Raw genomic sequence first — 70924 nt, forward strand, 5'->3', positions numbered from 1 at the left:
CCAACGTTCCCTTTTATTTCAAAACTCATTTACTTTAAAAAGAATACTATGTTTTATATTTCATATCATAATCATATTAAATACACATGAATATAGTAATATATTATAATTATATCATTCTATTTCCCATTCAAATCCTTGCGACGTCAAGAAAACCTGCATTCTGAACGAATCCCGCTGCCATAACTCCAAAAGAGCTTCTGAAAATTTATACTGCAAACAAGCTTTGCAGGACGCGAGCCGTAAACACAACAAAAGCACTTCCATTTTCCTCGATCTAATATTAAATTTGAATTGGAAAGTTAGGGAAGGTATCACGTGGGCAGACTGTGATGAACTTCACCGATGTACACGGACCGAAGAGTTAGGGTGAAGTTTCTTTGGAGGGGAAAGCATTCACGACTGCACTTTCTGACGTGAACTTTGTCGTATGTTACGCATGATTCCGCAATGCTTGTACGTCACACGTACAGATCCAACCCAGACAATGAACCGCGAACTCGTTGGTATCAGAACGTGAAAGTCGCTAAGTAACTGTCGTAATTTCGAGAACTTGGGGATACTATCGTGATTAAATTATCAGATCATCCCCTAAGTAACGGTTCTCCTCTTGGCTCCAAGATATGAGATAGCTCGCTGAGTATGTGAGGTAAGGTATGTTGATCCTCCAATTTTATAATTCTTCGTGAAATCTGGTTTGTTATTCGAACTGTATTTTATACTGTACAATTTTTTTTTTTATATATTAAAGTTTGATAAATAATTGTTCGACTGGTTATTTATTAGATAGACTTTTGCCATTGAAAATTGATAGCAATCAACGGAAATGGGCCTTTTATTCGAGTAATAATTGATGACGAATAAAAAGCACCGTATAGCGACCCATTTGCAAAGATTGCTGCATATCCAGATGAGTTATTATTCGTTCAACGTGAAATACAATTTCATTTTGTAATCCACTTCGTGATTTTAAAGAATAGCTTCTGTTTCTCGTTGCGGGTTTTATTTGAGAGAAATTTGTCATACTTTTTCAAGTAAAATTCGAATTTCATTATAGAATTCATTTCGTAATACAATCAAATTGGTTTTTACCTTCTCGTTGTAGTTTCTAGCGGAGACAAAATTATTATGCTACTTCTCATTTCATAATTTATAAACATTTGTTTTAATTTCTATTTCAGGCTCTGTTTGATAAAAATGTATCATTCTGTACACAACGGGAGCATGAAATAATATAATCTCGTTAACTATAACTATCTATAACTTGAAAATATTTTCTTTCGAATTGTATCATGGTTTTTGTCTCTTTCATGTAATAAACTTTGAAAATACATATATAAATGTAACACAAAATTGTTTACAAAAAAGTTTCGTCAATATCTGTCAGGATACAGCATGATCGATGCCAGAATTCTGCGATGACACATCCCCAGAAGTTTTTGCTATTTGGTGGACAGGGGCCACGAACTTTTTGGTATCTCAAAAAGTTTGTTAGGGTCTATATAATACCGTCCAATCTAACTTTGACTGCAAGTCCAAGCGTTCGAATCAAACGTTTCGTTTGATCCAATAACCAAGTCGCGAATTGTGAATGGAACATCTTGATTCCTTGACGCCCTTTGTACGTACATCAAACGGAAATTAGACTGTTCGCTAAACGATGTGTCGTATTTCACATCTCGTTTCTGTGAATTCTGGTCGATCAATGACCCACTGGAAGATAAGACTTAATAGACTGAATAGCGAGATAAATTACTTCGGGAAGCTTCGTTTCATTGGTTGTCGATCGTGTTATAGGCGTTTGTAGGATAGTTTTCTTGTACATCGATACAAATGAACGGGAGGTACAGACGCCTGCGTATAATTTTTAATATGTTGTACATAATTGGAAAGATAATTATTATACGTTTTCAGATACTTATTTGTGTATTCTTGATGTCCACCGTCACTTACATAAACACGTACATAATTATATATTATATATTTAAAAAAAAATTGAAAGTGGATGTCGAAACGTGTATTATTAATATAAAATTCAGATGAAATTTTATTTAGTTGCTGTTTATATTCCAATAGAAAGTTTAGAGTGTGCTATGCAGTAAACTAACGATGGAATTTTGTTGTTTATATTAAGACGTCGACAATGACACATTATTCTAGTTCTTGATGTGCCTGTTAGCAAATCTTAGAGACAAACATATCATTATATGTGAGTTTTTCTCAAGAAACCGGTATTTTTTCAAGGTCAATTCTTCGTTGCCTTGTCCCACTCAAGAAACACAAATGAGATTAAGGACTTCATTACTGAGGTGAGACAACAAACGAATCTTGTAGAAGATATTTGAATTTTTTCTCATATGGTTCACCAGAAAATTCTATACATGATTCAGTTTGGAAGAAAATTATATAAATAGTGAAATTTATGAAACAAGTTCATGAGGAAATTGTATAAATAAAGATTTTAATATAGTATAATATGTAAGTATATTTAATATAATATAAATTCATGATTGAGAGTGTACATTTCAGTTCTAAATTTTGTAAGTAATGTAGTTTATAAGGAAATTCAATAAATAATGAAATTTATGAGAAAAGCTTACGAAGAACTTTCATGAATAAAGATTTTAATATATTATAAATTCATGATCAAGGGGGATGCGTACTAATTCTAAATAATAAAATTCATACTAACCACCTGGGTTTTTAATTTGCTTTCACCAAAACACCTACTGAATCAAAAATTACTCTAATTAAACAAAGAGAATGTCACCATCTCCACGTATAATTTAAACCATAAATAGAAACGAAGCGATTACTTCATATCGCGATTTTGAACAGTGTCGATAACAATAAATTCTATTCTAACGATACATTCTATTATAATATAATACAAAAAAAAAATATTTTCCAATTTGGGGTAACCCGTGAAAAGTCAATTCGCCCAACTCCCAATAACGAAAACACTTTTCGTTTCGCTCTCGCAACTTCACGCGCCGCTTGCACTCGATACGATTATCGCTCCCTTAAAACATGACCAAAAATCGTAGCCTTTTAATTACTCGATTCGGTACTTGGGCCGATAGATAACTATCGATTCCTCGCGGCCTGCGGGCGCGTACGCCGCGACTTCGCGCTACGGTAATTGGATTTGCGGTCGAACGTGAAACTGGCCAAATTTTTGCGCCCCGATTTTCATCCGGCTTTTTCCCATCGACGTCATAATTCAGAGCCCTCGCGGCACCCTCTCCAAGGCAGGCTTTCGAAACAATCGCGATCGAGGAGCCAGCGCGAAAACGCAATACTCCGCGGGTGAATAATGATCGCGACGCGACAGTACGGCTTCCCCGGATATTATTTACGATTCCGCGGTGCTTCGATGTATCGATAGTAATTAATAATCGGACAATAAACGAACCGCAATTGCGACCAGGAGAAAAGTGGCCGATTTCTCTCGCCTCTGTTCCATCTCTTGTTTTCGTTATGCTGTTTCTCTGCTTAACTGCGTCAGCTCTTTTTCCCATAATTCCTCTTCGAGTCAAACAATATTAGGAGGGGGGTTGACGTCAAATGACTGTATAAAGTGTGTGTGTGTTGAGACAGAAATTGTGCAAAGCATTTGATAGTATTTATGAGAATAATTACATGTAATTGTTGCACGAGCTATGAAACCATTCATAGCAAATCATTGCTTTAATATAGTAAAGTTGAGTGGAATATTAGAGAACGTTTTCTTAGAAAAGTGATTCATTCAATTAAAAATGTTCAAGCATATGTCGAACACATTTGATCATTTTCTTCATATTGTTTAACGTACATATATATTATTCCGACATTATTGAACAATTCTGCTCGTGTCTGGTGTTCGAATGCCAACAATGTGCGCGTAGGTACAAACGTGTGCAGCGAAAAAAGGAGAACAAGGCTCGTAGGACGTTTTTACGAGACGGATAACATTTTACGATAGGTGAACGAGGAAAGGTATTTTATCAGAAAGCCTGTTATCGATGAAGTGAAAGCGCCCTCGAAGCTTTGCGACACCCCGTCGTAACGTGCCGCGAAGATTTAGGCGACCGAGCCCCCGCGTTGACAAAAGGACACCTGGATTTGGCTTAGTTTCCATCAGGATGATCCACGCATCCTCGCAAATTCGCGTACCTTCTGCGAGAGGGGCCAAGGATGCGAGTATACGCGACACAGTGTTTTATTGAAGGGGCCTCGGGGATCACGTGACGTATGGTACACTTATTTCGGGGATACTTTGTTGCCAGAGTACACAATGGACACCCAGGAAGAAATATGAGGATGGTTTTAATGCCAGAAATCCATGAATGCTCGCAAATATGTTAATTCTAAACTCATAACGAGTTGTATGTATTTAATTGATTTTAAAGATCGAATATTCAATTGTAATTTGCTCTGTTATACATAAGAATTTCATTTATTATATAAAGACAATTTTTAAATTAATTTTGATCCATGGAAACCAAATTTTTATTGATGTAGAATATATTATGAATTTGTTATTGGTATAATTATTACGTTATATTTTAAGGATGGAGTAGTTAGATGTAATTTATTTTTTTGATATACAAAAGAGCGTTTGTTATATAAAGACAAATTTAAAATGTATTTTTATCCAAGGATACCAGATCATTATTGATGGAAACTGTATTATGAATTTGTTATATTAATGATTAATATGTTATTGATATCAATAAGTATATGAATTGTCAATTATGTAAATACATAACGTAAATTTGTGAAAATTTTTTGCAAAATCGACAATGTAAATTTAGAAAAGCATTTAAGGTAATGCTCAAAAAGTCTAAATTCTAAAGCAAATATCTCTCAAATCTCGCAACCATTGTGATACTGTGATTCTTTCTAAATTAAATCCAAGCAGAGAGGCTCGCGAACGGGAATGGTTTTCGTGAAACGTTTTATTTGTTTCTACATTATTCGAGACAGATTCTCTGTCGAGGTGAGAGTCAGCCACCACCGTTTCGTATATTGTGAGCTCTCCCATACAACACGATGAATAATGGAAGAAACAAAGTTAAGTGATCCATTCAGTTCAATCTTGTTTCGCATCTCCGCGTTCAGCGAGAAAGCTTTGAACAAACGTGGCTGCGAAACACCAGAAATTTGTATTTTATTATCTTCCTACACGTACAAAGGAAAAAGATACAAATACAATAATGATATAGTGTTTATACTAGGACGTCTCTGATTTAAATAAAGCTTCCTCCGAGGAAGGAAAATGGTAACATTGATAGTTACGATTGGTTTCAATATACATCCGTACATAACAAATTCTATTTTTATTTTACTGATCAAGAGATAGCATCTTTAAATCATTATAAAAAATGAATTAATTAAAGTATAATGTCACGAGCATGCAAAATGAGGCCAGTGTTATCACACAAATTTTCTTATCTTGATATGTAATTTCATCACTGTTCAAAATTTATGAGCCACATTCATTGGGAAATAGTATTTTTAAATCACTGTAGAAAGATTGGATTAATTAAAATATAACACAAGCAAGAGGGATGTGGCCAGTGTCATCACAAAATTTTCTCATGGTTTACTGTTATCGCTCTGAAAAATTGGCGAGCCACATAAATTCTTCACCACATGGTTCCTGTGTCCCACGAAAATCACGAGTTTACGAGACAGATCGAAGGTGCGACTCAACTTTTAATTGCCATGTTTTGTTTCGAAACACAACAGATAGTGGACGAAAGTTCGCAGCGGCACACAGAACATGTAAACGTTCCGACGTTTCGAGGTGAAGTTCTCCTGGTCTGCGACTTCCTCCTGGCTTGGACTCTGCTGAAAGCCCTTTCAAACCTCGGGCTATCCTTTGGTAACCTTCGACTGAGATGGATGAAACTTTGGAGCAGTCAGATTCTATGAAGGTGTCGGTTCGCCGATGTTATTACTGAAAGTTTCTACAAATACAACGCTTGGAGTACGAATATATTACGTCGTCTCGCGAGTTTTATTTAACGAAAAAAAATTACAGAAATTTTATAACGACTGTCTGAAAGGGTGGTAAAGAAAGTGATTACATTTTACGGAGAAGCCAAAGTCAACGCGTGACATTAAATATCAGACCTATATTGTCTGTTGAGGTTTATTACACAATTTTTATTTTGATTCTGTAACACTAAATCAACCACGACCAGTCAAACTTTCTATACAGTTTTTATATGCAGTATATGAATTATACACAATCGTTTCATGCATTATTCGATTTAGTTCCACGAAGAAAATTTTTGTACTTAATTGTTAGTAATAGTTATTAATAGTTACGAATGAACGTCGACAGGTTTAGTGTTAAATCGTGTAATGGCTCTAGGCTATTTTATTTAATCAATCTAAATAAAAACTATTTTTTTTTTTCATACAATACATTTATATAATACAATAATAAACTCCAGTAGACAGATATTCTATTAAATCAATAATATTTGAAAAAGAAATAGTTGAGTATAGATGTTTGATTTTTTATTTCACGCCTCCAAGGTGGCTTCCTCCTTTAATTTGAATAAAAGAATAATATCTCGCGGTATGACCCAATAGGAGCAACCCTTATCGTCCCTAAATGCGACCAGGCCAAGACCAAGCAGCCCTTCTTTATCAATTTCAACGAATCGCCACCATCGATCGAATATCCTGGCAGCATCGGCCCGATACACCGCAGGAATCGCAATTTCATCTCCGCGCAGCTTCCTTTCCTTTCGCGGCCGAATAATCCCTGACGGGGAGAAAAATTAGATCGCCGTGAACGAGAATCGCCACTGGTTGGACGACGTGGACAATGTGGGGGTCCGAAACGGTGTTCCATGGCGTGTGAAGGAATGACGGGGATTCTCAACTCGACGTTGAGAAATGAGAAAAGTGGTCAGACCACGAGACAGAATCCCAGACGCGGCGGTGTACCGGCGGTGGCCCGATGGACCGTCGAATGACGTGGAAATCAGCTGGCAGGGTCTCATGGTTTAAACATCGAGCGGAGCTTGATATGAACGAGAGCATAAAAGGCTGTTGCCTGGGAAACCAGGGGGTGAGAAAGGAACTCTTTCGACTGGCCGCCGGAGAAAGAACCGGGGCTGGATTTAAAGAAGACGGGAGAGAAAAAGGGACGAGGAAAAGCTGTTGCTTGATGAGCTCGCTGCCTGATTGGCCCGGATTTCTCGGAGTCGAATCGTGCCACGGGGTATAAGCTGCGGCGGTGAGATTTGTTTGAGGCTGTCGAACTAATACGCGCGGGTTACCACCTTCATTTCGGGATAATTTGAGTACTGGTGATATTAATGTTTTAAGATTGAAAATCTTTTTATTTTCGAACAGCCGAAATTCATGTCCCGTTATATGGTGAAAAATGCTGTGAGGCGATGAAATAGGTGAGTAGTAACAGAATAAATATGTCCCGTTACACAGCTTGTCGTGAGATATTTTTCTATATTTTAATATCTACTGGTTGGAACAATTAAAACTTAATCCGAAATAATTCAACATTTATGAACATACAGTATCATTCAGTGTTCGATTAAACATTAATAACAATTACGGTTCAGAATAAGTATTCATTCGAGATATTGATCGTGAGAAATTTATCAATATTTTAATATCTATTGATTGCAACATAAAAATATTAATTTCTGACAATAGTTAAATTAGTTATTAACAATACTAACAATGTAAAGTGTAAAGTGCCAAGTGTTAAGTGGTGTGGATGGTTTCTGTGCATTTATCGTATAGAAATTTGTGCATTTAAGGAGATTTTAGTGTAGTAACAAAAGAATGTTCCGTTACAATTGGCTCTTAGTACATCACAAACCAATGAAGGGGTTTTTGGAGAAATAAAAATGTCCAGTCGCAGGAAATCATTAAGTATGGTGCAGTAGGTGGTTGTTCGCGATCAGTTAGTCGTGAGATATCCTGTCACTTGATTTTCAATCTCTCCAATTCTTGCGTGTGCGCGAAGTCTGTAAATTTTTATATCTAGTTTGGGCCTATCTATATATGTAGGCTTTAGTTATGTAGGCTTTAGCTTGCACTATCCAAACTGAATCTATTTATGAGCTTAGTCTAAGCTCTATCTTGCAATATCTGGACCGCTAGGAGCTATATAAATATAAATAGAATTTAATTTAAATTTAACATATCTAATAACATTATCTTCAAATATAACGTAATAGTTTTAACGTCCCCATAGAATAACTCAATTTTTTTCGTCATGAATCATCTACTTTCATATTTCATAAGTATATAATTCTTCACGTCATAATTACAACAAAATTAATCATAATTTCGTACTCTATCGACAAAGGCCCACAAGATGTCAACTGTTGTCGAATGTATAATCCATTGCATTCTAATACTAATTACATTATACGCGCCTAACGTATTACAGGCCTCCTCTTATACCTTCATCTTATTCTAAAATATTGTCTAAAATATCGCGCATTCTTCTCACGATCCGGAGATATCAACCTCGCATACATATTCAATTTTTCTATTTAGCACATTAACGACAGCCGTACTTAAATATTCAGATTCCAAGTGAGCCAAACTAAAAGTCAATTACGTAAATGCTTTGCATGCACTTCTGAAAGTGACAATGTAGCTAGACGGTTCAATTGAAGATTGCTTTATAATGTAGATTTTACGGTATTTAGTGCAGTCAAATGCAAACATATGTTAACAGAGCCAACGTTAAGAAAATTGGATAAATTGCTCCCAATTGGACCACGAACCTCCTAAAGCCAGGCCCGTATGCTGGAAGCTTTTACATTTAACTTTGGGATAAGACTTCTTCTGCTTCATTTATTTCAACCTTTCCCTTTAGAAATAGACTCCTTGTACTTTGAACGCGATCATCGGAATTAGAACAGACAAAATTGCAGTAAAATAATGGTACCTTTGTGGATATATTTCTCTGAAATTCTTCCTCATTTATGTCTCTCGAATATTTATATTAATTATACACGCAACAATGAATAAAGCAAAGTAGGTCTGCTGATGTAAATATGTATGTGAATACGTGTAACGTAACTGTCAGATATTAATTACAGTATTGAAGAAATTGTAAAGAATAAAAGGACTATAAAATGCTTGGAAAGATACTTTTTAATTGCATAATATATTATTGTTCTCATTTTATAGAAGTTACAAAATACTTAAAACCTTGGCACCACCTTCAACCAGAAATATGTCTTTATTTTGTAAGTCACAGGCTGTTATGTCACGTTTACAGTCGAAATGCTCTGTCATATACATGTAAACATACGAATCGACGAGACACGAAAACGATGAAAAACTGGCGTAGACTATCGGTGTTGTCTTCCGTTCGACTCATCGTCAGTCGATTTCCGCGTCGCGAGCGAGTTCGCAGCATCGATACAACGCTCGAACGATCGCCGATACTTTCAAACGTTGTAACGTTTATTTTATATCATACTAGCGTGACTTGTCGCGCTCGGAATTTTCCGAAAGGAAGTGAACTCGCGCGTTTCTTTGCTTCGGCTTTAGTGCAAGGTCGCTTCACTCATTGGAGGCCTTTGATATTATAATTTCACGATAATTGACTGAAAGTGAGGACTGGCGTAATAAAATGAGCCACCCGAGGGCAACGGATCTCAAATGAAAGCAATTTCATTTTTAATGCGGCCATTAGTTGTTTCAAACATTTATAGTTTCTTCTTCTGTAGTATGCAGAGTATGGTTACTCAGCGCAATTGAAAATAAAAATGAATATGAAAGTTCGAGAAGAAGTGATATGAAAAAAGGTTTATGAAAGGGTCAGAAATGATTTGAATGTGAACGTTTTAGAGGGAGTAATGTAAAAGAATTTTTGTGTAAACAAGTACTGTGTTAACACGTTGATCGCCACGTCATTCGTGGATGACAGGTGTTTTCACTGAGGAACTGAGTGAATTGTTTCTGAAGATGAGGTGTTAAAAGTAAGTCTGAGTTAATCTTTGAATATGGCAGGGTTACAAAAATAAATACTAACACAAATGCTAGATTATGTTAGGTCTGTGTGGCGGATCTTTTCATTAAGGAACTGAATAAATTAATTCCTTAGCTGCGGTGTTGATGAAAATAAATCTGGATAAGATTTGTGAATATAGCAAGGTTACCTGAAGTATTAAAATAAATACCACCACGAATGTTAGATGATACAACTTTAAATTGTATAGAATTGAAACGAGAATTGACTCGTATTAGTCTGGCAGTGAACGTGTTAAAAAATAAAAATTATGCGGCATTAATCAACAAGACAACTTGTGTTTCACTCCTAATTCCAAGCTTTACGTTGACGTTTTGTTTTCTGTATCTAATATTTTGTTACCGACATGAAAGATATGTGCATTAAAAAATAAATTCAGAACGTGCGATGTGCACTGTAAAAAAAAAACTTGACAAAGATTGCAAAACTATAGGATCGAAAATAGAATTATCATCTAACGCTGACTTAGCATGAAATCCAAGGTTTCGCTAGACATGTACCTTCAAACATTGTAACATACAATTATCGTAAATTATTCATATTTCGCAAGGTGAATGTTGAATTCACTGCTCGAGTGTACTACTTAGAGCCACATTAAAATTTCTGTAACCATTTCTTTTTTTTTTGCTTATTTGCAAATATAGGTTCAATAAATAATTTCGATTTACAGTAGAGTCAAAGAAAAAACAAATGATGTTGCAGCGATCTATTTTCATTTGTCCTTTTAAGGAATATTTCATATTTTGTTTTAGAAGTGCTTTATTTTCAATAAGAATTATTTTTATGATTGTAATGATCCATAGTAATACAAATGCTCTCTTCAGAAACCTAACTTAAAATGTCTAACAATCATTCTACAAAATCAATGATGTAGGTAAGAGAGTGGCACGAATGAGCTTCTATGGTTGACCCTCCCAGGTGCACTTAACCCCTTAAGTGGACTCCGTATGCTTCGACTGACGTAATCGTCTAATATCGAAATACATCAGAATAAAGGTCAATATACACTCGCACTACAATGTCAAGATGCAATTAAACATTGTCATTAATTTGATCTCGCGTTGAGTATGGGCGTGTCCGTTTGTGTCAGGTATACACTTAAACAAATGAGGATACTGGATCTCGAGATGCAAAGAAGGCATCACGGTTGATTGCTTTCTGCGAGAAACTGCAATGGGAACATTCTGCGTCCGTGAGATCGATCGGGTTTTGCGCGAACAACTCTAATCCGAATGGAAAAATGGTGGTACGGGTCGTGCCATATTTATTGAATTGACACCGTTTGCGTGTAATGTGAAAATGCGTTTCTTCATCGGGGATCCGATGCAGGCCATGATTAATTAATATGCCCGATGATTACCGACCGTCTAACAATCTTGTTCGTTGTTAATTGGTGTGTCAGTAACGAGTAATGTTTCTTCTTCTTCGCCAGTCGCTCGTTACGCCGCGAACAAAAAAGACATTAGCCTCGGATATCGATCGAAGGGGATCTTCTGAATCGGTGTTTCGTAAGTCACTTTAAAATAACAATTGAAAATTGGTAGCGAAGATTTGAATTGGAGGTGTAACTAAGAACAGAAATTGATATGCATATGTGTATACAATATGTATTGTGCGATGTAAACAATGTCAAAATTTTAAACGAACTTTGATGATTAACTTCTAATTAATCGATCTATTTAGCTCCATTTAATTTTAAATTTATATGTAAATATTCTATTCAGGTTTATTTTCTCTACTTTTCTTATGTATCTAATATTTATTTTTAATATTTTTTGTTAGTCTTAAAATAGTTGGTTAAAAGTTTTAACTGTTATAAATTGTAAACAGCGATTCAATTCTGTGATGATTAAGTGCCACGACAAAATAAACACGAATAATAATTTTTAATTACCCTAAGAAGACCAATAATCATAATTGTTGCAGACAATGTTACCAACGACGCTTAAAAGAGCAAAGAAAAATGAATTATTTATCGTAAATATGATGATTAGTACACGCCGATGCATTAAGCGGGTCTGTAACGACAGTTTTTTTTTTTTTTTATGACAAATGTTGAAAACAAATTCAAACAGCTGCGAAATACAAAGATTAAGAATTGTAGGCCATGCTCAGTACATTAAACACTCCACACTTGCATCGAAGTTGAAATTTACAAGCGTACTTAAAACAACTTGGGTTACAATTAACTACCTTGGCTACTTAATTGCGTGGATTCGAATAAAAAATGTACGGTTTTCTCGAGAAAAAGCATATTTGAAATGCAAAATCGGATAGATAATTGGAAGCACGTAATTGATCTACGATGGCGTATAAATTTGCCGCGGTTAAAACTTTGTATAAGTGAAAAGTATCTGAACATTAACGTCGAGTCTCTTCTTGTTTTACGAGTTGCACGATGACAGTTATTATGCGCGTGTTATGCTTGTCGGGGAATCGCAAAGGACGAATATTTTCCAAATGAATGGAAAGCTACGCGTAATTGTTTATTCGCATTCTCAAGAGAGGAAGTCGATCGATGCAGGGGTTGACCCAACTTCCGTTTAACGATTCACTCACGCGCCGCGCTAACGAAACTGAATTCGACAACGAAAAAGTGCACGTCGCGTAATAACTGCTCGCGGAGATAATTGCTGCATCGGACATTTGTAGCGCATGTGACTTCTGATTAGCGTGTAACGAACCTGTCATTGAATTACGTGGCAGTACAGTTTTCTTCATACTTGACTTTGGAGTCCACTAATATTACTTCATCGTTAAACTAAATCGAACCACGTTGTATAAAAAAGATTACTATCGATTACGATCCGAATTGTATGATGAATGTATTGAACTGAACAGTAACCAGTCACTCGTCATCTGGCGTACACATTCATCATTGTTAGCAAACAGTTATAAACAAAAACACACGTTTAATTTGTATATTGAAAGTGTTCACTTCCCGATTCTAGCACAACGAAAATGACATACAGTTCGCTCAAAATAAAATATAAATAATATTACAAAATAGAAACGTAAGTGCTCGAAATAGAATTAAAATTCAAATAAAATGAAACTCTCACATTTATGATTCTGCTATAAGAACAATGACATACATATGCATAGTCGTACTAAATAAAAACGTAAATGCTTGAAGTAGGAATAAAATTAAAATAAAATGAAACTGTCTCACGTGTGCATAGTCGTATTAAATAAAAAATTGAAAGATTACAAAATAAAAACCAGAACGACTGAAATAAAATTAAAATAATACAAAACTAATGTTCACGCCCTATGTCTTCTTCAACTTCTCATTACATTCCATCGACTGAATAAATTTGTACGACAGTTCGGCGACACCCTCTGTAAGGAGCCTCGGTGAGGAGACTCGAATTCGGTTTCGAAGACGAAAATAGAGCTGCGATGAAGAAGAAATTGGACGCGGACGTATGCGAGGACGAAGTGCGGCGTTCAGCAAGTGACGTCGAACGTTTATACGAAAGTACGAAACAGAACTGGTCGTTTGGCGAATATGAGAGTCATGTGGCGTGTTCGACAACTGTGAGGAACGAGTCGAGCTGCGGGGTCGACGAGATATTGTGACTTATCGCGGTTTCACGCGAAACCAGTGTCGGCGCGCTATCGCTTGGCGAAACGTGGAAACTTGGGAGGTATCCTTCGTTATCGAGAGAATCGATGGCCAGAGGTAAGTAGACAAGGTTTGTGCACGAATATTTAGCGTAGAATTGAATTCTGGGAAAGTAATTTCTAAGGTACACTTATTTATAAAAAAAAAAAAAATATTACTTTGAATGATCCCTAAATCACATATTCCGAAAAAAAATATATATATAAATATTGAAGCAATTTGTATGTTTTGTTGCTATTTAATTTAAGAAAATAGAGGATAAATGTTTATGTTTAATGTAGAGTTATAAATGATTGAATGTAGAGGCACAGAATTAATTGCTAAAAAGAACCATATGACTTTTAATAACCCTTAAATCACATATTCTGAAAAATATATATATAAGTATATATATAATAAGTATATATATACTTTTTCAGAATATGTGATTTAGGGATCATTAAAAGTCATATGGTTCTTTTTAGAAATTAATTATATAAAATTATATATAATTATATATATATATATATATATATATATATATATATATATATATAAATGTTGACGCAATTTGTGTGTGTTGTTGCTATTTAATTTAAGAAAATGGAGGATAAATGTTTACGTTTAATGTAGCGATATTAATGATTGAATATAAAGACACAGAATTAATTTCTGCACCTAACGTAGCGGGCATGTAACTTTATGCTCTATGCATTGAGCTGTGTCGTAACTTATGAATCATAAATCAGGACAATTTTCTCGAAATGTAAATTTTTCAGATAAAATAAAGCATTGTGATAAAATGTTCTATAGCATCTGAAAGGACACTAAAAAATAAGTACTTTACTAAAAGTAGATGGATAATGCTAAAATGTATCTTACTAGTCTATCTTGTCGAGTGGTAGAGTTTGAACTGAAAAACTGCACTGACAATCCTTTTACACTACTTTTGGGACCATTTATTATAATAGAAAATTAATTTTATTATTAAAACAGTAGTATCAACGTTGAATTCATAGTAGTAACGTAGACTTCTCTCTACCCCAAACATCCACAGCTAACGAACAGAAAAACCCTTGCTATACTCACACCGCATCTCAATTTGAACAAACTGTGATGCATTGTACAGAGACCATAGTGCAAGGAGGACGATGAGCGGGCACCTCGACTCCGAGCAGCAAAATGACAGCGTTCCCTGAATCATCAGGAGACTCCCCTGTATCCGCGTTAGTAGCCTGCGACAACCTGACGGACTTCGTGGGCTACTCCCGCGGCCTTGACCTAGCCTTCGACACGCGAGTGTACCATAACCTCAGCGACCTCGACCAGCTGCTTCGTTATGGCTCCTCGAACAGCGTGCCGTGCCTCGAGCACGCTCCCCAGATGACCAACGGCACCGTCTTCAAAGTCATCATCCTGGGCGTAATGGCGGTCCTCAGCTTGGCAGCGAACGCGGCGACCATCTACTCGATCGCGAGGAACCATCGAAGACGGCACAGCTGGTCCACCGTCTACGCACTAATTCTCCATTTGGCCGTGGCCGATTTGCTCGTCACAGTATTTTGTATAGGCGGCGAGGCTATGTGGAGCTACACCGTCGAGTGGATCTGGGGAAACGTCGGGTGCAAACTGTTCAAGTTCATGCAGATGTTCAGCCTCTACCTGAGCACGTTCGTGCTGGTGCTGATCGGGACGGATCGATTCATCGCCGTGAGGTATCCGATGAAGGGGTTGAACGCTACTCACAGGTGCCTGAGGCTGGTCATCCCGGCGTGGGTGCTGTCCTTTATCCTGTCCATTCCTCAGGTAAGGGTGCTTTTGAAATGTTATTATTGTTTTGTTAGTTGATGTGTTAACCCTTTGCCCTCGAGGCATTTTTCGATAGAATTAAATCCAGTCCATTTTTATAATAATAAATTTCTGTGAAACCAAAAGCTCTACTTCGAAGAAAAACATCTACGAACGTTCATGACTCGATGTATTATTATTTCAATTAATAATTAGTTGTATTCTGATGTAAGTGAATTTGAAATTGTACGTTCACAAAATCGCTTTTAAATTACATATGTCGCCCTAGAGACGCCACCCGAGCGCAAAGGTTTAACGCTACACCTACCCACAGATATAATTATTTTGAAGCTCGATGGGTTTCCTCTTCGCGTAAAAACACTGATATTCCGTAATTGCTTCAGTTACCATTTTTGTTCCCATTTATCCCTTTATTTTACAACCCTGTCTGTTCCCTCTATTCCGTACTTGACCGCGAGGAGTTAAAGTGGAAGTCGTTTCGATGCGAATTCAAAGAATCGTTTAAATCGGATTGTGTCGATGGTAGGCAAAACAAGCGTTTGAACAGCCAACAGACTGCGAGAGAAAATTGAGATCCTAATTGACGTCGTCGAACGGCTCTTCTTTAATCCCCTTATGGATTAATCGGGGCTCCTGAATAACCGTATTAATTGCGGTCGTTAATTTACAGAAAGGAAAAAACTGTCGCGCTGGTAATGAATACGAGCCCTTGATTCTCGTGGAAAAGAGACACATCGAGGATTAAATCCTCTACTTACGGGTAGAGTACCCAATTCACCAAATTGCATCCCTCGGTAATTCACACCGCAACGAATTTAATTAGTTATCCCCTAATTGCTTTCTTAGTTCGGTCTCGATCAACTCTGATCTCATTATTCTGGTTTTTGTATCTCATCTTAGGTAGAAAGACATTGATTACAGTTGTTCAAAGCTTAAAGTATGATTAAAAATCGCTCCTTAAGTAATAAAGAAAAACTCAATACTGATAATAATTGAAAACTCTGGGAGGAAATCTCAACGGTAGACCGTAGATCCAGATTTTGATATTATTTTTTTAAAGGACACAAATTTCTTCAAGAATATTTAAGCCATTATAATTCTTACATCGACTGCTTTTGCTCGTCATTTTTATTTCGATGTACTTTAATTCGCTTTATGTTATTAAAATACCTTCCATGATTTTTGTCTAGGACATATTCACATCGTTCTTAAGAGATCTAATCAATAACATAAGCCATTGATCACGAGCCAGAGCGTTACCGTCGTGGAGTATAACTTCGATTTCGACATGGACTTCGATGGTCCAGCCATTCAGGGGATTGTCGTCCATTACCATACATTACCCATTTCTCGTCACAAGTCACTGTCCGATCCAAGAATGGCTCAATAAAATACCGCTGAAGCAGTAAACTGCACGCTTCGTAGCGTCGATTCTTCTGATTCTCATCGGATCTCACCAGAAATCCACTTTCGACCACTTCTCTCAAGAGTTCCGAGATTGTATTAACCATGTACGAGCTGAATTTCTTTTAATGGTCGCGAGACAAATTTCGCAACGTACTATGTACGAATATCACTAGAGTGAAAGTTTTTATGCAAATTCATATTTTTAAAGATTCAAATGATGAATTGAGATTTAAATGCAAGTATGTCTTATCTTCTGAACAATGTAACAAGTATTTTATTATTTTATGTACATTCCATATTTTCACATTTAATTTCTATTTACCATAAATGCATAAATCCTCAGTCTAATTACCAGTTCGCAGATTTACATTTTTCCAAAGACCAATTAAAATCATATCGTTCAGACATTATTAATGGTCCTTACTGGCAGGAAAGCTTTAAATTATTGCTAAGTAGAGGAAAATGAAAGAAACGCTCAACCTGCCTATAAACGTTAAATAAGCCTTAAATAAGGAAAGAGCAAATAAAGCGGAGAACTGGTTGCCTTGATTCCTTTTTTTGCTACAGGTCTCGATATAATCGAATTAGGTTTCCCGCAGTTGTCGACGCGACTTAATTACTTGCTATTTACGAGACAGTTACACGAAAATTATTTCTAATATTGTACAAATTCGGCTCGCTCGAGGGCACTCCTCGAGGGTACGATTCATCGGTGGTAACCGAATATCGGCCACTTAAAATCGGTTTTTAGTCGCAAAAGTGCCATCGATCGGCTGCGCGGATCCAATGAGTGAACTTTTCATTCAATTGGAGTAGAATTTCGATGAAAAGTTTGACAGATTTCGTTAGCATTGATCACGTTTCGAGAGTAATGGTTATTTAATTGTAGGATTAATAGCTGAAATATATGCTTTCGATATATCGGTGAGGGAGGAAGCTTTATCGACTACCCCAAACAATCACACGAGAATCAAACTAAAATAATTCCTTGCTATCGAGACATTAATAAAGCAGGAAGCTTCTTCGACTACCCCAAACAATCATCAAGAAAGTTCTCCATAATCATTGTTGTATCTGGGCTGATTTGTACCTGAAGTTGTCTTTGGTAGTTAGAAGTGTAGTTAACTTTGAGGAGGATTAGGGCACAACTAGTTGAAATGTGCTTTGGTTCGGAATATTATAGTTAACTATTCGCAGCCTCTATCAGAGTACATCCTACTAACAGAAACGCCAGCGTACTTGAGCTATGAAACGATGAAAACGGAAAAATTAATTAAAAATTAATTGAAAGTCTGTTTTTACTTTCATTACTACTATTACAAAATTGTATTTGTTTAATGTGCTGACACGTACAGAGTATTATAGACGTGATTCGGTCATTGTACAATGAGACTGTGAAGTAAAAACGATACGAAATTCCAATGTAAATAGACTAGCAAAATGAATATTCATAAAAAATGTCCAAGAAATACATTTTCTAAATACTTCGTTCTTCTCGATCCTCTGCGTTGAAACAAGCGACTAGAATTTAACCTGTGCTTCTCGAAATGGTTCTGCAGTGCCTCTTGTACGGCTGAAAATATATTAACCTATTATAAGATACGCTTAATTAATCATCGATGAAAACTTATTTGTACAAGAGAAACCGTCGAGAAGAATAAAATGTAAAAGAAATTAAAGAGTGATTAATATCCACTATTTTTCTGAACCGGACGATATGAATTAATAAAAATCATCTTAATTATTAAATTAAACGATTTAGATGTTAAAGATAAATGGTTGTTGGAGCCTATCTGATCTTTGAGATCATTCAAGTTCGTATAAAACATTTCTGATGTTGTTACAATCAAAGAAGATATTTAGAACGATTAGAAAATATTAGTTTTAATAAAAATAAAATTACGTCGAAATAAGTGTTGAAAAACAGTATATCAGTAACCTTGCAGCCTAACACGAAAGTTCTATAAAAAGAAAGTATAAAGAAATTCTTATCAAAATTCTTACAAAGAACTGCCCCCTCCCCTAATTTCTGTAAATTAATATTCTGTATCGTACAAGTCACCCTCGAAACAACCCCGGACACTCAGCCCTAAACAAATTACCTCTTAACTTCATTGGTGGGTATACCTAATGACTGGTGAGGGGTTTACACGAAAGGGGATTCCTTGAGAACGGTCACGTGTTCTAAATACGTCGATAAGCTTCCTGATATAAGACGAACCGACGAATCGCGCGAACGAAGACGTTTAATCTGTAATCGACGAGACGGTGGACAGGGAGCTGCACTGGCTAGCCCCAGAATCATTAGCGTCGAGCTCCGGCTCGGAAGATTTCTTGTCAATTAGTTGTTCGTACGGTCGATGAGCCTCGACCGTCTTCATTCGATTGCTGTCGCGTCTATTTCCAAGACCACCGCATCGACACTTCCTTTTCCTCGGCCTTCTCTTGCAACCCCTGCTCCTGCGTCTCCTTTTATAGCGCCTGCTACTCCGCCTCCTCTTGCAGCCCCTGCTTCTCCTCCTTCTGGACCTTCTCCTACTGGACCTTCTCCTGCTGGACCTTCTCCTGCTGGACCTTCTTCTGCTGGACTTCCTCCTCGCGCACCTCCTCCTCCTGCTGGATCGTCTCCTGGATCTTCTCCTGGACCTTCTCCTGGACCTTCTCCTGGACCTTCTCCTACTGGATCTCCTCTTACACTTGCAGCTCTTCTTCCGTCGTCTTCGTCTGCGTCGCTTCCTCTTGCACTTGCAACCCATTTTTCTCTGTCTTCGGTTGTTGCGACAGTAATCCAGCAGGCTGAGCTCCTGCGCGGCGATTTCCTGGCACTTGGTCTCGTTGGTCGTCGGCAGAACGTAATTACCGCCGTTCTTCTTCAAAATGCCGTACGACACGCCGCGCTTCAGGGCTGTCAGCATCTGTTCCCCAGAAACGGTACTGTCAGGGCTCGTTGTTGACGTTGACGCGTGGAATTTAGTGAAACATGTTTTCCACGAGTGACGTATGGCAAAATCTTTTTAGTAAAGAGTGAATTAAGTATTAAATTCATTGGTGTTTAATGCTGAAGACTCTGAATACGTTAGAACAAATAAAGGTGGGTCTGAAAAGTTGCCTCGAGGTAAAATTATAGTATAAAAGAGATTTTTTTTTCTTAAGTAGGAATTTTTTGAAAATTATCTATTTATATTTAGAATTTGTCAGACAACCCTCGTGGTTGTTGATGGTTGAAATATAGGGACTTCGAAGAACTGTAGGCTGTCGAAACAGTAACTTCGTCGACTACAGAGTGATGGTAGTTCAAAATTCTATCTATTTAGGCCAAACACTGTCAATTCATCCAGTATTTGGATGTTTTAATATCGAGTCTTGCGGAAAATTCCATCAGTCGTGGAAAACATCGTCCTCGCTTTATGATAATCAGCCATTGTATGCGTGAAGACGAACTTTAGAGTTCTTCCATTCTAATAGAGACTGGGACGCGTGACCCCAGTCTTAGTAGAGTTGTAAACTCTCTCTAAATAGAACGATAGTTAAAGCGTTGTGGTTGGAAGAGGTAAACTAACCTGGCGGCGCGCCACTTGCACTGGAATGTCATAGACGGACGATATGTAGCGCAAAATCTCCCGCGACGAGGAGCCCCTCGCCTCGCGAAGATTTTTGATCGCGGAGACCACCAACGCTAGAGTTTTCGCCGATTCGCTCACCATGGTTGCGGAGTTTTCTGACTATTTTAAAAAACAATAATTAAAGTTAAAGAGAGAGAAAAAAAAAGGAGAAACTTCGTGCGAAATCTAAATTTTATTTTTATGTAATCAGAAACTGTGTAATCTACAATTTGTCACGGTTATCATTTTTTTTAAATGATATTCTTGACGTAAACACATGTCGACCAATCACGAACTGTTTATTAGCCATTTAGCGTAATCGTTAAATAATTAACAGTATTCATACTTACAAAGGTAAAGTGACAAGGAGTGGATTAAAAAGAATAATTTAATTTGACAGTAGAATTTTTTAAACGTATAGAATAACAAGTATAATTTCAAAGTGAATCTATACAGTAACTAGGAACAATCATTATGCAAATAAGTACGTATAGACAATTACTTTTCAAACTGAATGATTTTGAATGCACTTGAAGGAAATTTATTTCAATCGGTGACGCGTAAAACTTACGCTCCAAATGATAATATCAATGAGTTATGTCGTCAGTATACTTGACTTGGAAATGACGTCGATGCGTCCTACTTTTCTGAGCTGACCATAGTTCAATGCAACATTGAAGCGTCGCTCTGATTTTGTACTTTCAAAAAAATATGTACCAAAAAAGAATCAGGTATTGGGTTCAAATAATACTCAAGAAATTAAAAAAAATTCTAACTTATTTAAACAATTGTTCCGATGAATGATGCAATAATTATTTCTAGAATAACTGGTGCTTCCAAAAGGAAATTTAATAGAAAAACGAATTGCAATAAATTTTAGTCAAGGCCACGCAAGGACCATAATTGATTCTCAGAATGAAATAAAAAAGTACTGAAATTCAAGTTTAAAGAGACATTCTCACGCAATTATTCGTGAGAAGTATTATTACAAAACAAGAAAGAGGAGGAAAAAAGAAAATAAGAAAATGCTCGAGGAACCGCTTACCTTAACAACGAATATAATAAACTGGCACGCAGATAATCTGCGAACCTTGTGCTTCCAGGAATCTTATTCATAGAGATACGATGTTCGATTCATAATTCGTTGATCTTGAATTCTTTAATGGGATATACGATAAATTTTTGTTAGAAATGATGAACCGAAAATTCTTTGCGTCACATTGCCGAAGAACAATCGACAAACGAGCATCGATGTTTACAAATGAACGATGATATATCGAACCCTTTCGATATCCGTGCACAGTGCGTTCTTTTAATAACCTGTCTTTGCTAAATTAATAACGTCATGATTTTGAAATAATTGAAGCCTTTGGAAAGGTTTGATGTTGGATATGGTTAAATGACGTGATAACTAATTACTAATTTTTGTTTTTTAAATAATTTTCTATTAAAAATTCCCTGCTGCAATTTATGTAACACGTATAACAATATTCTGTACAAAGTCGAGCATATTACGTTCTGAAGTTCAATGACAGCCAACAAAAATAGATGCTGTTTAAAGGAAAATTTGATTCGACGTCATTTTCCAATGTTTTTCAACGCAAATTTCACTTGGTACACATTAAAATATGTGTATTGTATTCAAGTATTAAAATTTGAACGTCCCATATTGCATACTCTTTTATTAAAAATTGATTTGTTTTACTGGGTGGTAGGAAAAATATAAAAACTTCAAAATCAAATGAAATGCTAGTATTCACTATACTATTGCAATTTTACAATAGGTACCGTTCAAACTGCATATGCAAATAGGTATGAAAAAGAGTTGGCAAGAAAATGTAATACAAATATGTCGGTAAGCCTATGGTTCGTTTGCTATTGGAAATTGTAACTTTGCAGGAACTGTTTATTTTGGAATCAAGTAAAGTGTGATCGATACATTCGTAGATGACACGATTAGAAAATTTTTCCATCCTGCACTGATATCAACAATATCCAGCGATACTAATCGAATATGATCGTACCAATAAAAACTTCCACGACGTGTTACTTATAATTGTAAATAGCTGCAATTAATCATAGCAGCGTTGATTGCTTTTCTCGCGAAACCGTTGTTTTCCACGTGATTTATAAGTCATTGCAAAATTCGATTTCTTAGAATTCTAGAGCACGAAGATTCAGTTTTCAGTCACGTGAAATTACGAAACACTGTGTTCTACAAAAAAAAAAAAAGTAACGATTGGAGTTACTCCGAACAACTAGAACTTCCAGTTCATAAATATTCGATGGTCGACGACGTAAACAAATTAACGAACAAATGCTACGATACCATTAGATTGGAAATAATCATTGAATGATTGTACCGTAACCTAACCCAGACCTAACCCAGACTATTTTTATCGTGCATCCTCATGTTTTAATCATTTGTTTTCTTCTTTCAACGTCATTATATCAGAACGAAAAGAATCATATTAAAATACCAGAATTGTTATCGTGTTCATTATATCTTCGTGACGATACGACCAATCGATTAGTGAGTTTTTTTTCCACTTGTACTCGATTACAGCGCGATCAAAACTTTCTGAAATTTACAGACCAGTTCTATTGTAAAATGTTACATTAAAATTCATTTGTTTCTAATAAATTACAGTCAAATTTCCCATTATTCAAAGTTCAGTGCGCTATGAAATCCTGTATTACAATTCAACGATTTACGTTAATATAGGTCTAAACAAATGTTATTTTATTATATAAATAAAACATTAACGTTCTCCAAATCTCCCTTTTTATAATCAAATTATTTACTCCATACAGTTTCCTCCTATAACTTTAATATAAAAAAAAAACATCTTTTTAATAGCTTCGTACCCTCACGAGACATTTAACAATTCCCATTTTAAACGAAGCGCCATATTGAAACGAAAATTGACTGTTGTATAATATTCAAATAAAAAGAGCTATCTATTTCCGTTTGCAGATGTGTATATTCCACGTGGCCGAGGGTCCATTCATCGAAAAATTCAACCAATGCGTAACCCATGGGTTTTACACGGAACCCTGGCAGGAGCAGCTGTACGTGTCCCTCAGTTTAATTTTCATGTTCCTGTTACCTTTAGTCATCCTTATCGCCACATACGTTTCTACTGTGCTCACAATTTCCCGTAAGTATATTTTCCAACGATATCTACGGACACTGCACGTAGGCTCTTCACCTATGATTTTTTTAGAACGATTGCTCATTCTACGTACTGAATCATTCAGTCTTGTACGTATTTTCTTAACATGCGTGGTGTGTCTGTATTTTTTAACAGCTTCTTTTGTAGCTGCTGGCATAGTAAGTATAAAAGGTTTTCTAGAAGAGAAGAGAATTAAAAATAATATCATACAGCCCTTTATTTCTACTCACTACATGCGGCTTGAATTTTTAACCTAAAGACCGAGTAATAAGATTAGTAGTTTTCTAGAGATACGTACATGTAGTATATAGTCAAATACAATAATTAACCCAGATTATTAAAATACTCGTTTTTTAAGTGAACCAGGAGTTCCGATTTCTATATAATTCCTGCTACTGTGGAAACCAGAAATTATTTCGTGGAACGAGTAATTTTGCATTTTCTCATGTCATTTGAATAACGATAACGTTATCCTTTACGACATTTATTAATGGATATATTTGAAACTTCAAATGAGACTCGTACAAACCCGTTCAGGATTTTGAAAATAAGTCTGGGAAATAGTTAGTGATACATGAAATTTGTAAAAAGTGCAATTCGAGTTATTAACAATTTTATATAATGCCATTCACATATTTGTTACATATTTTATTTTCATTTACTTTCGACAGATTTTCACTCACACGTTCACTAGTCGCTTCGTGTATACATAAAATAATATATATTTACTATTTTAAAAATATATTATCGTTCAAGAAGTGTGAGTCATTCGACCAACATTAAAAATAAAATCATTTTAGGTAGCGAGAGGATGTTCAAACTAGAGTTAAGCAACAATAACGTGCGGAGCATGAATGGAGACCTAAACAGGCGAAAATTGATGCATCGAGCGAAAATGAAATCTTTGAGAATCAGCGTCGTCATCGTGGCCGCCTTCATCGTTTGGTGGACTCCGTATTATGCGATGATGATAATCTTCATGTTCCTTAATCCAGACAAACACGTATGTCCTTTGTGCTCTTAATGGTAACCTTAATTGTAATCAATATTTGCATGCAAACTTCAACGAAACTTTCGTACTTTACTTAAGAAGAGTTTCTTAAGAGAAAACAGACATGCGTTGGCTTTGATCGTTTTAAAGTTTAATGGCTCTCACGACGATTACCGCGCAGCACTGCTCTGAAGTGCGGTAACCGAGCACGAGTGACACGAGACGTATTGTATCCCTAAAGTATTTTGTTCACTCTGTTTTCCGAACATGTGATTAGGTCTAAGCTGAAAATAACAAATAATTAGGGGTGTGCGGGATTCCCGAAAATATTCGGGATTCTCGAGTTTATACGGGATTCCGAGTTGATTCGAGATTCCCGAGAATACACTATATTCCGTAAAAATCCAGGATTCCCGAGAATGTACGGGATATAGAATAATATCTAGGATTTCCGAAAGTGTTGTTATTCTTGAAAATTTCAGCGATCCGAATGTACGGGATTTCGAAATTCCGGAAATTCCGAACATTTATGGGATCTCGAAATTCTCGCGAATCCCGAATGGTTTCGAGATCCCGGAAATTCACGGAAATCCCGGATGTACTCGGGATTCTGAAATTCTCGGGATTCCATCCCGATCCCGGGAGGAATTCCCGTCCCGACCGGGATCCTGCACACCCATACAAATAACACATAAATTGAATTAAAACTCTAACAGTACGTAAATCACTCATCCTGATTTTGTCACAGTCGACAAGTACCGAAACAATATTTGTTCTCAACAAGGTTCCCACATTATCGATTAGGCATTGTACACTGTGTACACATCGGTTTATAATGCCTGATACGCGCAACGGACACGATGATTTAACGACCTCGTGATATTTTCAGCTTAGCGAGGAATTACAAAGCGGAATCTTCTTCTTCGGCATGAGCAACAGTTTAGTAAATCCTTTGATATATGGCGCGTTTCACCTATGGCCGCGCAGGAAGCGTCAGAGATCCTATTACAGGTAAATTGGTAGAATTAATTCCTCCGTTGAAACATGTTCATTGTTCGCGTCACATCTTTATAAAAAGAACGTCGTCGCAGCAGTTTTGAGAGACGGTGGGGATAACCGCGCGTCTCTTAGAGGGGGTATTGTCACGCCACTTAGAGAGGGTTCACTTTGAAAACAATTTGACATTACCTAGGACAACGTAATAATTAAGTGGCAAAGAAAGAAACAAGCAAAAAGAAACTTTTCTTCTAAATGTCATATTGTGTTGTAAAAGTGCACAGACATAATAATCTAGTGGAGGTAGGATTGAGAAAGGTTTCTAATACTGGATAGTTTAAATTAGGTATACATTATAACTCTGTGACTTTATATTCAATCATTTATGATTGCAGTTGAAGTAGTAATATTTATTCTTCATCTTGTTAGGTACTACTTTCTAACTTGATCTCTTACGTGACCCAAGTCTTAACCTGATGGCCATTACAATTTATCTACACACACGCAGTTCGATAAACAACAAATGTTGCGTATCATTGCTCCATTAACCGAGCATAAGTGTACTTGACAATTATTATAAAAAATCCACTATACAATGTTCACCTTAAAATAGTATAAATATCCTCTGGAATATTAATTTCGTGTACGTCGTTTGTTTTACGGTTTTCAGGGAGTTATCTACGGTACAACGACGACTTACGCCATCGATCACCAGCGACAGTAGCTACAAACGCGATCCACGAGTCGCCATCTTATCGAAAAATACTTCGAACACTAGTATTTGAACAAAATCAAACCGCGAAGGAACGAAATTTTCAAAACAAAACATTTTCCCATCGAACATTCATACATAGCATTATTATAAAATAGGCTATATTATTCTTTCGGAGTTTGGTGCGGAACTTCGAATGTTAATTTATATACAGTGTGTTTCATGCCAACGAGTTAAAAGTATTCTTGCGTACGTTGAACATAAGTTAGGATTGTTAAGTTTGTATTATGTTCGTAATCTTTTACGAATTACTTTTCTTGCAGAGGAAGTATCGATCTTATACATAAAATAATTATAAATAATGATGTAAGTAGACGGTTCGAACAAACATAAATTTAGTTGTTGACTCTGTAAATATTAGCAGTTAATGTTGTGTAAATGTAAAGTGACGATAGATGCGGAATAGATAGTCTGAAATAGTTGTTTCATTAAGTGTTAACAATAAGTGGATGAACCCAGGATATAAGGATATTATAAACATTAAAATATATCTATATTAAACATGATTAACTGTGCATTGTAAAATATGTATAACACGTTTTTATACGAAGATTTCAATTAAATGCATTTTTAGTAATATTTTAGAACGAAACGCATAATTTATTTTGTATTGTATTACATTACGTGTATTATACCTGTTTAATTTTGAAATTGTGATTTCTTTCCCTCGTTTCATTTTAAATATTTATTTTTCCATCAGCCAATACATTTAAATAGACTAGTATTGATTTTTCTTAACTCTAACTGTCAACTTTTTAAGTGTTTGACCTTATTCTACTTGGGCATGTGGTTTTTTATCTTGATCAAAAATCGAAGTATCTTTTAACCTCGTTGATCCAAATGCCCTAATTTTACGCCGCCCGCTTAGATATTACTTATTATCATTTCCTGGTTATCAAGACTACATAAGGAAGTGCTCCACTCGATTCAGATGAAAGTAATTGTTGGCTCACAGTGACGGAACAACGTCGTAGGTAGGTAATTTAATTAACTATCATCTTTGTACGGTGGTGACAAAAAGAATACTGTTAACAACGTTATCCTGATTGACAGGTTTTTCGGTAAATAAAATAAAACAGTGTTTGTAAAATTGAATTATTAATCATAAATTTGATTATTCAGTTTATAGCGGGTTGTATTCACTATTCGACATACGAGGTAACAAAAGATATTTTCGGCTGTTTATTGCTTCGACATACGAGGTTAAACTAAACGTGTCTTTTGCTGTTCACACGCCAGTACATATAAATACATGTATCCCTGTAACGCATTCCGGTTTTTGTGTACATTGCTAGGTTGCTACGCTCAACAAGTACAATAGAAATTACGTGAACTAATTAGGAGACAAAGAGGTATAGATAAGAAAAGTTTCGCGGAATAAAGCAACAAGTGATTGGTGCCCAATTTGACTTAATATTAGGTTGTCCGAAAAGTTTCTTTCGTTTTATTAATAAGTAATACATACACAATATTTTATGTCTAATGTTACATTACTGAATTGTGTACGATTCATTTTGCTTCATTACTGTTACAACATTAACATCTGAGAAATTAGATTGTCTATTAATATAAACACTGCCACACAAAATAACCGAGTGCAAGTCACGGACGAAACTTTTGGGGCAACCTAATACTTGAGAGAAAATTAAGTGAAATTAATTCTGAAATTTCCAAATACAAGCTCTGTAAATTGTTCCTGTAATGATTCTGTAGACTTCCTAAAGGAACGTCAAAATTTTTTAATTAAGAATTAGAAGCTTCAATGTATATTTTCCAAAAACAATTGACGAATGACAAGGTATTTACATTTTTAGTATTGCATTCTCGTTCTTTATTTATTTGTTACGTTCGATACATATACAAATAATTATTTTGTATATTTCTTTTGGAATAATCGAGGATATTTGAATAAAATGTTATTTATTTCTTTCATTTACTACAAGTATATTAACATTCAACTATTGTTGAAAGTTTCATCGAATTACCAGTCATTGCAAAAATTGATTTTACACTTCCCACTTAACTTCGTTTTTAACCAAAATGGCACAGTAAAGAAGACACTTACATTCGCGCTTCACCAACTTCCATTTTTCAGATAACTAGAACAATGGAGCTACTGATCACCACCCTGGCAATAGTTTTCTTGGCATCCTCGAATGTTCAGACCTGGCCTATCGACGATAACTACAATAACAACATAACGATACACTCATTTGATATGACGATTGGCAGGAATTACATCGTCTCCGACTCTGTAACTCGGTTAAACCTAGAAAATTACGGTATTGTTTACATCGAAGAAGGAGCTTTCGACAAGGTTCCAAATTTACAACACTTGATCCTCCAAGGAAACAAGATACCTTTGGCGGATTTGTTCTCTTTCGGCCAGCACTCGACGATCAGTTATCTCGTTCTCAGCGATCAAGTTAACGATCACTCGGACAATAGTACGATACTGGTAAACAACGCGTATCCCAGTCTTCAAATATTGGATTTAGGAAACACCAGCTCTACGCGCATACAAAGTGAACTGCGAAATCCGTTTCCAGCATTGAAGTACCTCGATCTTTCGAATAATAGAATCGACGACGTCGACTTCATCGGTGAACACATATCAGAAACATTACTATATCTTTACCTAAATGGGAACGAGCTCGAACGAGTTGCATTGAACAAATTTACCAATTTATCTATGTTAGATTTGGAGGGTAACGAGATCGGGACGATAGGTGATAACGATGGCCTAGACCTGACAGGTTTGAAGGGTTTAGTTTATCTCTCCGTAGCCAATAACAAAATTGTTTCCATACGTAACTATGCATTCAGAGACACGGTGCGACTTGAGAACTTGGACATGTCCATGAACTCTTTATCGAGTCGCGACGTCGCGGGAATCGAGAGTTTGAATTCTCTACGCGTTTTAACGTTGGATTGTAATTTGTTCGATGACGTTCCAGCGATACCCGTAAATGTAATTTCGCTGTCGATGAATTACAACAGGATCAAATTTTTAAAGGCGGGCGAGTTTTCGAAATTGTCAAACTTAAGAACACTGTCTCTGGGTTGGAACATGATCTCGGAGATCAATTCTAACGCGTTCGGGGCGCAAGAGATAGAAGACCTGCGTCTAAACGACAACGAGTTGAGCCACCTCCCGTATGGTTGGCACAGTTCTTTGAGACAGCTTCGGTATTTGGACTTGTCGGGGAACAAATTTACATTGCTAGAATCGGCTGTCTCTACATCTGCCGCCATGCTGGAAACCGTTTACTTTGAACGGAATCCTCTCAAGTACGTGAATTCGAATGTGTTTGAAAGAATTTTTACGAATGCGACGGTCTTTTTAACAGCTGAACGCTCTCCTCCGTTATGTAAATGTTATCGATAAGTGGACAATCGAAAATTCAGAAGAAACAATAAATAATAAAATTAAATTTCTACATAAGTTGAACCATTGTTAATAGATGAGTGATTTTAAAAAAAAGTTTCAGTTGCACTACCAAGGGATGTATGTAATTCGAACTCATTTTGAGATCACTCAGCTATTAACAATGGTTTTACTTAAAAATACTTAGAAATTGTACTCTAGGATTAATTTGATCGATAAATTAATTAACTCCCCTCTCTGTAATTGTAGTAATATAGTTGTATGTATGATAGATGTACGTTAATCTATGTCAGTTTATTGTTAAACCAATGTATAAAGAGTTAAAGGGATTTTAGATTTACTACAAACGAATTAGTAGCGACATGTCTCTAATATTAATAGAATAAATTAAAATAAAGGCTACCAATTGCCAAGAATATGAATGGACAATTTCTTTCTGTTAAATTAGACATAAAATAAATGTAAACTGAGGAATCATACACGTTGGACATTTTCGTAATAAATACTAAGACTTTATCGCTAAAGATCTCTAATTTCCTTCCAAAAGAAACGTAATAACAAAGCGTTAGAAGTGAAAAACGCTTGGGCGGATATTTGCCGACATACGTCCGCAAAGGATACTGATTTTAATACTAGTGGCGCCATCGGCGGGATAACGCCCAAGTTTGTAGTGAAAATAGTTCGTACCATTTCTATAAGATGACGCCACTGATACCTTTTAGTCAATTAATCTTTATTTTTCATAAATACATAATTATTACGATTCCTTGCATTATAATAGTATAATATAAGAGTTAATATGTCAAATTTATCACTTTTATGATTAGTTATTCAATTTAGCAATAATTATCGACCCTTTAGTGGCGTCATCAATGGCAAAACGTCCAAGTTAGTAGTGAAATTAGTTCCCACCATTTCTATAAGAGAACGCCACTGATATCTTTAATAAATTATTCTTTATTTTTCATAAATACAATTACGATTCTTTGCTTTAGAACATTACAATATACTATTCTACTATATTATTTAAACATTTATCTATCTTTACATATGTATCCAAGTCTATAACATTAGACTGCGAACCTATAATCACTATTTGCAGTAAACGTAACGTAAGCATATTTTCTCTAACAGTAACTTCAATTTAAATAAAATAATAAATGTATGAAATAATAAAATAATAAGAACATGTGTTGATATGACAAATTTATCATTTTTATGAATAGTTATACAACGTAACAATAATGTACCAACAGTGGAAATTATCTTCACTACAAACTTGGACGTTTTCCCATCAATGACGCCACTGATATTAAAAAAAAAGGTGTATTTCTTAGCACGTTAGATTCGGCTGTTCTGTTCAATATAATCTTTATCGTAACAAAGGTGTCACTAATAAGTAGTGCTCACAACAAGTTTTGTTAAATATTTGTTGAATTTGTTGAATCATTGTGTAAGAAAAGTCGCGTGCAATTTGTGTTTCTCTTATTCTTATTAGACCATTCGGAATATAACCTTACCTGAGTTCACTATTGCACAAGGACGAAATATTCAAAGCATGTTTACATTGTTTATCAATTTATACTGAGAATTAAAATCGTTTGTCATTTCTTTTATTCATTAATAACAATGAGTTCCTAAGAAATTGAATCTAATTCACGTAACATAATCGTTATGTTATTTAAAAACATGTTATGAAATGAAAATACCCAATAAAAAGGCAAGGTGTCGACTGTTAAACATAAATTAACATTATTTCCTTACTAAACACTTTTTGGCACTTGAAGTATTTTTATTTACAATCTACAATTATTCTATGTTATTAATTTATAATTTTGTATGGAATACTTAATATTGGATAAATTTGAAATAAATGTTTCTCAAATACTCAGAATAACATTCTGATACATTAATTAAAGTTTTCTTTCCTGTAATAGTATTTGAAAATGACTGCTGATATTTTGAGTCCTAAGCCAAAAAGTACACAACCTCTAAAAAAGAGAAAAATAGAAATAAACTGTATATCTAATGATGATTTGAGTAATAATGTTCAAACATCTCAAGAGACTCACAATAACAAAGAATGTGTAAATAAAGAAACACTGAAGTCGCCAAATAAAAAAGACATTACCAATGAAAATGTTCAAACTATTAACAATAACCAAAATGTGGTAACTAATGTAACAGATAATACAGAAAATGCAAAGATAAAAGAAACTCATAATAATGATAGATTATCAAACAGTAGCCAGAGATCATTCATTAGTATTCGTAAACTAGAGGATTTAAGATTTATTCCTCCAAAAAATACAGAATTAAATGAGTTAATTGATGTAAAATCCATTAAAGCAGAAAGTCCTGACTTATTTAGTCCTTGTACTTTAAATTCAAATTCGGTAGTTAAAAGCATATCTGAAAATTATTATCCAAATGAAAATAATACTCCTAGTAAAAGAAGAAAAAGGAAAATTAGCAATAGTGATTATGATCAGTTATCTGATATACTTAAATCAGAACTATATGATGCTAATGTATATGACATGGAACCTATTGATATGTTACATGATTTGGATTCAGTAATGGACTTTGAAGAAACTAAAATATCATCAGAGTTTTTATCTTCAATAACCAATGATACTATGCAAAATGAACAGAATATAGAAATGTCCAAAGATCCACAAATAGATCCTCTTTTTATTGCTAATAGTGATGTACAAAGTACAACCAATGAAGATATGGATATTAAACAAATAAATAACCTAACCGATACTAAATATAATTTGAGAAAAAATAAAACATCAGATTCGATCAACACTGATGAAAGTATAAATGATGAAGCCTATCACACTATAAAATATGTCCTAGGAGAATTAGACATTCATTCAGACGCAGAAAATGAAGAAAGCTTAAAAAATGCTACAAAGGTAACTACAATTTTATTCAAAATATATTTTAATTATTTGAAATTTTCAATTTTCAGCATCATTTCATTGATCTTTATTATTTTAGAGATTATATGATTTGAAAGTACAAATAATACATGACATACCACCACAACATAAAATTGAACATACAGCAGGCTCAAGACCATTAACAAAAGAAGAAAGGCACTTATTTTTAAAATATGGACCAATAAAAAATGGTGTATTTTCACCCAAGGAAGATGAAACTATCAAGAATAATTGGAAAACGTTCTGTAAAGTATGTCTGATCAATATTGCTGGTTAATCCTTTAATTAACAAAATGTTTTATACACAGATTCATAAATGGAACCCTGAATATGTAAAACCATTTCTTTATATGAGGCATGGTGGTTCACAATACTTTATAAAAAGTATGATAGAGAGGCAAAAGTTTGTTCAATTCTTAGCAAATGGATTACCATGGAGGACACTGCACAGTGTACATCGAAGATTTAGGAGCATGAATGAAAAATATGCAAAATCATTTAGAAGGTATAGCATATTTCTGTACTAATCAAATATCAATTTATTATAATTAAAGTATCGACTATATAAATATGTTACAATCACATATTTTTTGTAGATACACAGTACAAGAAGATGAACAAATTTTGACATTCATGAAAAATAAACATAGAAGAAAACAAAACCACAAATTATGTGATATAGCTAAAACCTTGGGACGTACAAGTCAGTCAGTTTGGTTACGTTACCAACTTCTTAAAAAAATGCAGAAAAGAATTACAGACAAACGTGAGTTCTTCATAAATATGTTATTGTAATCCTTATACCAATTCATTTTTAAAAACAAATTATTGAATTTTATTGTAGCATTAACAGAAGTAAAGTGGACATTACCTTTGATTGGTACATTTATAGAAACTATCATGGATGTAACTCTATCTGAAACAGTAGAAGATTTGAAGGATGCTGTCCTTCCAAAACCGGTTTGGTTAAAGATACAGGAAAAACTAAACATAGATCACAATGTACTGAAAGTATTTTGGATGCACCAATTGCATATGCAATTGTTTTGTCCTGAGCCTATTTATTTAAATGATATAAAAATAAAATTAATTGAATAGTAAGTTCTGTACTGTTTTATCGTTTAGTATAAAGTTTGTAATATACATTGTACATGACAAGATTATTATTGCAGCATGTACGGAAAAGGAATCTCGAATACTCGAGAAATACTATGGCCGAATGTTGCAAAATATTTCGAGGGCGTTACTACTGTCTTTTTATGTAAAGTATTTTTTCATCTTGTCAAAAAAGCTATTACGAAAATAGGTACAAACGACCTTCTTGGTAAGTTTACGAACATCAAAAGTCATGAATATTAAAAGCTTTTGTTGCAATATAGTGATACTAACCTTTCATTTTTCAGATATTGTGGACCACTTGTATTTCGATAAAATAAGTGACATAAAGAATGATGTAACTGATAAATTTCTTCCTAGACTATCTTATACTGATGGGAAGGTTAAAATTATAGATAAAGATATGAGCGACAATGTTGATACGGAGTAAGATATATTAATTCATAAATTAAATAAAAACATTATATATCTCATTACATCATTTATTAAACTGCATTATTTTCCAATATGACGTTTCTTAAAATTAATAATACATTTCTTGATGTCTATGATAAAAAAGAATTTTTGTTTATATTTACATTTATTTTTAAAAAAAGATTACACTTCATTGATACCTATACATTTTACATACAATCCAACGATCTTTTCATGCAATTATAGGATCTAAATTTAAACTGTGTTCTTCTTGGATTCTTTTTCCAATGCCTTTTCCTTTGCCCTTTGATACAGAGATACAAGCTTACCTTCTTTGGCAAGCATCTTAAGCAATTCCATTATCAATGGGAGATAATTGTGTTTTCTTCTAATATTTTCGATCTGATATCGTTTAGATTTTCGAATCTCTTTTTCTATTAGTGTCTGTAAACGCTCAAGCTCGGCTGGATCACAAACATTCGCTTTTTGTCGTTCGTATAATGTTTTTCTATCAGTCACGATCGCCATTAAATTAAAATGAATTTCTCCTTCATTATATCTAAAAATATTTTTTAGTGAACATATAAATGAATGCAAAAAAAAATTCAAGCATTTAATATACCTACTTATTTATTCTTTTTTGTATTATTGGCTTTGCTGCTTGAACCCACTGTTCTCCAAGTGGGCATGGACCTAGATCCATTGGTCCATCTTTCAATCCATCTAACTCATACAAACGACCATCAATTGGTACATAACTTACAAAGTGAAAAACATCATCATCTTTAGATGCCTTTTTTGAATCATATTCAAATAACGTTTGCCTGTAAGAAGTTATGTTTATTTTTAGTACAATGTGAGTAATTTTCATTTAGTATTATTGTATATATAGTTGCTGCATAGGAAGTACCTTGAAAAAGAATTATGTACTTCTCTTATTACATCAGAATTACTAAGAGCAAGTCCTCTCATATTAGCATCAAAGCTTTGACAAAAATTTTTAAATTCTTCCAAATTTGGCCCCAACAAAATATCAGAATGCTTACAATTTAACAATACGCTTAATATTGCTTGTGTTGCACATGCATTATTAATCACCTAAACAGAAAAATTGTGAAAATGGTATACTACATGAACCTATAGTTATTATTGTATGTACCTGTTTTGCAAAAAATATTTTGTCCAATCTATTATCTTGAACAACATTTCCAGATGGTTCATCATCCTGAACCCATTTGAATAAAAATATCAAACCATGTATAGGCCTTAAAAAATTATTATTGAACACTTGATGTAAACAAGCTTACGAGTAAGGTTATGTTACACAAATTTAATACTCACTTCAAATTATCGAACTGATCATCATCCAAACTCCATAATTCTTCTACTTGAGCTCCTTTAACACCTATAAATGATAACACACTTTACAAATATATGCCTTTTATAAATAAAACATTACATACTGTAAGTGCACAAAGCAATTGTCATCAAAAGCAGTCCTCTTTTGACATAAACGTATACGAATCATTTTCGTGCCGATAAAGAGAGTATACGCTAAATTTATATAAAATAGATCAAAGTTTACCAAATTCTTTGATTAATTCCGTAAAAACACCAGGATCGCTTTCGATGAGACACCAATTGCCCGCTGAGTCCGCCATTTTTTATTTATTATACACCATCGCCAGTTTCGCCCAGTTTCACCAGTCACCAAAAGCTACAAGCGCAAAGTAGTTGTCACACACACAACTAAATCGAATAAATAAATTGTTGTATCAAGACTACAGAACCGACTGACATGATAAACATTCTAAGAGGGCGCAACGCCTGAGAAATATTGTTGGAGACATCTGTGATTGTAAATTTAAAAAGAATTGTAAACATTTGAAAAAGTAAATAAATTAATATAAAATATTTGTTATATTAAAGAGTAAAGAAAAAGGTATTCGAAAATGAGAACAGAAAAATATAAAAAAAACTAGAATTCAATAAACTTCAATTTTTAAAAATGAATATAAATATCAACAAAAATTATGTCTTATTAGGGTTGTTAAAACATGTATTATTATTGCTCAGTAACATCATACTGAAAATTTATACAGGTTATTAAATAACATATACAATATTTTTATTTAACTTTCTAATATATCTTATCTTGACTTTTGATTATATCTTATTTGGAATCAATTGTCACTTGTATCTTTATCTATAATTTCGACATTTCTATCATTATAAGATAGTCTAGGAAGAAACTTATCAGTTAATTCATTTTTTATATCATGTATTTTATCAGTATACAAGTAGTCCACAATATCTGAAAAATAAAAAGTTGATGTCATTATTACATGACAAAAGCTTCTAATATTTATAATTTTTTTTATATATTCATAAACTTACAAGGAAATTCATTTGTGCCTACTTTCACAGTGGCTTCTTTGACAAGATAAAAAAATACTTTACATAAAAAGACAGTGGTAACACCCTCAAAATATTTCACAATATCTGACCATATTATTTCTCGAATATGTGAGATTCCTTTTCTATAAATGCTGCAACAAGATCTTAATATGTACACCATGTATTGTCATATGTTATATATTTGTAACTTACCATTCAATTAATTTTATTTTTATATCGTTTAGATAAATAGGTTCTGGACAAAACAATTGCATATGCAATTGATGCATCCAAAGTAATTTCAGTATATTGTGATCTATGCTCAGTTTCTCTCCTATTGTTAGCCAAACTGATTTTGGGAGTACAGCATCTTTTAAATTTTCTACTTTCTCAGATGATGTTACATCCATAATAGTTTTTATAAATGTACCAATCAAAGGTAAAGTCCACTTAATTTTCGATAATGCTACGATAAAATTTAATATTCGTTTTTAAGACAAAAAACCATCAGGATCATAATTATGTAATTACGAAGAACTCACGTTTCCTTATATGGCTTTCCTGCATTTTTTTAAGAAGTTGATAACGTAACCACACAGAACGACTTTTACGTCCCAACATTTTAGCTAGATCGCGAAAGTTTTGATTTGTTTGATTTTCACGTTTATTTTTCATGAACAATAAAATTTGTTCATCTTCTACTAATGTGTACCTGGGAAAATATATTATTGCAATAGATTTATATAACTATAACTTACATTATAATTATGAAATTATATATAAACAGTAGATAAACATTTAACTGTATACCTTTTAAATGTTTTTTCATATTTTCCATTCATACTTCTGAATCTTCTATACACACTGTACAGTGTCCTACCTGGTAATCCATTTGCTATAAACTGAATAAATTTTTGTCTTTCTGTCATACTTCTTATATAATAATGTTTTCCATTTCTCATACGAAGAAATGGTTCTATATGTTTAGGATCCCAATTATGAATCTATGTACAACAAATTTTGTTAATCAACAATATTACATAATGATACTGATGAAACATACTTCACAAAATGTTTTCCAATTATTCTTAATAGTTTCATCTTCATGAGGGGTATATGCATTATTTTTTATTGGTCCATGATTTAAAAATAATTGTCTTTCCACTTTTGTTAAATGCCTTGAGCCTGCTGTGTGTTCAATCCTATGTTGTGGTGGTATGTTATGTATTATTTGTACTTTTAGATCATACAGTCTCTAAAATAGTAGAAAATCAATGTATAGATATTTAAAATTAAAAGCATGATGTAATTAGAAAATATTTTGAATTAGAAATTTACCTTCATAGCATTTTCAAACATTTCTTTGTTTGCTATGTTTAATTTAATATTTAAGTCTCCAAGCACAGCTTTTGAAGTCATGTAAGTCTCATCATCATTTTCATCTTCATCATCATCATCATCATCATCATCATCATCATCATCATCATCGTCCTCATCCTCATCCTCATCATCATATTCAGCTTCATCTTCATCACTGGATTCTGATGTTATGTCTCTTGAATTATGTTCAGCTATTGTTAATGGATTTATTCCTTTACTATCAACATTTGCAATGGTTGTATTTTGCACATTGCTGCTCGCAATATAAAGAGGGTCTACTTGTGGTTCATTGGACAGTTCCATATTTTGTACCTTTGGTACAATATCATTGCCTATTAAAAATAAAAAATCTGGTGATATTTTAACTTCTTGAAAGTTTACAACAGAATCTGTTCTTTAAACTAGTATTACATAATTTTTGTGTATGTTAGATAGCTGATCATAATTACCACTGTCATTTGCTTTCCTTTTCCTTCGTTTAATGGAAGTATCATCTTCATTAGGGTAATGATTTTTTCTTTTATGCAACATAGATGTTTCTTCTAACATTTTAAGACACTTAGAATGTGGTTCAATTGAATTTGTATTTACATTATTAAAATTAAACATTTCAGAACTACATATATTTTCTACTTTAATGTTTTTTACATTTACAAATTCATGTAATTCTGTTTGTTCTGGGGAGGTAAAAGGTGAATCTTTTAATTTACAAATACTAATTGCTGAACTTTGACTATCATTTATTAATTTATTAGTACTACAAGTTTCTATTACATTTGTATTTTCCACATTATTTACTAAATTAGATACTACATGCTCACTATTCTCATTTCGACAATTGCTATTAGCTCGCAAATTTTCAATGCAATCATTTTTTTTAATGGGAGACATTTTTACAAAATTTTGTATCAATATTTCTGTATTTTCTTTACTTGCACACACTCTATTATTATGTGCATTTTCAAATTTTTTAATATTATTATCCAAATCATCATCAGACGTATTGTTTACTTCTTTTGCCGCACCCATCGCGACAACTATATCAGAATCAACACTATCGCGAAGAATACTCAACCATGGTGATGCCATATTAACTCCATATAACACAGACTTAGAATAAGCTGATGGCGTCATCTCTCTACAGATGCTCCAAGTTTGTCGAGAAATAGTTCCAACCTGATTATTAAAAAATAACAAAAAAACGTTTTTCCAGGCTAATTTTAACCTTATTATGGTTCTAGTATAATGAATAAGTTATGTTCTTAGCATATATTAAGCTGATATAATAAGTAGATTATGTAAAAATATGTAAAACTATAGTTCACGATGATTTAGTTCAAAGAATACTCTTTGATTTAGTTTACCCCGTGAAACGCACATATGTATTTATTTATTTGAACATTTTATCGTAATTATTTTTCCTCTGGGTAACAGTATAACAATTTTAGTGCTATACTGTTCTATTGAGACATTTTCTACCACATATCAAAAATATTATATTATTCGAAATAAAACATTTTTGAAATTTGAATTTCGACGAGAAATGGGGGTTGTCCCCATTCGCCGCCTAGCGGCGTAAGAAACGCAAGCCTCTCCGCGGCGTAGACGAGTTGTCATTTGTTTCGTGGAAGCCGGCGCGATAAGACGTGTTTCGTACTGTCTGACTAATTAGGTATCTATCTTCTACCTGTTGCAATATAATCACCACTTAATTAGTAGTGATTTACTAATTACTAATTTAGCGAATTACTAATAGTACTCTCGTTTATTCTCTAGTGGTCCTTTTATATCATTTCAATACACATTTAACTGTAAATTCAATCGATATAGTAAAAGACCGCGATCGTTTCGCGGTCTTTTCTCCAATTGGCGTCAATTAATATTTCGATTCTCTCAGTTAAATTACGATCTTTTGCGGGTTGTTCAAACTTGATCGTTCTTTTATTATAATATATCTGTATTTTGAATGAACAATCATGTCTTAAGTTAGTCATTTTATTCTGTTACAGAACATTGATGAATCTTTACCGGCAATTTCGTACCACCGACGCCATGATGCTTGTCTCTAATTCAAACAAAATTTCATCGAAAGTGGTAAAGTTTGTAACACATTTACTCATATTTTTATCGTCTCTTATACGAGTAGGTATCGGTCGTAAGTGTAATACGCGATTTTATAACGGATCAGTACTAACATAAAATTGAACAAAATTAATACAATCTTTTCGTAACTTCAAATTTCGTGACAATTCATAATGGCGTCATGTCACTGTAGTTCGATCGCGATTAAGAATTTTCTAGCATTCTATACGATACATAGTCTGTTTCCTAGCTAGCGTCGTGTCGCCTAGCTTATTCAAAGCCTGATTATTAAAAATAACAAAAAAACGTTTTCATACTTCATTTTTAACATTGTTATGCTTTTAATATAATGAATATTATGTTCCAAACATATAGTAAGCTAATATAATAAATTAAATAGATTATTCGAAAAATGTCTAAAATTGAGTTCACCATTCATCGCAATGCCGCGCAACGCTTCTGCGCAGCAAAGCGTTCGCCATTTGTCCGTGGAAGCTGGCGCGACAAGACGTGTTTCGTACCGTGTTACTAATTAGGTATCTATTTCATATCTGTTGCCATCTAATCGCTACCAATCGTTAATATTAATCTCATTTACTTTTTAATAGTGCTTTAATATAATTTCGATAGCCTTTTAACAATAAATTCAATCGATATAGTAAAAGAATTTCAATATCGGTTTCGCGGTTTTTTCTCCACTTGGCGTCAATTAATATTTCGATTCTCTCAGTTAAATTACGATCTTTTGCGAGTTCGAACTTGATCGGTGTTTTATTATAATATATCTGTATTTTGAGTGGACAATCGTGTCTGAAGTTAGTTATTTTATCCTGTTACAGGTCGCTGATGAAACTTGAACGCCAATTCCGTTGCACCGACGCCATGATGCTTGTCGCCGATTCAAACGGAATTTCGTCGAAAGTGGTAAAGTTTAAAACTTTTTCAAACGAAATGGTAACATATTTATTCATATTTTTACTGTTTTTTGTGTGCATTGTTATCGATCGTAAGCGTGTTACATGATTTTAGAACGGATCAGTGCTGAGATGAAATTGAACAGATTAATACATATTTTTTCTTTAGCTTAAAATTTCGTGACAATACAAAATGGTGTCATGTCACTGTAACTCGATCGCGGTTGTATATTTTCTGATTTCGTACGATACACTTAATTTTTCGACAAATCTATCTTTACGAAGCTGACGCAATCGCGTTTCCGTTCAATTTTTGGTAGCAAGTTTTTTTAATTCATGTAGAATCTACGCGATTGTATATTAATATGGAAGTCTGAATAACTAATAAATTTTGATCTTGCAACGAGTCTTGTAATATTTATGAAAGTCGTAATATATCTTAGAATACGATAAAATCATGAACACTATTACAAGCCCAGTAACGAAATTTTTTGATATAACATATCTAATGATATTTGTCTATAATATTTCGTAACGCAAATTCTTGATGTAACATTTTCCATTATACTCGTGCGTAATATTTCGTCATTAAAATTGAGATTCACATTTGACGGAATGTTTATCTCTCGAAAGTTAGTGGGATCGTGTTTCAATAACAAAGGGCCAACGGTTATCGTGATTCTAGGAAAAGCAGTGTATTCTGCGACCACCACTCGAGAACGAGAAAAAAATACAATACTAGCATAGCACAAGGTGTGCTTGCTTCGACTTTGTTTGTCTTCTATCCCACTCTTTCTTTCAGGCATTGCTGACCGCGCGCAAGGCGGTCGGTAGAGTCAGTGTTTAACACGTAGAAGTCGTATTTGTTTCGATACAGAGTTGCATCGAGTAGATTTTCGTTTGGATTTTAGGCATACGGGAAATAAAATCAGTGTTTCTTGCGGATTGTAAATTCTGTCTAGAGCATCGCGGCTCTTTCAGTTATTTAATCGCGAGGTGGAGTCTCGGTTGTTTGCCGTCTAGAATTATTTTCGGTCGCTTGTTTTTTTTATTCAACGGAAATTGATCGATACCGGTATTAGAGTCAGTGCATCACTGAAGAGGAGTATCGGACGATGCTGAATAAATGGAAAATGTAAGTATCTACGAATTCTTTATTTTATCATAGATTGATACCTTTAAAATTGCAAGTGGAGAAATTGATCGTTATGTTTTGTGTTCTTTTACAGATTCTGTGCACCTCGTCCCATCGTTCGTGAGTCTAGCTGAGCCTAGCAGAGCTGCTACGATGTCTGTTAACGAGGTACATGCAGATTTCAAGCCAACGATCGGTGAGTCGCATGGTATTTTGTTCCTCTGGTCCCCAATCATGTCGTAGGACGAAAGGTCCGAATCGACACGGGTGACTAGTTGTATACGTGGTCTTTGTCGAGTATAGTGACCGCGGGTGTGCATTGCATAGCATACTCGCGAGTAGTAACATTTCTTGTTTTATTTCTTAGTTTAGGATAGGGTCTTCTTGTACACCGCGTATGAATTCAATCTTAAAATTTGTTTATTGACCACGTAATATGATTACATATATATTAATATATGTATACTGTACAGTTCAGTATATACAATTGAAAGATTTGTTTCTATATTTTTCAAGCAACAAGTTCAAATATAATTTTCGTTCTTGAAGTTTTACATGTATGTACAAGAAGGATGCTTCGCGATAGGTTGGCTCCTGTGTCAAAGTTACATGATTTGTACCCTTTGTACGATCTTTAAAAAGTATACTTTGACAAGGGAATCGCCTGATAGTAAATCAATATTCATATTAAATTTTCAAATTAAATTATATCATTGCAAAGTCCAATTTATTCTCTATTTTGATAAATCATTTAATCTTGAATAAAGTCATATTTCTCTTTTTTAATTGAATTTTTCGATATCAATGCATACTCAAGTTTCACGTTTTGAATTTTTATAAATTAAAAGTCGAGTCACTTTTACTGCAAATGAAACAGCAAAGAACAAAAGAATGCTAGGTCGCTTAGATCTTACTAATCATTCTTTCTATTTAGGATTTTCAGGCTTAATCCTTCCGTGTTCGTTGCCCAAACTCACTCACGTGCCCAGGTACTACTTGGGTGAGTGAAGGCAATGGGCACGATGACTTAGTTTATAATATTTATAATAATGATCAATGTGGGCGTTTGACACTGCTAACGTATCGTGCACGACGTACTTTCCACATGTGTGTGTGTATGTGTGTGGTTAGGTTGTGGAATTGCGTCGTTTCAATTATTCCTTGCAATATACAAATCACATCATAATTTTAGATTTAAATTATTATTCATTACAATGAAATTCATTACAATTCTATTAATTCCTCTTACATAGCAATCTCAATAGAAAAATGACCAAGCAATGCAATTGCGTGAGAATTATTTGCATTATTAACATATAAAAATATACAAGAATATATAGAGTAGTAGCTTTTCAGTTTCATACTTTTTCACAGATTATAAATAATTTGATTACGATTGCAATATTCACACGATACCAAAACGCAATGGTCGTTAGCTTTTGTCAAATGATTTCAGGAACTGGTACGTACCTTTAGAGTGTGAATGCGTGTATGGCAAACTCGGGTGTCGGAGATGTCCCGGGACATCTCCCTAGTTTAGGTCGCGCCCGAGAGCCTTGATTGAGAATCGTGGAGCATGTGTGTTTGTGTGATTGTTTTGCTCTTTTTAAATATAGGGCTAGGTAGGTAGGTAACTTACCTTCTGGTGTGTATGTTAAATCTAAGTAGGTAGGGTCCAGGGCAGATCTCGTCACTTTAGTTTGAGTAGGTCGCGCAACGGTTGACGGATCTGTTACTGTAGGTGGATTCGAGGAATCGTTGCAATGACGATGCAAACGGAGCTTCTGTCCGTTTGTTTCTGTATTTGTTTTCGATTTTTCGGGTCTCGACTCTTAGAGTCGTTCTTTCGCGGTCGCGATCGTGTCATAGGTCCCTCGAAACGATCGTACCCTCGAGGTTCTAGACGTGTGGTTCACCGGGTTGAACGTCCACGTATTGCACGGAACCTCGACTCTAGCTATAAGTTTCAGATGGGACAATGCGTCCGAAGAAAGAAGAGGCTGTATGCCGAAGAGGCCCTGACAAATTGTCGCAAGAGTGGGCTGCAACGAATGGCTCTCCATTTTCGAATTCGAAGATGGGGACTCATTACTATTACTATTTTGTCACTGTACTCGCTTGTAGTTGTAGTAGTTTGTTTGGGTCATATACCCCAACGTGGGAACTCATCATCCAGTGTCAATTGGGCAATCGCGATTTTCATTAGTGTTGCGAAATGGAAATATGAAACGTGTTCGTATTTAGGGTTGCTTTGATTGATTGAAATTTTTCGCGTTTTCTTTCAGAGTAGTATTTCGAACAAATATACCAACCGCGATTGCTATTTAGTGTTGCGTATACATGAATCGCGACCGATTGGAATCATATTTAGAGTCAATTTTCCTTTTGATTAGAATTTTTCGCGTTTTCTTTCAGGGTAGTGTTGCGAATAAAAAAATCAACCGCGAGTGCTATTAGTGTTGCGTATGCTTTATCGCGTTCGTTTTGACATAGTATTTAGAGCCAATTGTTTGTTGCGAATAATGAAGCGCCCCGGGTGGCTGCTCTCGGGAGTTTTGAAATTTTCTATTCCGTAGATTAGGTTGTTCAATATATCACGTGTCTAATTATTTTTCTTTCAGGATCATTCTCGAATTGTAATATTGCATTACTGTTAAAACTCGAGTTCTGGTCGTTGGAAATACTGTTTGATAATATAATCACATCTGAAAAAAGATGTTTTTTGTTCGTAATATTTGAATTAAATCGGGCGATTTTTATATAAAATCTTTAATTATTGTTACACGTTTGATATGTTTGAAAATATATTATGTTTAGTTGATTATTAGAAATTTTATATCAATGACTATTCATTACTAGAATTGCTACGCCATATAAATCATTTTCCAACCACGGTTGACTTACTGTTCAAAAAAATTTGATTTAACACAGTAGTGTATATTTTCATAAATATTCGAGATTTTTTGTATCGATCAAAGTTTCTTCGCGATCATTGTTTCATTTAATGATGAATAATAAACTTGCGATGGAAAGTACGCAAATGCAATTTCGTTTGCTTTATATTGATAGTAAAGTCTTATAGTCGATTTAAACGAACGTTCGTAATTTATTCGTATTCAAATTATTTGGATTTGATTCCGGTTTGAATAACTAAGGATAGGCTCGAATTACATTGGCATATTTCGAGTAATGTATTATAAACTAAAAAGTATAAATTGCTTAACTTTGTATTCTTGTTTTGAAGCAAGTGATTGATTTGATTTCTGATCGATAAGAAACACATACATTGACAATGTGTAATTTACATATACATGTGCACATGTGTACTAATAAATTTTCTTTTCAGCTACCAAATTATTTTTACATGTGTATGTCTATTAATCCATAAAACAAGTTTCTGTTTTAGGAATCAACATCTCCTTGTAGAATCAATGGTTACTACAGAAAAACACATGTGTTCTTATATTTTATTAGGTGCAGGATATAAATAATAATTCAGAAGAAGAAAAATGCAATAGTGTTTAATTAAACACATTAACCATTACTTAGGGAGGCTATTTCTATTAAAATATGAGCGCTCATTTAGACAGGAATAATTAGTATCTAACAATCTACAAGTATCATTTTTTAAACTCCTGTTAGGGAAGCATAGGTAAATAGTTATGAGGGAAATGCATGCAAAATAAGGGTGGTTGGGATGTGGCACATGACACATTCCTTTCACCCAAATGTCGGGTCTCCATATGCAGCAACCTCCTCGTGGTGAGACCTGGGTCCTAGATAATATTTGGAATATGCAATTGCTAATACTATCACAGAGCTTGATAACATTATCAATTACATAACAAATACTATCAGCTAATAGGCTGCAGTATACTTTGTTAATGTATCAGTCCTATAGCGTGATTGTAGGCTACGCATTTTATCAGCTTTAGAATCCATTCTATCTGCCTTGAGAGAAGAAATTAAAGTTATAACGTAACTTCAACCATAACTTCTTTTGAAATAGTAATACAATGAAGTAAAAATGATATCTTAGTAATTTTAAAAACTCAATGAACATAGTTGAATGTTTCAATTTGATCGAATCGATTATTAAATTCAATTTAACGTGGCTATTAAAAAGTCAAATATTAAAGTAGCTTAGCATTTTATGCAAAGAGATTGCCAGCATAGCTTCGTTTATTACGTGAGTGGAGATTAATAAAACATAAGAAAGTTGTATAATTCTTTTTAATTATTAATTAATATTACAACGCTAAAGCACAATTTACACTATGTACAAGCAATAAATTAATTAAAGTTTTAAAATATATTACCTAACCATCGTTGATGTCACTCATTATCAGTAGCATTATATCAATGATTTTTTTCAACAAATAGCATACATTAGATTTACAACAGAGTTTAGTGCATAGTTTATGCAAGTAAAAATTATAAGTTAATAACAGTCGAACAAATAATTTAAAACGCTCTAAATTGAAATATCGAGAATTATTGAATTGGAAATACTGAATAGATACTTGGTAATCGGTAAAAAAAAAATATCAGTAAATCGGCGTACAAAGCCAAATGCATATACTTATGATTTAACAGTGTTTATTTTTTACCTTATAGATAAATCTTAATTCAATTTTATAAATCCAATTTATTTAGAAGCGATCACATACGTTGATAGCATTTGGCAGAAATTTTCATTAAAATGCTTTTGTTGAAATATTATAATGTGTGTAATGAAAATCGCATACATCTATAACAAAATACTATATGTAACTTGTATATAATTACACTTCTTTTCGAAGCACCTAGCATTGCATTGTTCGATTTCGATATTAGTTATTATTTTCTGTGTGACATAATGAGGATAGAATATCCTCATACCACCGCCCATTCGTTTCAAATGTTTCCAACTGTTTGGTAAGGTCTTCTATTTGCTCTCCAAGTGTTTCTTCTTTCACAAAAGCTTGAAGTTGTGGTGCACTTTGACATTCTCGATAAAATGCTCCCAAATCGCTATTGGTATTAGTCACCGCGAAAGGGGTTTTCTGAAATTGCAATAACCGAAATTTAGACACATACTACCATAAGCGAACCATCAGCGTAGGAACGTTAATTACCAAATCTACCATAATAAAATCGTCGTTGGCACTGGTCATTGAGCAACTGCTTCTCCTAGATCCATTTTGGGAGTTGCACTTTGACGTTGTGTTATCGTTTGCGAGTCTTTCGTTATTTCCATTGCTGCTATCTGTTGCGGTTGTTGTTGCAGTCTTTGTGTTTGTAGTCTCAGCCACTGAGACTGGGGGAGGTGAAGTTTGTCTGGGAGTTAACAAAGAACTAAAAGGTACGTCTGGTATAGCAAAATCCTCTTCGTTAACAGTAACTGGCTTATTAACTACGAATGCTCCAACTTTGATAGTATCACTGAGGGATTTTGATGTCTCTTCACTAGAATACAAATTTTAAAATATTGTTTAACATGGTCCATGTTTTACTTGAATTAAAAGAAATTATATCAGGCGTAACTTACTTCTGTTGATATCTCGCGTGACGAGGGCTTAAGTCAGAATGAAAGTGATCACTCTTTAACATTATTGAATCACGGCCGGTATGAGTAGGAGATATAGTCATTTTTGTCCTATATGAAACAGATAAGTGGATTGTACCCACAGGTGTGTAAAGCTGACCTACTCTGACATTTTTATAATTGTCACCTAAAAACAGATATTCGTTTTAATTTTCATTATCTCCATTGCAATGAAAATAAAGCAATGTTAGCAGTAGAAATAAAATTATAAAACTACATCGTGTACCTAATGTATGTAGCTGAGGTTCTCCCATATAAATTCTATAACAAATAACATAGGAATCTGGACCTTGTCTTCTGCTCAATTTGTAAGCTGGGGTAATTCTTGATACAGATAGTAATGATTTCAGTAAAATACCCATTCTGTTGTATACAGTATATGTTACTCTTATAGTGGGATCACTATGTTCTGGCAAAATACCAAGGCTCCATGTTTCTAAAACCATTGTGTCACCTTCAACGGTTCTCAAAGAGATTTCGATACAGAGAGGTATGGTTGAATTTATTATTTCTCCACACAGCGCTCTTTTAGCTTCGGCCAAAACTTCCGGTACATCATGAATAGCTAGGTTGAACTATACAATGAAAGGATACATATGTAGAAAACTGTAAACATCACCATTAAATCATGATCATTTGTATATGCACGTATGACAATTATATTATTTATCATACTCAGCGATATTAACTTTTCCTTAGATACAGTTACTACCAAAGTATCTTTCAAGTATATCAAGTAAAAGAAAAAAGAAACTGATGAACCAAAGAGGTTTCAAAAAGTGTAGTACAATGATAAACAAAAGAGCTTACCCAGTCTGTTCCAGATGAATTTGGTTTGCACTTTGTGCTGACTTTTTCGCCTGACCTCGACTGTACTATAATTTGAGCTGCTTTTAATGCCAAGAATTTGGTGAACTTATCCAAGTCCTTTTTATCTTGCATACTCAATTTCAATGTGGACATTTTAGTGTTGCTTTCTTTGTACAATTCTTTTCAAAGAAACACTGTTATCCAATCGAAACATCGGATTTCACTAAACTGAATAGAATTTTGAATGTGCTAAAGCATCTCCACGAGCCGTCTGTAAAACTACATGGTGAAATCGTTTTTGACACTGGCACGTGTGAACCATCGCACTCGAAATAGCAAACGATTCCTCTTCTTCTTATGACTTAATGCGGAAACTCCATCCGAAAAATAATAATTTGACAGCAGCATGGGCATCATATCGTAGCATTGTATTGCATACAGCTGCGTGGCAGATGATGTACAGTGTTGATTCGATTTTATTTGAAACAGACTTCTGACCACTAGTAATCTAGATACAGGGATGAACTCGAAAATACTAATGCAGTCGTTTGATCAATGCGAGTATCGTTATTCTTGAATATGTTTAGTATCGAGTATTATAGTTCTTATTTTTCACTATTCTAACGACACGCCGTGGATCGATCGTGTTTCGTATCGCAATTAAGTACCATGGTGTAAGAAGCGTTCACATGAAGAACATGCGACCATCACAATCCGCTGACTCAGTAGGAAGGAAACTTTTTTACATGCATTTGCATTTATTTGTAGAACGAGGAAGAAGGGAAAGGCGAGAAATACTTCCTTGTTAACAGTTCAAAGTTTAGAAATTACGTATCATGACACTAAGTGTGTTCGGAAAACAATCGCAAGCACCACGGCACTGTAAAAAAGATCTCACCATCTCGGCTATCTCTAGTATGTTGAAGCTAGACTTGTGGAAAACCTTAAACAATGTTCAAGAGAGGAAACGAGACAAATATATCGGCAAACTTCAGGTAGTCGTAGTTAGGGGTTTTCACACTCTGGTACAAGCCACGGTGATGATTTGAAGCATGAAGACTGTATAAGGAGATCCAACTCCATACGAAAGTTACTAGAAAACTGTTATCAAAATCCCGGTGCGCAGGACCCAGAGCCAAACTGCGAGTTGACTTCAGCGACAGTTACGGAAAAAGTAGGAAACTCCGGGACTAGAACAGAGAAGGCGATACTACAATTGCAGGAGAGACGAGGACAGGACGCGATTAGGCTAGCATGATTTTGTTTCCAGGATATTGAAGCAAAGAAGCAATATTTTCTAATAATTCTGGTTTTAATATATTCGTTACACTTTGGCGGATGCGACTCCAAGGTCTGATTTTCCAATTTCGCCCTTAAAACTTTATAAACAATAAAATAAAGATAGCAAACGTACTTTTATTGCTTATAAAGTTTTAAGGCCGAAATTGCAAAATCAGGCCTTGGAGTCGCATCCGCCAAAGTGTAACGAATATATTAAAACCAGAATTATTGGAAAATATTGCTTCTTTGCTTCAATATCCTGGAAACAAAATCATGCTAGCCTAATCGCGTCCTGTCCTCGTCTCTCCTGCAATTTTTGTATCGCCCTCTCTGTTCTTATCCCGGAGTTTCCTACTTTTTCCGCAACTGTCACTGAAGTCAACTCGGAGTTTGGCTCTGGGTCCTGCGCACCCTGAAGTTATGAATATTTCGTCACTTGCGCTGATATATATATGCTATATATATATTGTAGCTGTGCACACTAGTGCCGCGAGTGGCCGAAAGGGATTTTGATAACACTTCTACACTACACGGTTGGAACTCCTTATACAGTTTTCATGTTTGAAGCCATCTAGCAAATGTAAGCTGAAACGCAGTTCTGTTTCCTTCCTCATACCGCCAACAGATGGCAGACGCTGATTGTGAATGTGAAAATCACTAGATAAACAGAATACCAATTGGAATACATTTTGAACCAAATATGTATAAACCGCTCAATTTTAAATAGCAAAATATTGTTTATTATTGTTAAATCTGAGTGAAAGCAAAAGTAAGAAAAGAGTGCTCAGAAAACAACGATCCATACTACATTTGATTTGATTTTTATTCGCTTCCTGAATAATTAACAAAAATTTGTCATGATAAATATATGTAACGCGGAGAAACTCAATAAAAGAATTCAACGTAAATAAAAACATAATTCTGAAGTGCATTCTTTTATTGATTTGTACACAACACTAAGGTTTAATACTTGCGCGATGAATCCACTATAAGTCTTTCGCAGAAATATTGCACAAGAAGGTACCGTGGAATTTCGTCAGTTTCTATATATACATATCGTTCCGTGTAGAGTCACCTGCATTTGCAATGATAAGATATCTCGACGAAGGAGAAAAGGAGCAAGAGTACATTAGTATGTAGCATTACTTACATGATTGAATATGTATGTGAAGATGAAAAAAATCAAGATCGATATAGTAGTAAAATTATTTATTAAAGATTTGTATGAATTTTCTATGATGTAATGATACCACGTGACTAGCCACGTGGTGATTGAGTACCGCCATTTTTCTTGTGTACTTTTTCTTTTCAACCACCTATGCAATTAAAAGTATGAAATTGTTCTTCAAGATTTTAAATTACATTTTTTGAAAAACGAAACTTCAACATCGATCTAGATGCAAGGATGCAATGTATTAATTAACCGAAAATAATCAATTCCAGAAAATGCAACATCCTTGCACCGCATGATTTGTGATTATTGGTATCACATTTTCATTATCCTATTCGCTTTCACGACTTGCGTTTACTCACAGTTGGTTTATTGGCACGAATAAATTGAGGATGGTTTCGACGAATTGCTGATAACAGAAACGTTATTACATATTTTATTTTATACGTTTCCGTGATTCTGTTAAAGTAACACGTGTCAATTTTTATAGAAAAAAAAAAATAGGTAATAGTTTCGTTTAGAGAGCGTAACGATTAAAATAAGAAAGTTGTTACTTTTATGGTGGACTGTACAGTCACACCACACGGCATGCCAACTGCAATGGAAATTTCCACTGAAGCAGTCTGTTGCCACCGTCTTGTAGACGCTTCGTAGCCGCGCCTAAAAACCAGATTGCGTTCGCCAGGAGGCTAAACCGTAGGGCTTTCTTACCTTTTATCCAATTAGTTTCGATTGGTTGTATTTTGCGGTTTTCCGTGACACTCTGCGATTTAAGTGCATCCTTCTTAACAAGTCATAATTCCAGATCACGTCGTCGTTCCGCATGGAACGAATGACAGAACGTTGTAGGTGCATATTAATGTCGACCGTGAATCTCATAAATATATTATCAATATGATAATAACTACGATCTGAATATATATATTTTTAAATTTATTTTGTAGCCAGTCTAAAAAATTATATTCTGATTTAATTATTAAACGATTATTTAATGCAGGATATAAATAGCTGATAAATTATTATTCCTGTTTGTAGAAACGACCAATCGAAGTAATTGATACTTATCGATGAAACAAAATCATGGAAATGCAAAGGAGACTGGCATACGTCCATATACAATGAACGCTACTTGTACCATTGAGTGACATTTAGTAAAGTCGTTTAAACATGTAGTCATCGTGTATTGCCACTCTTTTCTTAATAAAGCCTGACTTACGAACAAGGTTTTCTCACAACTATGAGTCAAGAGTGCCATGATCACAGTGCAATGTTTCCACTCTTGTAACTTTTGATGATAATAGCGGAATGTATCGGTATCGAGTGAAATTATTAAATGTTTCTTCGTCGGTAACCCACGTGGTAATTTGGTACTCGGTGCGCAGCGTATTATATGAGAAAATGCAATTAAAAAGTTCTATAAATATATAGGCTTCTTATTTGCACCGCAAAACGACTGCGATTATAGACTGAAAAATGTAAACACACCTGTGGTGGCGAATCGACTTTATTATTAGAACAGGAGCTAACATTTCAATTGGTAATTTCTGCGAGATAAAAACGCGAAAACTTATTCATTCTTCGTGATAGTGTAATAAGTAATTCGGGAAAAAATTAATAAGTTCGTGGAAATTTCTAGAGCAGGATTGTTTTGATGATTTGATCCACGGTTTTGGGTCCTTTTCAGGAGTCTGTTGTAGGTTATGTAACCACGTGTTCGAGGAAACAAAACGAAATTTTATTTGTATCGAAAACTTTTTCAATTCTGATTAGGTAACCACGTGGTCGAATAAATGAAAAATTAATCTCATTTGTAGTAAAAATTCTTGGGTCACAGTTTTATTAAGAAACAAAATATATTCTTTACATCAACGACTCGCGAAAAGGACCCAAAACAGTGAGTCGAAACGCAAGAATCTCAATATAAAGTTTGACGAAACGTATAATCATTCTTCTCCAAAAAGTTCTCCAAATCTTATTATTTTTAACTGTTATCGAAATTATGTTAAAATTAAAAGAAAAAAGAAACGCATAACGTCTGTTCAAAAGTGACCACGATTAACAGTGACGTTTGAAAATAAGACTGTCTTGGTTTTTCTCTTGGATCATGAAAATTTGTTTGAAAACAAAACGCGCTAGGAATTTTACGCTCGCGACGTCTGAAGGATGAACGAATTTCTGCGCAAGCCACGTTTAGAGTGTCGCGTACTTTTGAATGGAAGTGTACATCGGGGGTCGAGGGGCCTCGCGTGGCCTGGTCCCCTCCCAAGATAAGAAGGCTTGTGGGGCCTTGTTGGACGTTTGCTATAGCGTTTGCAGGACTTACGCGCCTTCGTATTAGATATGTACGCAGTTCGGTCAACTGCAGCCACGCAGCTGCATTCGGTATGGTTAAACACGTGTACTAGCGGCAAGAAGGGTTAACCCTTTAAGGTTCTGTTGACAAGGTTATGTTTGGAATACACATTCATTAAATACTCAAACATAAAGTAATATACAAAAAGGAAAAATATATTCTTTGATTTTAGATTAATAATACGTATAACACGCATGTTATAACAAAAGGAAAAAAAGCAGGATTCATTAGATACAAAATACAAGCAAAAAAAATACAAGACTTAGAGAACGCGGTCCGCTCGCCCTACATGACCGGAAGTACAATCAGACATTTCGCAATCGGCGCGAATCAACATCGCGCCGCGTTTAAAACTTGCGTGATGCCGAAAGGAAACGAATGTAACCCTTTAAGGTTCGATCCATACTGCGCGGTACAGGGGCGCTAAAGTAGCGAACGACTGCTCTGGAGGTTATGTTTCGATTTGATAACTTCTCGATGTGTGTGTAGTTATCATATCGATCTCTTACAACACTGTACGACCACTTTTTACGCTCCTTAGGGGAAACAGGTTTAAAGATTCGACGATACTTAAGAATCGAGTACATAATTTGGGGACTACTTAAACTTTTATGGCTCTTGTAATATGGGAAAGACGTTATAATTATGTCGGTAATGAATGTTTTATAAAAAATGTTCAGGAAGGGGGTAAATTACTTTTCCACAATGTAATTTAGATTTGTTTGATGTACGAGTATTATTTTTGCCACGCATTACATATTACCTAGTTCGATAATTCATATTGAATGATATTATTATGTTATTCGTAATAGAATTTGTCACAATACGCGTGAAAAAGATATAAGTATTTAGAAGACTCCGTTTATAAAATACAAAAGCTACGAAAATGTTCATATATTTGAAGCGAAAAAATTCAACAGGTTAAACTTACAAACCAGACATAACTTTTGTTGCGCATGTCGCGGTTATATTGCGCGACGAAGGTAACCATTTGTTTCCTTAGCAAGCACGTAAAGAGGTATCCGCGATGAGTGATTTAGATCCATAATGTAGTGTGCAAGACACACACAATTTATAGTATGTCGAATGAGCAGGCCTAGAATGCATGTGTTAAGTAGTGCATTTCTTCGGAGTGGAAAAGTTTACCGATCGGGAGAAAAGAGTATGTATGCGATGAATATTGAAAATGCACATCCTTAATGTGCATCCTCAATGTATATCTGTGGGATTCTATTTTTAGTGGGACATCTTCGTAATTGTAAGCAGCTGTTTTTACGCAAAACGAGAACATGTTTTTGTTTAAAAAAAAACTACAACATTATCCACTAAATCGTTTGCAACTGTTAACAATTTCTTTCGCCGTACTTCTGTCCATCGTTCAACAACTTAACAACTTATTGGTTTGACGCGTGATCAACTTATCACTTCGTCACAACTTTCCAACTTAAATTTGATAAACTGAGGTTTACTGAGGTTCATCAACACACGCGAATCCCACATATCTTTAACATATTAAAGTATTAATTTCTACCCGTAATAATACACAACATACCACGACGCGCAACAATCCTGGATCCGCAAAGAACTCTCCCCCATTTCTTAGCCGAACTCGCGAAGATATTTCCGGTGCACCGGCGCAAACATCGATCAACCGAATGGAACATTTAATCGGGACGATTCGCGAAAACAAAGTTCATGGCCCAAGGGCAAGCGGTTGCAACGAGGGTGATTGTGGAGCGAGCCGTGTTACCCTGAGATAATGATTCAACCGAATCTGGGCCAAAGGATACACACCAACAGCTTCCTGTCAACAGTGGCCGCGTAGGCGAAGGTCCAATACAATCGCGATACTTTCACGGACTTTTTGCATGAATCTGCGTCATCGTCGTCCGCCTGTCTTACCGCGACCTATATACACACGTGCCGCAAACATTGATTGCGACAGTAAGGCGCCCCGGACGATCCAAACAGAATCCTGCACGATTTTCGCATGTGCGCGCACTATCGCCGACGTAGATCGTCGGCGATTCATTATTCGTCGACAAAGGAGGGCAACGTGTCCCCTGGATGGGTTACGTCGCGACCGATGACGCTGCATCGATCGCCAGCGAACTTTTTGGGAGTTTCACTATTTCTACGCGAAGGATTTACGAGGGAAAAGTGGGATAATAAGTTAAAGTCAGGGTTGTTCTTGGAAATGATCGTAGAACGAATCAGAAGAAAATGGTGACGATGAAAGGTATATGAGATGATCTAGGAGCACGAATTTTTGAACATGATGTCTTGACAATGTTGACATTGAATACAGAAACCTGGATAAGCACATGGTTGAACAAATTTGAGATTACTTTGATCTTACTGATCTAGGATGCTTCGAGTAATGCAAAGAAAATTGAAGATAAAGTGAACAAGAACTTGTCTTGCAATTTGGGGTAACCAAGAAAGCGATTCCCCATCGTTTGAGTAAATTAGAATGTATCTAATAAGACAGTCGGTGATTTTGATTAAACTGATATAGAACAACGATATCAGGGTTCGATTGGTTGTGTAGTAATCCTCAGGAACTGTAGCTGGGCTTGGTCTCAGCTGCAGTACGGGTTTGGCGAACCCGAGGTACCCGAGCTCCTTGTTGCCCCCATGGGCCTTGTCGTCCCATCCTTAACAGGGGTGCCAGAGGATAAGGCGATAAGAATATAACATGTGAAAGAGAAAAAAGTCTATAAACATGTTCAGTACAGAATAGTAACAAAATCTCATCAAGCCATGATGCAGGTCGAAATTTAAACGTGCTGTTACTGAATTTTTCTTAAAAACCGCTACAAGCTAGAGCAAATATAGTAGGAAAAAGTGAAATAGACCTCCACGGTCTGAACAGTATTAGAAACTAATCCTTTGCGATCGATGCCACCACTGATTTGATTTCGGAGTCGATGTCAATAGCGACATAATATTTTTTTTTTCGAAGTACACGTCTTATTTTATAATCGAAAGTATTACAAATATTCATTACTCTTCGCCATCTCCTTTTAAATAATACGTTTGCTTGGATTTAGTTGGCAATTCCACCAGAAGAATGTGTCGATACCAAAGGGTTAAATTAAGCAACCATGCCAAAGCTGGTTCGGTTTTGCCCCTTGCTGTACTTCCGAGCACCCTGAGGACCCTCGTCGTGCTAGCGACGAGGCACGTGGCTGGTTTTCCATCCGAGGGTTAAAATAAACGAAATTGAGCAACGACGAAGCTCTAGGAAGTTCCTCTCGAGGGCCTACCCAGCGGAAAGTTTTCTTCCATGCCAATACGTCGTGAAACGGAGCCGGACAAGTTTCGCGTTACCTACGATATCAGCGTCGCAAAGTTCAAATCTTAAACGCGATATCGTATTGCCGTGACAAAGCTTCCTTGCATCGCTTGTTGTCGTACGTTTCGGTATCTGGTAGCCTTTTTGCGCAGTGCCTCGCGAAAATATGCAGCGCCGGATTCGTCGTTTTCCACGGACGACGAGCGAATACGGTGTTGCGATCGCACCGTGGTCGTGTCTTTGTTGAATTTATTTACTGGAAAGAAATTTAGATGATTGATGACGCGAATGCAATGTATTTGACACGAAGGATAACTATTTATCTACTAGAAATCTATTTATGGACTTTTTAATTTTAGTATCTTCCTACTGTGCAATTTGTTAACTGTGTTATTGGTTAAACAAATAAGGCTTTTAATATATGTTGTAATAGTATGCAAGATTTACTGTCGGACTATATTAATATACAAGGGGCTTCGATTAAATCTGAATAGTTAAATACCTCACAAGGGGATGAAGCTATCAAAAAAATGATTTTACAAAAGTCATTTGGAATATTTATACTAATACTTTATATTACAATAAATAACCTCCTCTAGCACTTCACTTACAACGGAATTATTTACTCCATATAATTTGCTCCTTTGAACCAAATAACTTTTGTATAAATATATTTTTGACAGTTTCATCCCATAATCATTTCGATTTAAATGGAACGCGTAGAAAGTTCATCTCCGAAGTGCTAATTGTGAAAAGTATGCAGAGGCCATTTTAACACGGGTCAGATTCAACCCCGCATCTAGTGTCCATTCAAGTATTGCGCAGGCCAGAGTCAGAAGGTTAACCGTGGCGCAGTTGAGATATTCCCTCGTCGCAGATGGTAGTTACAGCTGTTGTATACCAGCTTCGGAACCCCTCTTTTCATTCACCCTAACAATTTCAACCTTCCATTATCTTCGGAGAGGTCCATTCTTCTTCTTCTCGACGCACTTCCTTCGTTACCCCTTATCTCGCACGTCAAGGAACGCTAAATTCTCGTTGACGCGAAGGGCATTTAGATCCCGTGACCAATCGTGCAAGGAATCACAAGTCAATTTTTCAGTGAGATTACTCGTTGAAAAGAAATGGGAGAAATCCTCCCTTATCTGCGTATATTAAAACGTATCTTCGTCGAATATTTTCTTCTTTGAAACACTCGTCCACTAAAGTTAGTTGTAGTTATAAGAATTTATCTTAGAAACGACGATCGTGCTGTAAAAATGGGGTTAATTCGAAATAATTCTGGTTATCGAATTGGGACCAGTAACAATTTTCAGTGTTTCTCGTGTTTTTAGTAAAATTGAAAGTCGTAAGCGAATTATAATATGAAAATTTTATGAATTATTGAGATATTGTACACGTACATGTAAATGTATCATTCCCATAACAATAATAGATTAATTATTACTATACACTTTCAATTAGTATTAAATTGAGCAATGGAAAGGACAATTTGTCATTCATGAGATAGTATCATAGAAAAATGAAAATCTTACTTGTGGTCCTAATTTAATAACCAGAGATTGTATACTAAAACACGAAAAATGAATTCCAAATATATCTTTATATAATTTAATAAATTAAGAAGTAGCAACCAGATCCTCCTCCATTCTCCTAGGATCTATCATTGAGAAATGATCGATGAGTCGATTGATCTGGAAAACGCCGAGCGGCTCTTTCCATAATTGACAGAGGTGAAAGAGGCGTTCTGCGGCGCTTCGTTCGAATCGAGGAGTCAACGATGCCATTAACCTCGATCCCGGACAAATAAATCGGCACCGATTCGGAGCATACGGCGATGACAATGTCGACCTGCCGTCTATTCTGTTTTAATCGCCCGCGCGCCTGCTTCGTCGTGCTTATAATTAGAAGACTTTGTATATAGGAACGATTACGCGAACGTTAACCGGGAGCTAACCGACGACGCGATCGAATGGGAGCAATTAAGGATCGCGTGCGATGGCGATCTGGCAGCATTCTTAATTTTTCAGCTCACGTGCGCAGTTATGGCAAATGAACGAATCGATATAGGGCCACGGATGGATGAAATTGTAAAACAATTTCGTATTATGTAGTTTTGCTTCGTGTAGTCTCGTTTTACGTAGTTTCGCGGATTTATTCTTGGGAGAGGTTAATTAAGGAATCATTAATGTTTGAAAACCGCAGTGACTCATCAAAAAGTTCAGAAAGTAATATTATAAAATGGTAGTCAACTTGAATTCTTTTAAAGATACGCACAAAGTAAAAGTAATGAATGACGATTGAATCTTTGAGATGAATATTTTATATTGATATTTTTTATTTGCTATTGTCGATAACTAAATAGAACAAATATTACATATTATTTTTCAAAAAAGAATACATAGAACAAATTAAATTTGTCTGGGCATCAAGGTTATTCCAAATGTGATACAATAACGATATCAAATTAAAAACAGTTCTCAACATTATACATATATAATTTATTAATAAATTCTGACTCTTCACTTCAACTTACAATAGCTTTTCAATCCTAACACGGTCTTTGTAAATAAGAAAAAAGATTTCAATCGAGAATTCATTGGAAAGAAATATATATAACTAATAACTTAATCAAACATCACTCGGTACTTGATTTCTTCGACTTTGATTAATAATTTTATCGCGAAGAAAGCAAATAAATCTAGAATGACATTTTGCGTTATTTATTAACGTCTCGAATAATTTTCAGTAAACGTTTTCAATCATGGATCGATTTTAATCTGTAATTCATTCGAGGCGTTCGGCTGTCATTCATTATGACACGTTTATCGACAACGGTCGACGAAAAACTGCTTGTCAAGCGTAAAACGATATCGCGTGCATTCCAAGGAAGAAGGAAACACGAAACGTCTGCTAAGCGACGAATATAAAGAAATGGTTAAGGAAGAAGTTAACGTGCGTCACTTCAATACTTGGCGCGCTGAAAACACGGCGTCAATGATGTTATTAACCCTGATCCTGAGCTAATTGGAATAGCCTGGAAATAAATAACGATGAGATCACGAAATCGTTTATCACGCCTGATGATACACGTGCCTATAATTCTCATTGCGATGTCAACAAAACGGAGAGAGGATAACATGCGTTACAATCTTCCTTGAACTTTAAGATCGAGGAATCGATTACAATTTGTCCAAAAAGGACAGGTTGCTTTCACGAATATATTTTACCAAATGAAATAACTTTAGCTAAAGCACCAAATTTTTTCTTTTTTTTTTGTTTTTGTTAACGCAGCGTACGTTTGAGCGTGGAATTTTATTTTTATTTTCATATCAAATTGCATTCAAGTTGAAATTAACTCTTGTTACGCGCGCTATTACTAAATGTGCTGCAAAATGTCTAGCACAGGAGAAATCAAATCCTTTCACATGCGAATACGTGTTAATGGAATTTTTGTTGACCTTTCAAACGTTCGCTACGTTGGCATTAGGTCTGCTTTAGATATGCATCAATTTTCCCCAGACACTTTGTAGCAGATTTTCACGCTTAGTCTCGAAACATTCGGAGAGTAAATATTATTAAATACCAACAAAAATACGGGATGTCTGTTAAAAATATTACGTATAAAAGTACATGCGTTGAACAATGTTTGTGAAAATTTGCAAGCGCGAAATAAATGTTGCGATTCGTTGCGATTGGCCGTGGTTGAGTTATTTTTGTCTGCTTACATTTTCGAAATCTAATCCTTGAATAATTTTGATTGCATAACGAAGAGTGCAATTTTTGTAAATAGTGAACTTAATTTGGATATGTTAACGGCGAATACACGGCTTTCGAGATACGCTTCGGTACGCGAATTTTACGTGACCTCGAAATACGCATCACTTTTCACAATTGTATGTATCGTGTCTAATGGGACATGCAAATTACTATCTTGTCGCATACAAAGGAGCTTATGGTATCGTAAAATGGCGCGTCGAGGAGCGATAACGTCGGAGAGTGAGAACAAACCTATACGCGAGCATTCTCAGTTTCGACGTATTGAATAGACATTTTTCATAACAGGTATTATCGAATATTATCTCGCATTGACGCGTCACTTTACCTTTTTACGTTACGAGTGTCGTGAAGATCGGAAGTATTTTTGCGCAACACAAGTACGGTCAATTGTTGCCTGAAAAACGCACAAATATTGTTCAAGCGAGTTTGTTTCAGCTGGGTGCATATTATTTTTATGCATTTATGCCAAATGGAAATATAAATATCAAATTATTGTTGCTCTCATTGAGCTATTAGCTTCGAAAAGCATCCACGCTCTTGAAAACCTAAAATGAGAGTTGATTAATTATGTCGTGACAATTTATTCGGCTATTAATTATACTCTAAAAAGAATTTTCTACTCGTGTCCAATTAGAACACATCGGCAGGATCGATGATCTCGTTAATCAAAAGTCCTTATCCTTTAACGAACTCTTTGACTGCCGTCGTCATTTATCATTTCAATATTTCACCCGGTGAATAACATTCCCTCGCGTCGATAATATCCCGCCATGCGATCGTAACTTGTCGGGAATACCCCTCGATTCGATCAGAAAAAGTCGAGTGTCGGCAGATCTGCCTCTGTACTAATCAAAAAATCTCAGATCGATTAAGAATTAATCGTCATCGATCACTCGAGTGCACCGTAATCGATGACTAACGATATGAAATTTCAAAACATGCTCGTTCTTCGTAGAACACTAATACTACTCGCATGCGAAGGTATTTTTTTTTTGCTTCGTGCGTGGAATTGCGTAGCCAACCATTAAAGTTAGCGCGATCGCGTGTTTTGTTATTATTAATTCGAGTCGCGGTGAAGTTTGGGCGACCGTTTGCCAAGGAAAATCTGAAAACTCTCGAAAATAACACTCAGTTGGTAATTTCAGAATCAATAATCCTTGATTCTGCGCTCCGATTAGTCTCGCACGATTTCCAAGATTTCTTCGGTCGGAATCGCGTAATTCATTCCGAAGTGGAAGATTTCAGCGCGTAGGTAAACAATGGAAACGACTGTGGTGTCGTAAAGTGATGCTTAGTTCACTAATCTTGAAGTACGAATCCAAACTCGATCCTATCGTTTAATGTTCGCTTCTTCTTGTGGTGGATGGTTGAAAACACCCGAAGGTATATAGTAAATACCTCTTGTGGTGTTTACCATTTATAAATAAATATCTATACATTCTTTCATTGGTTACAAATGTATCGATATAAAATAACGAATTTGACTGTTCGCGTTCGCGTTTACCAACAAAAATATTAGTATTAGGTTGTCCCGAAAGTTTCTTTCGCGAGTTGCACTCAATTATTTGATGTGGTCGTGTTTCTATAAATAGACAATCTAATTTCATAGATATTCATGTTGTAACAGTAATGGAGCACAATGAACCGTGCACAATTCAGTAATGTAACATAAAACATAAAATATTGTGCATGTACATTACTGTACACTGTGCATTACTTATTAATAAAGCGAAAGAAACTTTTGGGACAACCTAATATTATCAAGTTATGCTCCCTTCGAAACCATACGATATTCATGTAAACCAATGTTTGTTAAGGTTATTAGTTACGGAATTATCGAAGATATTCTTGATAGTTTTCATGTTGGTTACATGAAATGAGAAACTTGAACGTCAATGGATAAATAGTAAAGAATATAATAAAAATTGTTATCATCCTATCTCTTGATAAAATACAATTGACGCTTGTATTGACAAACCTTTTCTTTATGAAGTTGCTCGTAATTTCATTTTTTTACTTTGAAAGCTGTTGCAACTATTGAAGTGAAGCCTATGTTTTTGACAAATTACTGAAAGGAAGTATAATTTTCTATTTACACACAACTCAGGCATTCTAGTAATTGCTATGGAAAAATACTGCTTATCCTCCTGTAGTTATTTATAGACCTTCTATTAAGTATTGGAAGAAAACTACATTCTCGATAAGATCTAAAAATGAAAATATAGATATCGCTGTTTTTAGAAATTCAGAGTATCCTATACGTTAAATATGTAATATACAATGATTGTTATGTTTAGAGTATAAAATTTCTATTTTAATTTCAATTTTAAGTCGTTTGGGCGACTTCAAAATCGATGATTATAGTTCGATACATCGACGCGTCGCACAGTGGTTCGGATGGCCAAAAAGACGGAAAAAACTCAATATCTCGAGAACGGATAATTCTATCAATCCGACACTAGTCTCATTCGATTCAGCATCAAAAAATATATTAGAATTATGTACAAATTATTTTAATAAAAAAAAAGGTAATTTTTATAATAATAAGTCAATAGCTTCTTCGCTAAGGGGAATGTGTCTCTTTTTAAGTTCAGGCCTCATATTCGTATGTTTGGGTCATTGAACCTTGTTTTAGTGGATTTTTAACAGAACAAAATACAGGTTTTTTGTGTTTTTTAATCATCGTACATTTTATCTGTCGTGGATTTGTTCGGTATTTACCAGTCCATAATACGTCCTTTAAACATGAGCCAATTTTTGCGAAGGATGTCTCAAAAATAATGTCACACTTTCATCAGAATGGATTTTAGAAGGAATTCGCAGATTCTCAAGATTTGAGTATTCACACATACTTGAGAATAAAATTATGTAACACCCGAAAGAGCAAGTAGACGCAGCTGAAATTTTCATCATGTTTTCTTAGTGTAATATAGATGAGAAAACGTGAGAAATCAAACCGGAGACTGTCGGAGTTTTTTTTGAATCAATAATTTTCATAAAACATTCGAAAAACCTGCATATTCGCTTTACTCATCATTTTCTTTTCCTTGGCCTAAACAGTAAAAAGTCATGTTCACAGATTCTTACTAGACATTATTAATGACCGATCAATTCAGTTTTACCCAATCATAAGTGAAATCCGAATTTTTTTTCAAAGTAACCCAAATTTCAGCATTTCGACTGATTTCCAACTTTGATAAATTATAATTTCTTTCAAAATTAAAATTTAAAACAACCATTTTAACTTTCGAAAATTGAGTTTTTTCCGCGTTGGGACCACTGTGCGTCGCGCCACATGGGTTTCCCCGTGGTTATTATCGCGTACTTAACATATTGCCTGGTACTTGAGCAATTTTTAAATTAGATAGGGACTCATTAACGCTTCCTCGTTTTGTGTTCATTTTTCCTACCAAACAAAACAAAAATAACAATAGTTTGAAGGAATTCCAATTGGAACGGTTGACAACAATTTTGTTAGAATACAAAAGTATAAATTCGATGAGAATATTTTTTTAACTTTTCAATTCATGAACAAAAATCTCGTGACCGACTCTAAGCTCCTTTACATCTTGCATAGTGCTAAAAAAAATATTACATTTGCCAGGAATATGAAATATAATTATTTATAATATACATATGTAAAACATCTTCAAATTTCATTCTGGACATATTGTTACGCCGGGGGGTTGAAACACGAGAATCCATGTTAAACTATATATAACGTTTATTAACAAACTTTTAACGATTTAACAATAATTCAACGATAAACTTAGAGACTTGTAGCGATACGTCTTCTCTCTTTGAGATCTCAAATCGCTCTTTTCTATTTTAAAAGTTTGCCGCTTCCTGGCAACCGGAAGCGCGGGAACTCGTTTCCGCAACTTCACATCGTCGCAACATTTTTTCGCACCGTCGCGACGATGTAACTCGGAACTGTAGTGCGGCGTTTTCATACTGTCGCAACAATATGATTCCCATGGGTAGGCAATGCGTTGCATGTAAACCTTGTTACAAGAGTCTTGGAATCGATACAAAATGGAATTAGCAATTTTCGCTCCAAGCTAACGTAGAAACCGCGTTATAAGAGTGTTTACCGTATAACTAATGGCGCTCAGCCGTTCTGAGATTTAAACGGCGCGCAGCGGGTTAAGGTAGGTCGATCGACGATTTAAAAGGAAAAATCGTGGGCGCGCGTCAGACATCCTAGGGAACCGCGTCGGCGCCGGATGCGCGCGTTCTCTCCCACATCAACAGCGTTAACCTTGATCCTGTAGCGACCGAGGCACCGTCGACGCAAGACGATTATAAACCCGATACGTGGATAATGATGCAGAAACGCGTTCGATGTAAATGGATTTGGCATGTGCGATGGGAGAGGCGAGAATGGTTTCGCGGGCGAAAAAGGAGACGAGTGAAAGAAAACGAGGAAAAAACGAGCGCCAGGGTTGTGGAGGGGGGCAAATGTACACATGGGGATAGAAAGAGAGACACCGCGGGGGTACACACCGCGGTAATTATAGAGAACAGGTACATCCTCACCGATTTCAATGATTTTTAAATATGTTATAGAAATCAATATTTTGAACAAGTTTTTCCTATACATATTAGGTTGTCCAGAAAGTTCGTGCCAATTTCTAAGAAACATTCAAAAACACGTTTGAGTTTTAATATACAGGGTGTTCCAAAAGTCGGGGAGGAGCCGAAAATGAGGGGTAGCTGAGACGATTCTGAACAACAATTTCCTTTGCAAAAATGTCGGATGGGGCTTCGTTAAGGAGATATTAAGAGAAAATCCCGACCAATCAGAGCGCGCGTAGAGCGTTCGTGCGGCCGCGGTAGCGATGGCTACGCGCTAGGCGGCAGCGTAAATGTCCTTCGATGCACGTCGAGTCACTTGTTCGCGTACAAGCGCGGCCGTCAGCGCGTAGCCATCGCTACCGCGGCCGCTCGAACGGTCTACGCGCGCTCTGATTGGTCGGGGTTTTCTCTTAATATCTCCTTAACGAAGCCCCATCCGACATTTTTGCAAAGGAAATTGTTGTTCAGAATCGTCTCAGCTACCCCCCATTTCCAGCTCCTCCCCGACTTTTGGGACACCCTGTATATTTATTGAATTACATAGGTGCCATTTTGTTCCACACCTTTCCACCTTTTAAGAGATGTATGCATGTTATTTGTTTTCAAGCACTTCAATATATTCAGACCTATACCAACTACCAAAAATCGACATGGACTTTCCGGACAACCCAATATAACCGTCGCTCGGCCTTAGTTTCCGAGATATTTGCACTCTTTGTTCAATTAAAAAATAAATTAGTGTATCATATCTACCGCATATAGTCAAATATTCACGCAAGTTCATTTTTAATCATTTGAAAGCAATCCGTTCAGTAACGACGTCAGTGTCAAACTAATTTTTTTTAAACAATCGACGATTGACGACTCTACGGTTACGCACACACTGCTACAGACGCGTAGCTACACGCAATATTCATTATTGGTAGTAGCAATGGTATTTTGCAAATATCTCGGAAACTAAGGCCGAACGACGGTTATATGTATAGGAAAATGTAGCTCAAAATGTTGATTTCTACAACATATTTAAAAATCATCGAAATCGGTGAGGATGTACCTGTTCTCTATAATTACCCTCACCGCTAGCGAGAGAATTCGCGAGTAGCATGGGCGAGTAGCGAAGGAAAAAGCGAGAAAGCTAGAAAGGAGAGAAAGAAGACGATAAAAGGACGGTATCGATGGCGATGGCGATGGTAATGGTAAATAGTGACGACGGTGGTGGTGGTTGTTGCGAGTGGAGGTGGCGAACATCGTCCGAGAACCCAGAGAAGTGAGCGTTGACCGTGATCGGGAGGGTGCAGAGGGGGTTCGAGGTTGCTCGAGAGGGGAACGAGTGGGGAGAGAAGCATAGTCATCGAGATGCTTAGCCGTTGAACGTGGTTGAACGGTCGTTGATGTGTGCGAGCGTGTGACAAGGAAAGGGACGAAGGAGGACGCGTTGACGAAGAGTGGGGAGAAAGCGGCGACCGAACCGCGGGCCTCCCACATCACGGATCGTCATTCCTAGCCGAGAGTCTTGGACGTTCGCGACGCTTCTCCAGCCCCAGAAACAAGGGATTCGAGCGATTTTTATTTTAACGCGCACGTTTCCACCGTGCTACGTCACGGTTAACGCGTAATCGTGAGTCGATAGTCCGCTAATTAGAACCGAACGCCGAATATCGTTTCCCTCCCTTGACTACCCTCTCCCTTGGAAACTTTGCCTATTCGTTTCCCCCTCCAACTCGTATCCTTTGGCTCGCGTTATACATCCCTCGGGCAGTCGAGAGACAGGGGCAGGGAGAAAGCGCGAACGAAAGTCGGCGTAAAGAGTGGAGAAGGATCAGTGCGAGCACATACGTCGAGAAGGGCGGTTCGACGTAAGAAGTTTAAGTTCTCGATTGGCATCGTTTGGGGAAAGGCCTGGTGTTTGGTACACACGCGGCTCACTTGGGATATATATTCGTTACGTAGCAAGGCGCCGTGTTGTGGTGCTAGCGCGTGTGGGTGTACCACCGGCGTTCCGTTCAGTCCGCCAAAAAGTGAATCGGACGTACCGTAGCGGGACAGGAGACTTGGATCGCCCGACCGTTTCCGATCGACCGAGAAACACGCTCGTTAGAGCGAGAATAAACGCGCAGCTTGCCAGAGGCTCCTTCGCGCCAGCGATTTTACACGCGACTCGTTCCCGTGCTTTTTAGCGAGGATGTCGCACAAGATGCAGGGCCAAGGAGCACCGGTTCACGGGGGCAAATTTCAGGTGAGTCGTTTTTCCCTGGTTTTATTAGGTTGTCCGAAAGGTTTCTTTCGTTTTATTAATAATTAATATATACACAATACTGTATGTTTTATGTTACATTACTGAATTGTGCACGATTCATTTTGCTCCATTACTGTTATTTCTAGTCTAGAGTCTCCATGTTCAAGTATTCTTTAGAATCTTTTTTTCTTCAAATCCAGAAGGAATTTTTCAATGGTTGCATATATGTATATCCATTCATATTTCAAGGAATCAGTAACACGTAGTTTCATAATTCATGCAGTGTTGCGTGTATTAGTGTAACAATGTAATATATGGATGAATGTAATAATATAATAAATAAGTACATAGGCATATACAGTAATATTAGATTGTCCCAAAAGTTTCTTTCGCTTTATTAACACGTTGACTGTCAGAGAAATATTCTTGAAAATTTCTGCTAGGATTAAATATTATTCAGACTATTGGAGACTAAGAGTCTTTGGTCCTTTAGGAACAAGACCTCAGTATATCATTTGTTATCCTTTCAAATTATTTCTTAAAATATTTATTATTATTAATAAATATTCTTAGTATTAGGTTGTCCCAAAAGTTTCTTTCGCTTTATTAATAACTAATACATGCACAATAGTTTGTTTTATGTTACATTACTGAATTGTGTACGATTCATTTTGCTCCATTACTGTTACAACATTAACATCTGAGAAATTGGATCGTCAATTTATATAAACACTGCCACACAAAATTATTGACTGCAAATTACGAAAGAAACTTTTGGGACAACCTAATACTTGAGAGAAAATGAAGTGAAATTAATTCTAAAATTTGCAAATACAAGCTCTGAAAATTGTTGCTGTAATGATTCTGTAGACTTCCTAAAGGAACGTCAACATTTTTGCATTAAGAATTAGAAGTTTCAATGTATATTTTCCAAAAACAATTGACGAATGACAAGGTATTTACATTACTGAATTGTGTACGATTCATTTCGCTTCATTGCTGTTACAGCATCAATATCTAAGAAATTAGATTGTCTATTTATATAAACACTGCCACAGAAAATAATTGAATGCAACTCACGAAAGAAACTTTTCGGACAACCTAAGAGCTCTTTGAGCTCTTTCACACGACGATACGCGTATCGCAATACGCGTATGCGATATGTATCTACTAGCAAGATACTTATGCGATACTGTATCCAACTAATTTCGTAGCTCGATGTTGATCATTTGTTTTTCAGTTAAACATATCTTCTCATTTGAGAAACACGCGTTCTTAGTTAGTGAAAACCTTTCTGAAATAATGGATGAGATTGAAGCTTTATCCATTTGGTTTCTACATAAAAAAGTTGCCGGCGGCCGACCAACCGCGAATACCGAAAATCAGTATCGCGATACTATATCTCGCGAGAATCGCCGTCTGAACGCTTCCATAACATTATGTGTACCATCGGTATCCTGCATACGCGTGTCGTCGTGTGAAAGAGTTCTAATAGTTTCGCGGATCCGTTTTCGCACCTTCCTGCAAGGAATTAGTTTTGGACTGATTTTTTAAAGAAATTAATGGGTTCATTAGTTGTTGACACTGTTGTGATTGAGGTTGGCGAATTGTGAATTCCGTTTAGATCGAGTTTTACTTTTGTTTGAAATTATGTGCCTTAAAGAGAGGAAGACTGCGGGAAAGCATAAATTATGGCGGGAACTAATAATTTACCTTTTACTCCAAAATTTCTTTGAAGAGTATTAACACGTTGATCGCCATGTCACCCATATATGGATGACAGTGCTTTTTACTGAAGAAATACAAAAATTAATTTTGAAAGTTAAATATCAAAGAAAATGAATTTATATGAAATATTTGAATTTCGGTGAAGTTAGAAAAATAAATACCACAATAAATGTTTGATTATGTAGTCTTCAATAGTCAGTAAATAAAATTTAATCGCAGTAGAAATTTTGAAGAGTATTAGTGTGGCAGTCAACGTGTTAATTATTAAACAAGTTATGAACTTTGTGAACTTTTAGTAACTCACCTGGCGGTTTTAATCGTTCAGTCGCGACAGTTTTGTCATTGTACTGAAAAATCACATCGAATATGGACTACAAGTAATACACAAGGCTTAAAGTGTAATCTTTCGAATTGGAGCACGCGACTGATATCGCGATAAAAATAAAAATCGTCTAACACTGGTTTATATAAAAAAAAAAACGATAACGTTAACGCGAAGGGATTAATGAATATATGTATGTAAATGCACGTATGTGTATGTTTCAAACTTTTGCATATGAAATATATTTGCATCGAGATAGAAATAGATGAAAATAAAATAGCGATAGGTTTGTGTTAAAATTTTTGATTCGAAGCGTTGACAATTGAGCGAACGAATTGTAGACGCTTCGAACCAGTAGCAGAAAAGTTTCAGTAACATCGTAGTCAGGTTTTCTATTTAGTATTCATCGATAGAGGTAGAAAACGACGTTCGGTCGCGAACCGCGTTGCGTAACGAGCCGCTTAATTAAAAATTCGCAGCGAAACGTCGTCGGAACGGACTTATCGTGGATTAACGGTTACGTCGTTGTCAGAGGCGATCATCTGATCGCGTGAGAATTAATTAAATCTCAACGGAAGTGCAACCGACAACGGTGTGTGCATAAATAGGATCCCGACAAAGTATCAAACATTTAATATTCAAAATGCAATAATGTTTATTTAAAAATCGACATACTACTACTACAACTGCTGCTGCTACTACTACTAATACTACTACTACTACTACTACTACTACTACTACTACTACTACTACTACTACTACTACTACTAATAATAATAATAATAATAAAATGGTATTAATTCGTGCTAATATTAACATACATCATGAATGAAAACAGACAAACGTATATTAATGATTGTTGAGTACGTCCATACAACATATTCATGTCCATGGTATGAGTCATAGTTGAAACAGCAATGCATTTTATTTCTTGTTTTATTATCCTCGACAACATTCAAGAAACAATAACATACTATATGCGGTTTATAAATAACGCGATAAGCTAGATACGTAGTAGCGAACATATTTAGCATGAGCTCATAATTCATCCTAAAACGATTTAAGATATCAAGAGAATTTTCAAGAAAAGATTTTAGAATATATCGAAGTAATAATAATTAAATGGCAGTGCAATTTTTATTTGAGGATATCCAATTAAACTGCACTGTATTATCCAATAATACGTTCCCTATTTAGAGGCTAATTTGCAATTGAAACAGACGGTTCGGTGAGACTATACAAATGGATATTAATGTCGTCACTGTGGAAGTCATAACGCAAGCACGTGGCGACTGAGCAAACTAACGTGATCGTAAGAACAATTAAACAAATATTTATCGAACCAATACGGGTGGCAGTGCGCAAATTTCTAATACCGTAAGCGTAATATCCTTTGCTAGAAAATTAGTATTCAAGTTCAATATGTGACTCTTTTATGTCGCAGTTAGGATGTGCAGTTATATATTCAGAACAATTACTCCTGCAAAACAATGTTAAAGTTGGAGTTACTAATTCCAATTTTGTAACGGTTTAAAATCTCTTGAAAAGTTACGATTCGAGTAACGATGACTATGATTTCTCTGGATGCTTCCAATGACTCCTAGTATCTACAGTGGGTG

At 35.4% G+C, this 70924-nt stretch overlaps 8 protein-coding genes across 16 annotated transcripts in view; 4 read left to right on the forward strand and 4 right to left on the reverse strand.

The window, feature by feature from the left end:
- The first annotated feature begins 9376 nt into the window (after window positions 1–9376).
- LOC128890180 (gonadotropin-releasing hormone receptor) lies at window positions 9377–27035 on the forward strand. 4 transcript variants are annotated; one of them, XM_054148456.1, is made up of 7 exons: window positions 9377–9974; window positions 13353–13709; window positions 14761–15437; window positions 23427–23610; window positions 24426–24628; window positions 25506–25627; window positions 26283–27035. In XM_054148456.1, the coding sequence occupies exons 3-7, from the start codon at window positions 14814–14816 to the stop codon at window positions 26395–26397; spliced, it is 1248 nt and encodes a 415-aa protein (XP_054004431.1). In that variant the 5' UTR covers window positions 9377–9974; window positions 13353–13709; window positions 14761–14813; the 3' UTR covers window positions 26398–27035. The 4 variants fall into 4 exon arrangements, with proteins under 4 accessions (XP_054004431.1, XP_054004434.1, XP_054004432.1 ...); XM_054148459.1 differs by having other exon boundaries at window positions 25511–25627; XM_054148457.1 differs by lacking the exon at window positions 9377–9974 and adding an exon at window positions 11437–11532.
- Window positions 18034–23420, reverse strand: LOC128890188 (arginine/serine-rich coiled-coil protein 2-like). 2 transcript variants are annotated; one of them, XR_008460572.1, is made up of 2 exons: window positions 18950–20337; window positions 18034–18420 (listed from the first exon to the last, which is right to left on the reverse strand). XR_008460572.1 is itself a non-coding variant. In XM_054148471.1 (2 exons), exons 1-2 carry the CDS (start codon window positions 20549–20551, stop codon window positions 19094–19096), a joined length of 813 nt encoding a protein of 270 aa, XP_054004446.1. In that variant the 5' UTR covers window positions 20552–23420; the 3' UTR covers window positions 18034–19093. The 2 variants fall into 2 exon arrangements, 1 of the variants encoding a protein (XP_054004446.1); XM_054148471.1 differs by adding an exon at window positions 20408–23420 and having other exon boundaries at window positions 18034–19762.
- Window positions 27036–27135: 100 nt separating the features above from the next.
- Window positions 27136–30247, forward strand: LOC128890175 (leucine-rich repeats and immunoglobulin-like domains protein 2). 3 transcript variants are annotated; one of them, XM_054148441.1, is made up of 3 exons: window positions 27707–27736; window positions 28098–28182; window positions 28480–30247. In XM_054148441.1, the coding sequence occupies exons 2-3, from the start codon at window positions 28147–28149 to the stop codon at window positions 29770–29772; spliced, it is 1329 nt and encodes a 442-aa protein (XP_054004416.1). In that variant the 5' UTR covers window positions 27707–27736; window positions 28098–28146; the 3' UTR covers window positions 29773–30247. The 3 variants fall into 3 exon arrangements, with proteins under 3 accessions (XP_054004420.1, XP_054004419.1, XP_054004416.1); XM_054148445.1 differs by lacking the exons at window positions 27707–27736; window positions 28098–28182 and adding an exon at window positions 27136–27358; XM_054148444.1 differs by lacking the exon at window positions 28098–28182 and having other exon boundaries at window positions 27603–27736.
- Window positions 30248–30732: 485 nt separating this feature from the next.
- LOC128890156 (uncharacterized) lies at window positions 30733–34347 on the forward strand. The gene is made up of 7 exons (XM_054148408.1): window positions 30733–32696; window positions 32782–32973; window positions 33032–33228; window positions 33320–33489; window positions 33568–33820; window positions 33896–34047; window positions 34127–34347. The coding sequence occupies exons 1-7, from the start codon at window positions 31719–31721 to the stop codon at window positions 34267–34269; spliced, it is 2085 nt and encodes a 694-aa protein (XP_054004383.1). The 5' UTR covers window positions 30733–31718; the 3' UTR covers window positions 34270–34347.
- LOC128890184 (ubiquitin carboxyl-terminal hydrolase isozyme L5) lies at window positions 34308–36026 on the reverse strand. Its single transcript, XM_054148466.1, has 6 exons — window positions 35839–36026; window positions 35595–35658; window positions 35413–35518; window positions 35164–35351; window positions 34880–35077; window positions 34308–34812 (listed from the first exon to the last, which is right to left on the reverse strand). The coding sequence occupies exons 1-6, from the start codon at window positions 35912–35914 to the stop codon at window positions 34509–34511; spliced, it is 936 nt and encodes a 311-aa protein (XP_054004441.1). The 5' UTR covers window positions 35915–36026; the 3' UTR covers window positions 34308–34508.
- Window positions 36027–36284: 258 nt separating this feature from the next.
- On the reverse strand, window positions 36285–39141 carry LOC128890155 (uncharacterized). Of its 2 annotated transcripts, XM_054148407.1 has the most exons (9): window positions 38805–38925; window positions 38480–38707; window positions 37989–38362; window positions 37714–37905; window positions 37461–37654; window positions 37193–37362; window positions 36864–37116; window positions 36651–36802; window positions 36285–36567 (listed from the first exon to the last, which is right to left on the reverse strand). In XM_054148407.1, exons 2-9 carry the CDS (start codon window positions 38637–38639, stop codon window positions 36437–36439), a joined length of 1626 nt encoding a protein of 541 aa, XP_054004382.1. In that variant the 5' UTR covers window positions 38640–38707; window positions 38805–38925; the 3' UTR covers window positions 36285–36436. The 2 variants fall into 2 exon arrangements, with proteins under 2 accessions (XP_054004382.1, XP_054004381.1); XM_054148406.1 differs by having other exon boundaries at window positions 38480–39141.
- Window positions 39142–46376: 7235 nt separating this feature from the next.
- LOC128890181 (autophagy-related protein 13) lies at window positions 46377–49712 on the reverse strand. 2 transcript variants are annotated; one of them, XM_054148461.1, is made up of 5 exons: window positions 48559–49712; window positions 47975–48323; window positions 47692–47875; window positions 47288–47609; window positions 46377–47206 (listed from the first exon to the last, which is right to left on the reverse strand). In XM_054148461.1, exons 1-5 carry the CDS (start codon window positions 48709–48711, stop codon window positions 46994–46996), a joined length of 1221 nt encoding a protein of 406 aa, XP_054004436.1. In that variant the 5' UTR covers window positions 48712–49712; the 3' UTR covers window positions 46377–46993. The 2 variants fall into 2 exon arrangements, with proteins under 2 accessions (XP_054004436.1, XP_054004435.1); XM_054148460.1 differs by having other exon boundaries at window positions 47279–47609; window positions 48559–49694.
- Window positions 49713–66404: 16692 nt separating this feature from the next.
- Window positions 66405–70924, forward strand: part of LOC128890174 (proton-coupled amino acid transporter-like protein pathetic) — a 61971-nt gene continuing 57451 nt past the window's right edge. Inside the window, exon 1 of the mRNA XM_054148440.1 lies at window positions 66405–67255. Within this exon, the coding sequence (XP_054004415.1) occupies window positions 67202–67255 (54 nt within the window). The 5' untranslated portion in view covers window positions 66405–67201. The remainder of the gene's footprint in view (window positions 67256–70924) is intronic.

This window comes from Hylaeus anthracinus, unplaced genomic scaffold, assembly GCF_026225885.1.
Source record: "Hylaeus anthracinus isolate JK02 unplaced genomic scaffold, UHH_iyHylAnth1.0_haploid 12000, whole genome shotgun sequence".
Classification (NCBI taxonomy): domain Eukaryota; kingdom Metazoa; phylum Arthropoda; class Insecta; order Hymenoptera; family Colletidae; genus Hylaeus; species Hylaeus anthracinus.

Excerpts from the sequence above, each read along its gene's own strand:
- LOC128890155 (XM_054148406.1), bottom strand. The coding sequence starts at position 39,119 with ATGGCATCACCATGGTTGAGTATTCTTCGCGATAGTGTTGATTCTGAT. Across the intron at positions 37,906-37,988 it reads TGTTTGAAAATGCTATGAAG|AGACTGTATGATCTAAAAGT; the intron begins GTAAATTTCTAA and ends CTACTATTTTAG. Across the intron at positions 36,803-36,863 it reads AAAATAAAATTAATTGAATG|CATTTATAGAAAAGGAATCT; the intron begins GTAAGTTACAAA and ends ATCTTGTTGCAG.
- LOC128890180 (XM_054148456.1), top strand. The coding sequence starts at position 14,814 with ATGACAGCGTTCCCTGAATCATCAGGAGACTCCCCTGTATCCGCGTTA. Across the intron at positions 24,629-25,505 it reads TCCTTAATCCAGACAAACAC|CTTAGCGAGGAATTACAAAG; the intron begins GTATGTCCTTTG and ends TGATATTTTCAG. Across the intron at positions 25,628-26,282 it reads CGTCAGAGATCCTATTACAG|GGAGTTATCTACGGTACAAC; the intron begins GTAAATTGGTAG and ends TACGGTTTTCAG.
- LOC128890181 (XM_054148460.1), bottom strand. The coding sequence starts at position 48,711 with ATGTCCACATTGAAATTGAGTATGCAAGATAAAAAGGACTTGGATAAG. Across the intron at positions 48,324-48,558 it reads ATTCATCTGGAACAGACTGG|TTCAACCTAGCTATTCATGA; the intron begins GTAAGCTCTTTT and ends TTCATTGTATAG. Across the intron at positions 47,207-47,278 it reads ATTTTATTATGGTAGATTTG|AAAACCCCTTTCGCGGTGAC; the intron begins GTAATTAACGTT and ends TTGCAATTTCAG.
- LOC128890188 (XM_054148471.1), bottom strand. The coding sequence starts at position 20,551 with ATGGTGAGCGAATCGGCGAAAACTCTAGCGTTGGTGGTCTCCGCGATC. Across the intron at positions 19,763-20,407 it reads TGCAAGTGGCGCGCCGCCAG|ATGCTGACAGCCCTGAAGCG; the intron begins GTTAGTTTACCT and ends TCTGGGGAACAG.
- LOC128890175 (XM_054148441.1), top strand. The coding sequence starts at position 28,147 with ATGTATATTTTCCAAAAACAATTGACGAATGACAAG. Across the intron at positions 28,183-28,479 it reads AACAATTGACGAATGACAAG|ATAACTAGAACAATGGAGCT; the intron begins GTATTTACATTT and ends TCCATTTTTCAG.
- LOC128890156 (XM_054148408.1), top strand. The coding sequence starts at position 31,719 with ATGACTGCTGATATTTTGAGTCCTAAGCCAAAAAGTACACAACCTCTA. Across the intron at positions 33,229-33,319 it reads TATGCAAAATCATTTAGAAG|ATACACAGTACAAGAAGATG; the intron begins GTATAGCATATT and ends TATTTTTTGTAG. Across the intron at positions 33,821-33,895 it reads AAAATAAAATTAATTGAATA|CATGTACGGAAAAGGAATCT; the intron begins GTAAGTTCTGTA and ends TTATTATTGCAG.
- LOC128890184 (XM_054148466.1), bottom strand. The coding sequence starts at position 35,914 with ATGGCGGACTCAGCGGGCAATTGGTGTCTCATCGAAAGCGATCCTGGT. Across the intron at positions 35,659-35,838 it reads GGAATTAATCAAAGAATTTG|GTGTTAAAGGAGCTCAAGTA; the intron begins GTAAACTTTGAT and ends TATCATTTATAG. Across the intron at positions 35,078-35,163 it reads GTACATAATTCTTTTTCAAG|GCAAACGTTATTTGAATATG; the intron begins GTACTTCCTATG and ends AACTTCTTACAG.